The sequence below is a fragment of the Myripristis murdjan genome, chromosome 20, assembly GCF_902150065.1.
Source record: "Myripristis murdjan chromosome 20, fMyrMur1.1, whole genome shotgun sequence".
NCBI classification, from domain to species: Eukaryota; Metazoa; Chordata; class Actinopteri; order Holocentriformes; family Holocentridae; genus Myripristis; species Myripristis murdjan.
Genome location: NC_043999.1, coordinates 29,195,702 through 29,267,790, shown reverse-complemented (window position 1 = coordinate 29,267,790; position 72,089 = coordinate 29,195,702). Strand labels below are relative to the sequence as shown.

The 72,089-nt window shown below is 41.6% G+C and overlaps 3 protein-coding genes across 4 annotated transcripts in view; 1 reads left to right on the top strand and 2 right to left on the bottom strand.

The window, feature by feature from the left end:
• Nucleotides 1-10,877, bottom strand: part of garem (GRB2 associated, regulator of MAPK1) — a 38,404-nt gene extending 27,527 nt beyond the window's left edge. Inside the window, exon 1 of the mRNA XM_030079771.1 lies at nt 10,322-10,877. Coding sequence (XP_029935631.1) covers nt 10,322-10,442 — 121 coding nt within the window. The 5' untranslated portion in view covers nt 10,443-10,877. The remainder of the gene's footprint in view (nt 1-10,321) is intronic.
• Nucleotides 10,878-23,747: 12,870 nt separating this feature from the next.
• On the top strand, nt 23,748-48,171 carry ncf2 (neutrophil cytosolic factor 2). Its single transcript, XM_030079775.1, has 15 exons — nt 23,748-23,933; nt 24,166-24,248; nt 24,475-24,583; nt 25,592-25,726; nt 34,113-34,220; nt 34,392-34,451; nt 35,022-35,065; nt 36,462-36,603; nt 37,332-37,391; nt 37,815-37,899; nt 38,197-38,240; nt 38,806-38,957; nt 46,007-46,118; nt 47,417-47,531; nt 47,635-48,171. The coding sequence occupies exons 1-15, from the start codon at nt 23,760-23,762 to the stop codon at nt 47,721-47,723; spliced, it is 1,512 nt and encodes a 503-aa protein (XP_029935635.1). The 5' UTR covers nt 23,748-23,759; the 3' UTR covers nt 47,724-48,171.
• Nucleotides 48,172-50,735: 2,564 nt separating this feature from the next.
• dph2 (diphthamide biosynthesis 2) lies at nt 50,736-71,001 on the bottom strand. Of its 2 annotated transcripts, none has more exons than XM_030079776.1 (7): nt 70,849-71,001; nt 69,355-69,526; nt 69,038-69,150; nt 68,455-68,675; nt 57,614-58,267; nt 56,839-57,021; nt 50,736-51,180 (listed from the first exon to the last, which is right to left on the bottom strand). In XM_030079776.1, the coding sequence occupies exons 2-7, from the start codon at nt 69,502-69,504 to the stop codon at nt 51,059-51,061; spliced, it is 1,443 nt and encodes a 480-aa protein (XP_029935636.1). In that variant the 5' UTR covers nt 69,505-69,526; nt 70,849-71,001; the 3' UTR covers nt 50,736-51,058. The 2 variants fall into 2 exon arrangements, with proteins under 2 accessions (XP_029935636.1, XP_029935637.1); XM_030079777.1 differs by having other exon boundaries at nt 70,747-70,855.
• Nucleotides 71,002-72,089: the final 1,088 nt, after the last annotated feature.

Below are 72,089 nucleotides of genomic sequence, written 5' to 3'. Positions count from 1 at the left end.
TGTGTGAGTGAGTGTGTGGGTGTGTGTGTGTGCATGCACATGCTGTGTGTGAGTGTGATTGAGTGAATGGCACCGTGAATGGACCGTTCCCGACGGGCACGAGGTGGACGCGAGGCACGGGTGCGAGGGCCTGTCCAACGCTGCTTGCAGCTTTAATTCAGTTTGTTTGTGTATGTAGTGTCCAGTCCAGGAAGCTCCGACCTAACAATGCGCTGAGCCGCCTTCACCTACGATTTAGGTTGTGGCGTTCTGTGGCTGTGCAGCTGGTATACCACACTGTGGCGCTGTTAGTCAGGGTGGACTCAATGGTGGTAGAAGCTGAGTAGTAGTTTTGGAGGTAGTTTGGCCCGTTTCAGTTTCCTCAGGAAGTAGAGTCTCTGTTGTGCTTTCTTGACAAGGTGTGAGGTGTTGTTAATCCATGCCAGCCTGTTTGACAGTGTGACTCCCAGGAACTCCCAGACTCTCTACCTCCTCCACTGTCTCCCCATGCATAGGCGGAAATCCCGGGGGGGTCGGGGGGGACAAGACCCCCCCATCCATAAAGTTGCCGCCCCCTGCTACTGGCAGAGCGGCAGCTCGGTAATTTTCAGTCAGTCCGTCAGCCTGAGAGGCAGCAACCTGATGAGAACTAGCAAGAAAACCTCCTCAAGTGAAAGCCAGTGAGTCATTTATCACACCACTTGTTCACCAAGCACAAGGCTGTAATATGAAAAGCGATATTTTCCCCTGCTTGGTCCAAAACCTGCCTCTTTCAGCTCTCTGTTTAAGCTAACAGCTAATGATTGTTTACAAGCTGAAGCGAGTGCAGGACAGTGAGGGAGAGAGAGGACAGACCACAGGAGGAGCAAATACTGAGGTTTTTATTCTTTCAAAAAGTCTGTCAGGATATTAATGTCAGAAATAGTTCATATTTTACTGATATTTTGAGTTTGTCTCTAGACAGATATCTATTTTTTTGCATTTTAAGTTGCATTATTTTGTGGCATAGTTTCATTTCATTTTCTTATTTGATCTAAAAGGGACAGTGTACAGCTCAAACATATACTGTATGTCACTATTTGATCCCATATCTTGCTTTCTTTTTTGTTGACACTACAATAAATTTGTTTTTTGAAGAATAGTTTGATGTAGTTGGATTATTCAAGATATTTCTTCTAGTTTTAGAGCTTATTTTGAGTTTCTAGTTCTTGTAAAGCTACTTTGGTGGACTGTAGTGGAAATAGAACAGTAAGCAATGAAATTTGGTTAGAGAATTATTGCTTTTAATACCATTATTTAAAACATATGAACATGCTGAGGGCTCAACACTGTACGGCAAATTTCAAAGGAGCGCAAGAGAGAAAGAGGGAGGTACAGTCATGCCAGACAGCAATTTTTTCATGTCCCCCCCCAGCAATTACTCTCTGAAATTTAGCTGTTTATTGTCCCCCCAATAATGAAATGGGATTTTTGCCCGTCCCCATGTATATGGAGGGGTGGGTGAGGTTCGACCTTAGCCCTCCGAAAGTCGATAATCATCTCCTTGGTTTTGGAGGTGTTGAGGACAAGGTCGTTTTTACTACACCACCAAGTGAGATCATCCACCTCGCGCCTATAAGCTGTCTCATCGCCCCCAGAAATCAGGCCCACTATGGTCGTATCATCAGCAAATTTAATGATGGTGTTTGCAGAGTGGATGGGGCTGCAGTCATGTGTGAACAATGTTTATACAACACGTAGATCCGACCAAGCAATCTGATTGGTCGGTCAGACGTTTTTCATATGAAATGAATTCAAATCTGTAAGATTTTCCACGGAGATGTGCAGCTGTAACTTTGTTCATGTTATTAATGTGTTATTGTTATCAGTTATTAATTAGCCTATTAATCATTACTAATTTGTTTATTCTTTATGAGTTGCCTAGGCCATTGATTTAATTAATATGTCAATTTGTTTGCATCTGTACACTGAAGCTAACATTTAATAAATCAACACATCTGTGAAAACTGTTGTCTTTATTTCAGAGGTAAATTGATAACAGCCTGAAAAGGTGATTAGCAAAAGCCCCGGAAAGGTGGGGTTGAAATTATATAACTCTGTTCAGCCTTAATGTTACTGCTTACTGTTGTTACTTTTGCTGCTTAGCCGCATTAAACGGAGCTGACGTTAAATTGGAGAGACACCCCCCCCAGCTGAAACAAAGCATCTGCCGGTGAGTTTATGAAAAGATAGATGTTTTTTCTGGGACCAACACCGGAAAGCAGTAGCCTATATTTAAATAAAACTGTTCATATAAGATGTTCATATAAGATAATAAATATTATATATACACTACTCCCTACTAAAGTTAGGGATATTCGGCTTTCGGGTGAAATTTCGGGATGAACCTAAAATGCATTATAACCTTTACAGGTGAACTTAATGTGAATGTGACCTTCTGTAAACTTTTGAATGCACATGTCCAACTGTTCAATGTTTCAGTACTTTTTGCACAAGTTGCTGTTCTCTAACAAGGAGTTTAACGGCAAAATTGACATCACGTGTTTGATGCTCCAGCTCATCGAGGTCGTATCATTAGGGAATGGCTACTGGAGACTGGGGTACCTCAAATGGAGTGGCCTGTACTTTCTCAGACCTGAATCCCATAGAAAACCTATGGGATCAGCTGAGTCACCGTGTAGAGGCTTGGAGCTCTGTACCCCAGAACCTCAATGTCCTGAGGGCCGCCCTTCTAGAAGAGTGGGATGCCATGCCTCAGCAGACAATAAGTCGACTTGTGAACAGCATGAGACGTCGTTGTCAAGCTGTAATTGATGCTCAAGGGCACATGACAAGTTATTGACACTGACATTTTTTGTTGTGGTATATCCACCACTGTTGTTGGCTTTTGTTTCAAGAAATTGTTTGAGATGAGGAAATCACCAGTGTATGCTTCTACTTAAATGCCCTACTTTCATGATATAATATCACTGTAGCATGAACTTTTTACATTTTCCATAACTTTCACCCAAAAGCCAAATATCCCTAACTTTTTGTGAGTAGTGTATATATGTATACATATATATATATATATATATATATATATATATATCTATATATCTATATATATATATATATATATCTATATATATATATAGATATATATATATAGATAGATAGATATAGATATAGATAGATATATAGAGATATATATAGATATATATAGATATACAGTACAGGCCAAAAGTTTGGACACACCTTCTCATTCAATGCGTTTCCTTTATTTTCATGACTATTTACATTGTAGATTCTAACTGAAGGAATCAAAACTATGAATGAACACATGTGGAGTTATGTACTTAACAAAAAAAGGTGAAATAACTGAAAACATGTTTTATATTCTAGTTTCTTCAAAATAGCCACCCTTTGCTCTGATTACTGCTTTGCACACTCTTGGCATTCTCTCCATGAGCTTCAAGAGGTAATCACCTGAAATGGTTTTCCAACAGTCTTGAAGGAGTTCCCAGAGGTGTTTAGCACTTGTTGGCCCCTTTGCCTTCACTCTGCGGTCCAGCTCACCCCAAACCATCTGGATTGGGTTCAGGTCCGGTGACTGTGGAGGCCAGGTCATCTGCCGCAGCACTCCATCACTCTCCTTCTTGGTCAAATAGCCCTTACACAGTCTGGAGGTGTGTTTGGGTCATTGTCCTGCTGAAAAATAAATGATCGTCCAACTAAACACAAACTGGATGGGATGGCATGTCGCTGCAGGATGCTGTGGTAGCCATGCTGGTTCAGTGTGCCTTCAATTTTGAATAAATCCCCGACAGTGTCACCAGCAAAACACCCCCACACCATCACACCTCCTCCTCCATGCTTCACAGTGGGAACCAGGCATGTGGAATCCATCCGTTCACCTTTTCTGCGTCTCACAAAGACCCGGCGGTTGGAACCAAAGATCTCAAATTTGGACTCATCAGACCAAAGCACAGATTTCCACTGGTCTAATGTCCATTCCTTGTGTTTCTTGGCCCAAACAAATCTCTTCTGCTTGTTGCCTCCTTAGCAGTGGTTTCCTAGCAGCTATTTGACAATGAAGGCCTGATTCACGCAGTCGTGTAGCTCCTTTAATGCTTCGTTAGCATTAGCACCCGGCGGGATGTAAACACTGGTGACGAACACCGCAGTGAACTCAAATAGTATGGCTGACATCTCACAGTCATCAGTTCTATCGCCTCAGAGCAGTAGCTTTTAACCAGTCCACAGTTTGTACACCAACCTTCATTCACGTACACACAGAGTCCTCCTCCCCGTGTTTTCCCCGACCGGTGGTCGCGGTCCGCTCGGAAAAGCTGTAGGCCGTCGATCTGGAAGGCTGAGTCTGGCATGTTGTTGTTAAGCCGTTTCCGTGAGGCAAAGAACAGCACAGTTCCTCATCTCTGTGGAAACACTCAGCCTCAGACGTAACAAGTCCACTTTATTATCCAGTAAGCGGACACTGGCCAGAAAGAGAGTTGGTCTGCTAGCCTTTAGCTGGGCTAGCGCACCCGCCCGCTTCCCCCTCTTCTGTTTACGGGCACACTGCTTCCTCTTGCCCACTGCTTGCCGTACTCTGCTGCGCCACTCCGTTGTCCTGAGGAGGTGCTGTCTTCTGAGTGTGGATTTCAGCTCCGGTGAAATTGTAGTAACCGAACTGTCTCTTGCCCCTTTTCCACCAGGAAAAACCTGGTGCTAGTTCGGAGCTGGTGCTAGAGCCGGTGCTTAACTGGTGCCAACGAAGAACTGGTTTGCTTTTCCACAGTCAAGAGCAAAGTGGAGCCAATTCAGAGCCACGTCATGACGTCATCGGAAAACGTGATGACGGGTGCGCGAGATGCTCGCTCAGAATCACAATAACCATCATGAATGAATGAATGAATGATACTTTATTAATCCTTTGCAGGAAATTACATTGTCACGGCAGCTTCATCACTTCAACACACATAAAACTGCACACTCATACTATACAGTGGCTGCAGCGTCTCTGTCTCTGTCCGCCCGTCCTGTCCTGAAGCCGGTGAAACTGATCAGTGAGTCGGGGATGATGTTCGTGAGCCGCGTCTCAGTCAAGCATATAACGCTGCTTTCCCGATAGTTTCTGGCCCCGGGTGGAGCAGGATCTGGATTTATTAGCGATGCAAATACTGCTTGTGTCTTTACAAGCCAACATTTCAATACAGAGGCGAAAAACACAATTATTGCCGGCTACCTGTCGGATTCGTGATCAGAACGAATGACAGCTCTGTTTAGTTATAAAACGGGTGCTTCTCATCCTTAAATGTAATTTGCGGAGCCGCGTTCCATGCCGTTGTAAAATCAGTATAACCCGCGGCTTCTCGGGGATTATTGTTTATGTTTATAGCATTCGCAGTTCCTGTTTTGTTTTGTAACGCCGCCCACCAATGACGCGTTGGGCCGCGTCATCGGTTCTTTCTCTGGCTCCTGTTTAGCCCCTGCTCGGAGTCGGTGCTTGCCTAGCACCAGTTTGGAACCAGTTTGGCACCAGTTTGGCCCCAGCTCGGGCGGTGGAAAACCAAAAAACTGGTGCTAAGTCAGGCACCGGCTCCGAACCAGCCCTGGTGGAAAAGGGGTATCTGATGACCATCAGTTCGGTTGAGCTGTACTTAACACGCGAGTTTAGCACTAAACTAGTGCTAAAAGCGGCCTCAAAGGTCGGTAAACAAGGCTTAATCCCGGGAGCTTGAGAAGCCGCTGCACCACTGCGTGCCGCCATCTTGTTGTCAGGCTAGAGTTACCCCTCTTTCTCTGGTTTGAGTTACCTGCCCTTGTGAAACGGAAAACTCAGAGTTTCCCTCATTTCAGGGTTAACAGACTCAGAGTTTTCACTAAACCTGCTTTTAATTTGTGAAACAGACCCCAGATCCTTCCCTGAGGGGCAGGGGTGAACCCGCCCTCCTCTGTTTCTGATTGGCTAATACCAAGGCTCTGGCTGGCTTTACTGTTTTACAACAGCGTCAGTTTAATGCCTAACATGATTTCATTGGATAGTCAAAACTGTACCACAACAAAATGCACGTGCAACTTTTTTTTTTTTTTTGGTCTTTCTTTTTTCCCCTCTTTTTCCAACTGATGGAAATCCGTCTTGAGACAGAGAACTTTAATCCCTGTCACCAGTTTAAAGTATACATGATTAAAGTTCTTGCAGAGTTTTGGCATAACCAGTTTAAAGTCTACATGATTAAAGTCCCCAGCTGCAATGACTACACTGCCCAGGTGCGCCGTGAGCTGTTTACTAGCGCTGTCATGTAGTATCTCCAAAGCTAGTTTATCCCTAGCTTGTGGGGGGATGTAAACTGCCATGATTATTATGGTAGAGAATTCCCTTGGCAAAAAGAAAGGTCTGCACCCGCCAGCTGCACCACCGAGTCCGGTATGTTGTTGTTGAGCCAGATCTCCATGATGATGGTCGCACAGTAGGACATGATCATCGCTCTGATCTCGTCCAGCTTGTTAACAACTGACCTGGAGTTTGCGAGGAAGAGGCTTGGTAGTGCTGGCTTGTACGGGTTAGCCTTTAGCCTAACTTGCAGGCCTGCCCGCTTTCCTCTCTTCTGCTTCCTCTCTTTCCGCCGTCGGAGTCGCTTCACAGGTAGATGGATTATTCTGATAGCCTCCGGGGAACGAAGAATCTCCGGCGGTAGTGAAGCTGTATCGGCTAGACCAGGGGTCGGGAACCTTTTTGACTCAGAGAGCCATAAAAGCACAATTTTTGGAAATTTGTTTCAGTGAGAGCCATATAATATATTTTAAGACTGAATTCAATTAAATGTGAGCATAACAAGCGTCTTAATTTATTCTTTTAAATAATGTTGTTATAATACTCACCGATACTCGTCATCTTTTTTTCTTTTCGCCATCTTCTCCGTCGAAGGGTTAACTTTGAGCTAATGACCGAGCCAACTGATGCAAAAGGGGGCGTGTACCTGTGCACCCAGCAACGGCCCAATAACGGCCAACGTAGGCTATTATCATCCAATTAAAATAATAGACAATCGCTCATGCAACTGCAACTCTGAACAAGACATGAGCAGTAGAAAATCGATGGATGGATTTAAACAAACGATAATATTTTAAAACCCGAAATCTGCGAGCCAGATGTTATCATCAAAAGAGCCACATCTGGCTCGCGAGCCATAGGTTCCCGACCCCTGGGCTAGACGGTCATTGTGATGTTCACGGATGGACAACAACTGTGAACGATCACAACTAATATAAGCTACTGTCTTGCTTAACAGAGCTATGAAATACACAAAATACACGAACAAACGAGAGAGCCGAGCAGCTGCTGCTACTGAAAGCGCCGCCATCTTGAATCTAGTAGCTTGTATTTGTAAGAAAAATGCTGTTTGTCGTTTGAACACGTTGTCTTTAGTGAAGACTAAAAAGTGAAATGTAAACACTGAGAATTGCCTCCTCCTCTCTCTTCTTCCCTCCTTCTTTCCCAGACCTACTCAGAGCAGACCATGAGAGTTGCATTCATGCTGCATGGGAATTAACCTTCATGAACCTTCCAACAGTTCATGAAGAGTAACCAATCACTCCTGTATTTTAACCTGTTATTACAGCTTAATTTATCCATATATAACATATTGTAACACTGTATGGGCAGCTGTATGTCACACTTTTCTCAACAAGATTCTGCTAATTCAAAAGAAATTTTTGAGAATGGTTAGTTTTGTTATAAAAAAAAAAAAAAAAAAAAAAAGAATCTTCTGTTTCTCTTTTTGTGAACATACCAAACCTGTGTGTTTATGTATAAGTATGTATATCTATCTCATGATTTGCCACTTAGTTTCCAGGATTTTTTTAAGTTTTCCTCAGACATCCATTCATATCAGACAAGACATTCAAAGGACTTCCATCCTTCCTATTGTCGGACTTCTCACAATCAACGCACTTTAAAATACAGAGGACCATGTCTATGGAACAATCTACCTACATCACTAAAATCAATATCTACACTGGCTTTGTTCAAAAAACAACTGAAAAAAATCATTCTTGTAATAATAATAATTTGTAGCACTTCTGGATCTTCAATCTGTATCTTTCATTTTCTGAGCAAATTGGTTATTATTTTTTTCTTCTTCTTTCTCCTATACTTTGTCCTATTTGTTGTTACATGAATTTCTGTATTATCTGTATTATAGACCACCGCTGTTGTTTTTATTTTTACATAGGGGAGGTATTTTCATAAGCCTCTTTTGGCTTCTACCTCTCCTGCACAATGTTTAAAATTATTATTTTTACTGTTTTTATGTAAGTGATACAATGTGCAAATAAACAAACAAAGAAACAGTGACCCAAGGTAATACCACTAGGGTTGCAAAACTCCAAAACTAAAGGGAATATATGGGAATGAATGAGAATTAACAGGAATAAACAGGAAATTTGCAAAACTGCATATTAGCCTATAACAGGGAACATAAATGTAGTTGGAAAAAAAAACAACAACATCTTGCAGCATGGTTAAAACAACCAGATTTAATACAAATTCACTGTGCTTTCCTCAATCCTAATGCACAGTGAATTTGTATTCACTGTGCATTCCTCAATCCTATGTACATGCAGTCATTGAGGCCAGACAGGATTGAGGAAAAATGCCAGAAGCTTGAGAGAAAATGCTTTCAATTCATATTTTGAATGGGAATGTTTTTTTTGTTTTGTTTTGTTTGTCTGTTTGTTTGTTTTGTTTTGTTTTTATACTTATTAATTCCCATGCATAGTTTCCAGATTTCTTCCAAATTTCCAAAATTCCCCAGCTTAACATCCCATGGAAAGTTTCTGGAAAGTTTCCAGAACATTTCCACCCCTTTGCAACCCTAAATACCACCAATACACTTGGAATACAATCAGGTTAGCAAATATGAACATGGCTCAAAAAAAGAGACTGACAAGTGCCCAGCACCAACCCTGCCTTCACAAAGCAGCTGTTGATAATGCAAGCATTTACAAATGCTACATAATATGAGAATGATTTAAAAAAGATGGAAAGAAATAACTGACACCATTTCCTACTACATCGCAAAGGATATGGCTCCTGTAGCTGGCTCCCTGCTAAAACCCTCGACCAAAATAATTGTTTGTTGATCGTAATCAAGGTACACTGTTCAATTAATCGTACTGATTTGTATACTGATTTGCGGTCGTATCGCCCGGCTAAAGGACACACTCAATTTCAAACCATTTTGATTAAGTTGACAATGAGTTGCTACACTGAAAACCCTTCACACTTTTTTTCCTTGAACGTTTGTTTTTATAATTGTATGTGAGACACATTTTTTATGCAATATTAATATGCTTGTCTGGTGTCCATCTCTGCCAGCTCTGGGTAAAACTGTATGTTTCACTTCTTGCATCAGTTTTGTCAGCAAGTTTAGGAGGACTGGGATTCAATTCGAGACATGATGGACTATTTGAACCCACTGCTGCTCTTCAGTGTCAAGAGCCAAACTGTCTCTCCCTCTTAACCAGTGGGTCTGGAATGCAACTTCAGCTTGCAGAATACATTTGGTTTAAGTACTGAATATTCAGGAATTTCATGTCTTAATTCAATCATGTACAGTGGTATGGAGGTAGCTCAGCCACTTTGATTATCATGGCTGGAAAATGAATGTGTTTATCAGGTGCTTCTGTAGGAACAGGTCCTGCTCTAATTTGAAGTTAGTAGATTAAACAGGGATGCACAATGCTTAGACCACAAGCCAAGGAACCTGACATTCTTCTGCTTGTTGCTTCAGTGCAGAATGAATGCAGAATTCATTGTTCTGTTTGATCTTTTTTTTTGCCATCCAAATGCACAGTTTGCTGGTCACAGTCACAGCGGAGGATCTTGGGAAATGGTGCTACCCGTTTTTTATTTAGGACAAAATTCTGCTTTTCCTCCTTATTACTATAAATTAATTAGATAGCGCCTTTGTTGGGTGCTAATTTTAGTCAGTATATGGGTACATCTACGTAAGCCTGCAAAGCTATCAGGTTTGAAATTTCCTTTAATGCGTGTAATTGTAATATTTCTCTTCCCGACACCCTTACAGAGGTTGAGCCTCTGATCTCAGGCGATTGTAAAGACGCCACAGCTGGGGACACGCTTAACGTAGTTCATTAACTATGTCAACATATATGTTAATAATCAGTCATAAGAGGAAAACAAAATGACGATCATATAAATCGAATGTAGTTATTTTCCATTGTCACAGGACTTGGTTTACGTTCGCGGGTGAGCTAACATTGTAGCAGCTAGACAACGCTAGCTGGGCAGCTGTGGGAACTTGGTTGTGCTAAGGATTTAACGTTGGCTACTTACCGTTATCCAGCTTCACGATTTGCGGCAACCTGTATGCGCCCACAAGTTGGTCTAATGGCAGAGATGTCGTGCTCCATGTAACATCTTTCAAATTGTTGTACAACATTATTCCGAGGTCCATACTGCCAGCTTCATTAGCTAGCCGGAGAGCTAGCTAACTGTAAACACGTTCACAAAATGCTACGCTAAGCTAACCAACTACAGACAAGTCAGCTGCCAGTCCACTCGCTGTCAACAGCTTTATATCTGGCATGTTTCTGATTAATCATCTCATGTTTCCTTCTCCTCTGCAAACGAATGGCTGGCGTCTTTCACATAGTTTTGTACAGCCTTGTTCGTCTGATGGTCCTCAGCCAGCGACAACAGAGCAAAGTCAGCTAGCTTCTTCTTTTCCTTCTTCCTCCTCTTCAAGTTTTAATGGCGGTTCGTAAACCAACTTTCAGTTTATTATCGGCACCTACCGGACGGGAGTGTGGAACAGTAGATAGGCAGACCAAAAATAAATAAATGAATTAATTCTCTCTATTAACCCTGTTTCCTTCAGATTCTTCATTTGGTGATGGCATACTCCCCATGCCACATCTCAAAGGAAGTTCCCTACAGTGCTATTTTGTCCTTAATGCTGATGTCAGTTTCTTTCACTACTCATAGCCAGTACATGCTGAACAGATTCCAGATGACCATAGTGTTTGTATCTACCAGTTGAGTGTTTATGTATTTTATAAAGTGTTAAATTAAGTCCAGTATGTCCTATCCTGGAAATTCATCAGCTGGGGCAAAAAAAGGGATTGGTTTGAATCATCCTCTCATAAATCTATTAACTTTATATCTTTCTGTCTCACTGTGGTTGTTACTGTGATGCTCCTTATTTTATTTGTCCACCGCTACTGACAGTCAGTAAATAATGATGCACTGACAGTGATGAGAGCATGCTCTCCAGGCTGTTCTCATTCAACGTTCATACAAATTTCTACGAAAAATATTGCACTATATTTCGTATATTTCCCACGTAACTGTGAACCAGAAAGTTGTGATCACGTGACCTATGCGCTGCAGGCTGGTCTTTCTGTGAAAACAAAATAAATGGCGGACGTTCCTTTTATTCTCAGTGGAAAATGCAATATTTTAAGAGAGCTTATGTATTCAAATGCATTTTGATAAGGGACACCACACAGTGTCCACTGAAAGTCAGCGAGGATCCGTGCTGGACACAAAGACGTCACGCTGTGGGTGGTGTTTGATACTGACTGGGTGATGCGAATTAAATCAACCGAGTCGGCCGTTGCAACTTCAACAGTGTTTATTCAGCTCCATCATCTACCTGCACACACCGCACCGCTTACGGTCCTCTTTTAATGACGTCATCCGTATACGACATTCCCCCCTTACTAAAGTAAACTCCAACATTGCATTACACTACGGAAGCCCTAAAGGGCCATACATAAATATATTTTATTTCCTCCGTTTTCTCGTGATAACGAGATAATTCCTCCGTTTTCTCGTGATAACGAGATAATTTTCCTCCGTTTTCCCGTGATAACGAGATAAATTTCCTCTGTTTTCTCGTGATAACGAGATAATTTTCCTCCGTTTTCCCGTGATAACGAGATAATTTCCCCCCGTTTTCTCGTGATAACGAGATAATTTCCCTCCGTTTTCTCGTGATAACGAGATAATTTCCCTCCGTTTTCCCGTGATAACGAGATAATTTCCCCCCGTTTTCTCGTGATAACGAGATAATTTTCCTCCGTTTTCTCGTGATAACGAGATATTTTCCCTCCGTTTTCTCGTGATAACGAGATATTTTCCCTCCGTTTTGAATGAATGAATGAAACGTGATAGGCCTGAGATTTCCATCATACGTGACATGTCATGCTGACTGACGTCTCCTTGGACACATAAAGCAGGGGTCACCAATCATGTGCCATGGAGGGCCGAGAGGCTGCAGGTTTTCATTCCAACCAAGACCTCCACCAGGTGATTTCACTGATCACCTCACCTTGTATCAGAAAGGAGGAACTAATCAGTGAAATCACCTGGTGGAGGTCTTGGTTGGAATGAAAACCTGCAGCCTCTCGGCCCTGCATGGCACATGATTGGTGACCCCTGACATAAAGCATAAAGCTATTTCAGCCTGTGTCAGGCCTTGATTGAACAGATAAGTGATGCGGTGATCGATATTCTCCTGCTCCTCTGACATTGCTACACTGACTGATGTCTGCAATGCTTTAATAAACTAGACAATCGCTTTGTTTTCTCGATTTAATTATCTCGTTATCACGAGAAAACGGAGGACAATTATCTCGTTATCACGAGAAAACGGAGGAAATTTATCTCGTTATCACGGGAAAACGGAGGAAATAAAATATATGTATGTATGGCCCTTTAGGGCTTCCGTATTACACAAAACTTAACCTACCACATGCCTGGGTACTGTTCTTAAACTTTTTTTTACGCAACCTTTTTCCAACAGAACAAAACAGTTTTTTTTTTCTTTTTAACAGAGCATCCATCCGCCTCCCCTTTTTAAGTGACAAGCATTCCTATGCACTTAAGCTGCAACCATTTCCTGATGTAAACAAAATAATGCATGAACATACACAAACATGACTGGCTCGTTCACCCGTGTGTACCTGTAACAAGAACAATAACATTTCCATATATATGTATGTATATATATATGTATATATATATATATATACATATATATATATATATATATATATATATATATATATGTATATATATATATATATATATATATATATATATATATATATATATTTTTTTTTTTTTTTTTTTTTTTTTTTTAGCAACATCACAGTTCTTGGCCCTTTTTTTTTTTTTGACAGATATATCAACTGTGCATCACTACCTCTGACAGGCAGTTGCCATTTAAAGTGAGCTTACTGCATAACAAAGTCTTTCAGTCTCTGTGGCAGTCTGACCTGCCTGTGTGGTTTCTCATACTTGGGAGGGAGGGGCATGACTGTACTACCCTCAGCATGTTTTTCTGTGTTGAATGCTGCAGGAGGCTTGTCTTGGGACACCTCCGTCTCATTTGCACTCTCAGTCCATGTCATTTGTGTTTTACTGGTTGACTGAGGACCTGCATCCTCGGTGTAGTACTTCTTGACAAACATGGTATTTCTGGCGTATCTGGCTCTACTTGGCGATTCGACAACCACCTTGTTACCATCCTTGCAGATCACCTTGTGTGGTGTCTTATTGAACGTGGTGGAGAATTTGTCTGTCTTGTCTTGTTTCAGTAGAACCTGGTCTCCGACAGCCAAATCGGAGTGTTTTGCTTTGTTCCTACTGTCTGTGTAGATTTTTGATTTCCCTTTTCGTTCTGCATCAGTGTCTCTCACCTCCAGATCTCTGTGGAGTTGTGATGTCTGGAAGCTTCCCTCTGATTTTCCTTTTAAAGAGCAGCTCCGCTGGAATCTTTCCGGTGGTAGAATGGTCAATAGACCTGTAGACTGTGACATACTTGCGAAGCTCCTTCCTCCAGTCCAGTCCTTCGGATTGTGCGATGCGTATCCGTTTCATCAGTGAAGCATTTTGCCTCTCCACTTCACCGTTTGCCTGTGCCCACTTGGGTGTTGTTTTCACATGCAACATTCCGTTGTCCTGACAAAATGTCTGAAATTGGGAGGACAGAAACTGTGGGCCACAGTCCGGTGACAGGGAGGCTGTGACGACTGAAAATGTTCTCCAGACTATCGATCACCCTGTCTGTGGTAGTTGACTTCAGGATCTCATATTCATAGTATCTGCTGTAGTAGTCTATGACTACTAATATAGAGTGCCCTGTCGGTAATGGGCCCAGTAGATCAGTGGCGACATCTTGCCACGGCCCATCTGGCAGTGTTGTAGGTCGTAGTGGTTCTGGGACGTCTGGTCGTGCTACGATCTGGCAGCCGTGGCACAGTTTTACATATTTTTCTGCTGCCTTATCCCGGAAAAAAAAAAAAATCGCCAAATTCGCCATTATTTAGCAGCGCCGGTCGGCCCTATCAGTTGGCATCAAGCAGCACCATCAGTCGGCATCAGGCAACTCACCTGTTAGATCCAGCAGACCTGACCGGGTGGGCGCAGTATCGGTGCCGCGGCCGGCCCGTCTGATGGTGCCACCTGATGCCAACTGATGGTGCCGCGGCATGTGTGGGTCAATACGGTAGTCCTACGGAAGCCCTAAAGGGCCATACATACATATATTTTATTTCCTCCGTTTTCCCGTGATAACGAGATAATTCCTCCGTTTTCTTGTGATAACGAGATAATTTTCCTCTGTTTTCCCGTGATAACGAGATAAATTTCCTCCGTTTTCTCGTGATAACGAGATATTTTTCTTCCGTTTTCTCGTGATAACGAGATAATTTTCCTCCGTTTTCCCGTGATAACGAGATAATTAAATCGAGATCTCGAGAAAACAAAGCGATTGTCTTATTAAATTATTGCAGGAAACATCAGTCAGTGTAGCAATGTCAGAGGAGCAGGAGAATATTGATCACTGCATCACTTATCAATCAAGGCCTGACACAGGCTGAAATAGCTTTATGCTTTATGTCAGGGGTCACCAATCACGTGCCATGGAGGGCCGAGAGGCTGCAGGTTTTCATTCCAACCAAGACCTCCACCAGGTGATTTCACTGATCACCTGGAGCTAATCAGTGAAATCACCTGGTGGAGGTCTTGGTTGGAATGAAAACCTGCAGCCTCTCGGCCCTCCATGGCACGTGATTGGTGACCCCTGCTTTATGTGTCCAAGGAGACGTCAGTCAGCATGATATGTCACGTATGATGGAAATCTCAGGCCTATCACGTTTCATTCATTCATTCAAAACGGAGGGAAAATATCTTGTTATCACGAGAAAACGGAGGAAAATTATCTCGTTATCACGGGAAAACGGAGGAAATAAAATATATGTATGTATGGCCCTTTAGGGCTTCCGTAGTAGTCTAAAAAACTGGAGATTTTTTTTTTTCCCGTGCGCCCCCAGTTGCACTGCCCATAGCAAAAACCGCCAGCACAGCGGGATACTGCTGCAACTCTCTCTCACTTGTTTGCGCTGCGCTCGCACAGCTGGTTGTCTGTCTGTCACTGAAAGTTTAGCCTCCAAATCCAATCCAGTCTCTCACTCTCTCCACCAGTCACATAAAAATGAAACGTCATAATCAATAACACAACACATAATTCTATTTTTTTATTAAAAAAAAAAAAAAAAAATCCCCCACAGAACCCGAAGCCCGACCCGACCCGCCCAATTCACGTAAATTTTAGGCCCGACCCGACCCGAAAATGTCGGGTCGGGTCGGGTCGGGTCGGGTTCGGGCAGAATATGAGAACTCTAACGTGTCCCCCTCAGCACTAAATGTCCAATCACACACAGTTCATATGCTATTGGGGCATATGTTGGGCATTTGTCAAAACAGCCACTTTGTACTGCATTCCTTAATTCCCTGAGTTCATCGTCAGCTGCAGACTCCTCCTCCACCTCTCTAGTGGTCAGTGCCCTTGGAGTTGCGTTTGTAGCCACAAACCTCACATATTCCTCTGCTCCATGTTCATGAGTCTCTCTTGTTGCGCTCTCTCCCAGCAAGCATGACAGGGGGTCTGCAATGTTGTCCTTCCCTGGAACGTGGACCACTCTGAAATCATATGGTTGGAGCCTTAGCACCCAGTGTTCAATACGGGCGCATGGTTTTGATGTTGGGCTGTAGATAGCCTCCAGGGCTTTGTGGTCTGTCACTAAGTCAAACTTTTTCCCATATATGTACGGGTGCAGTCTCTCACATGCCCATACTAATGCGAGGGCTTCTCTCTCGGTTTGGGCGTATTTTCTCTCACAGTCGGTTAGGCTTCTACTTACATAGCATATTGGCACCATTGCTGCGTGTTGCTCTTGAACCAGGACTGCTCCTATGCCGACCAGCCCTGCATCAGCTATGACTTTGGTGGGAGCATCCTTGTTGAAATATGCCAAAGTGCCAGCCTCAGCCAGTTTTTCCTTGAGCACTTTGAAGGCTTGCCTTTGCTCTGGCCCGAAGTGGAATGGTGTGTCCTTCTTGGTTAATCTCCGCAGAGGCTCTGATATGCTGGCAAACTGGGGTATGAATCGGCTGCTGTAGCCAGCTAAGCCCAGAAAGCTGCGCACCTCTGATGCACTCTCAGGCTCTCTCGCCTCACTTACGGCTCTCTCTCTTTCTGTGGTGGGGCCAATGCCCTTTTCGGAGAGAAGCATGCCCATGAATATTAACTTGTTCATGTTAAATTGACACTTTTCTGTGTTGAGGGTTAGCCCACAACTCTCCAGCCTTCTCAAAACTGCATGGAGTCGTCGATTGTGGGTCTCTTGGTCCGGGGCGTGAACGATGATGTCATCGGAGATATTCTCTACCCCCTCGATGCCAGAAAGTGCTGTTGCGATTTCGTGTTGGTATTGTTCACTTGCAGATGAGACACAAAATATAAGTCTTTTGTACCTGTAGGTACCTGTGTGCACTGCAAAAGTCGTAATGCCTCTCGACTCTGGTGTGAGCTCTAGCTGATGGTAGCCCCACTTTAAGTCCAGTTTGCTAAAGATGATCGATCCGTTCATTCCTTGTAAGAGCTCATCCACTGTGGGGATCGGATATCTCCCTCTGATGATGGCTGCATTCGCTCTCCTCATGTCGAGGCACATTCTGATGTCGTCCTCTGCTGCTTTTGGGTGACTACAACAGGGTTCACCCATGGTGTTGGTCCATCCACTTTTTCTATAATGTCCATTTCTAGCAGTTGCTTTATTTTTTTCTCCACTGCATCGCTTAGGTGAAACGGCACCCGCCTCAGGGGTTGTGCCACAGGTGCTACACTCTCATCAATGTGCAGACTGATTTGCTTGGTATTAAGCTTACCAACCCCTTGAAACAACTTGGGGTATTGTTTTTGTATCTCTGACTTGACATCTGTCACTGTGCATATGTTTGGGCCTACTCTCAGCACCCCTAGCTTGATGGAAGTCTTTCTGCCGAGCAGTGGCTCCCCCTTTCCTTTTATCACTGTGAACTCTGCAGTTGTGCTACGTTCTCCTATTCCTATTTCACAGGTGAATGTACCCTTAATTGGTAAGGGCGCCGCACATGAGTAAGGATACAAAGGTTTTCCACTTGCCTTGGAGGAGATGCATTTAATCTTTTTCTCTTTCAGCATTTCCCACGTGTCCTCATCCACTACATTACTTGATGCACCTGAGTCAATTAGCATGAGTAAGTTTACTCCCCCCACATTAAATGTGAGCCTCTCTGTGTTTGACTCATTTCCAATCACAAATGCATAGTCCATATCTTTACTCTCAGATTCTACACATTTCACAGTCTGTTTGCTGTTACCTTTTGTCTTGCACATCTTGGCAAAGTGGTCCTTTCCACTGCACTTTCTGCATACTTGCCCTCTTGCTGGACAAGCTGGGTCCTTGGCAAAGTGATCTCCATGCCCACATCTGAAACACTGTTTATCAGATTTCTCTCTTCCATCTCTGCGAGCTTTTGATTTTTTCCGTTGGAATTTTCCTTCTTTCCTGTGAACGCGATTCACCGTCTCTCCCCCCTCTGCGCCGCCGCCGTCGGCTATCTTCATCGCTGCCATTTGCGTTTCCACCCTCTCACACCCCGCCGCTATCTCCAGAGCGTGAGCCAACGTCAGCCCCGTTTCTTCCAACAGCTTTCTCCGTACATAATCCGACTGGCATCTGCTAAGCACAGCATCTCTAGCAGCCTGGCGTAATCTCGTTACGAACTGCTGCACAGTTTCTCCTGTTTTCTGCGTTGTCTGGTAGAAAGTCTGGCGTGCGAACGCGGTGTTCACTTGCGGCACAAAGTAGGTGTTCAGCGCTTTGACCACTGCATCATAGTCCGCCAGGCCTCCCGTGTCCGGCAAAGTCAGAAAAATATCTTGCACATCCGTACCTGCATGGTGCAGAAGTAACGCCCGGTGCCTTTGTTTCACTGAGGCTTCCACGTTGTCAGACAGAATCAAACCTCTACCGTCTGCATACAGCTCAAATGCTGTCAGCCATCTTGTCCACCTTGGTCCCAGCGTGGCAGGCTCGTTGTAGCAATCAAACTTCGGCAGGGAGTTTTCCATCTTGCCCGACGACCTCGTTTCAACGTTTACAGATTTAACTACGAGCTGAACTCGGTATCCTCGTCGCCATTGTTTGATACTGACTGGGTGATGCGAATTAAATCAACCGAGTCAGCCGTTGCAACTTCAACAGTGTTTATTCAGCTCCATCATCTACCTGCACACACCGCACCGCTTACGGTCCTCTTTTAATGACGTCATCCGTATACGACAGGTGGTGGTTCATAGATCCCGGAAGTGCAAATTTAATCGATATTCCGGAAAAGAGTCTGATTATTAGCCATAACGTTGTAACCATCCAAGGCAGACTTACCACGAGCTATGAGGTTGTGTAACGATGGCATGTGCTTCAGCCGAGTCCACAAGTCCTGTATAATATCAACTTTATTTTAAGAAAACACGTTTTATTTGCGATGTCATATCACGGAGAAGCACTACATTACCCATAATCCTAGTGCTTATCAGCGACGTGTCTGATTTGACTTTCATCAATAAAGTCAATAAAGTGTAATAAAGTGCATGAAAGTTGATAATATGCTGATATGTTACGCCATTGAACACAACCCTTTCAGTCAGCGAAACAGAGCGGGTGGAAAAACCGCGGAAACACGTCAAAATAGCACTAACGATTTATATATATTTTTTATTTTTCATAACACATCTTTATTCATAATATAAACATAGGCTACATGTTAAGGTTATACTTTTGCTGTTGAAAAACTACCGTATGTGTGTTTTCTAAACCTAATTTCAAAGCTTTTCCCCTAACCTGGAAGAGGCGTACCAGAACTACAATCTGCGCGGAGTTGCAACACACAGAGGTGTCCTGCGCCATAGATTTTGTACCTCTAATATGTTATGTATATTATGTGATGTTGTGATCACTAATTTTTCAGTCTTCATTATAGTTTTTGGGTGTGGGAAGAACGCCTGTTTGGTCAGATTTTTTTTTTTTCTTAAGATAGTGAAATCATGTTTTTTCCATGTTTTGACACTAGTCAGTGGCGCCCCCTATTGGTTTGCCATCGCATACCTGTCAACATTTGAGTAGTAAAATCCGGGAGAGATATGCACGTCATCATGTTGAAATACACAGGCATGGCCCGACATCATTATAAATCAATAGTTCAAATACAGTCATCATGTCTTCCATTTAACTAAAAAACGTTTTTGGTCCTTTTAATCAGACATGGGATGTTTATTTACCGCGACAGTTTTGGAGGTCAATTGTCACTCTTCTCTGACAATGTCACACTAACCTCGCGACAACTGCCACCTACAGTACATGCAGTAGGTTACTGTAGCGGGTGGCAGAGGTCAGACTGGGAATGGGCGGCTCGCCCTGGGGTATTATTATTATTTTTTATAAATGCAGGTTAAATACCGGAAATTTATGGAAAAATGCTAATACGGGAGGGGGCCGGGAAAGGAGGGTAAAATACGGGAAAATCCCGGCCAAAACGGGATACTTGACAGGTATACCATCGGGCATGATAGTAGAGGTCAAGAGCTTTCCAAAAATGTTGACCTCATGTCTATGCCATTTTTGTTGCTGCACTGTAAGCCTTTAAAAGTATAACTATAATGAACAGGGTTTCCCCCAGTGCTTTATAGGCCTGGCGAGGCGCCAGGCTTTTCTTGCCCCCCCCCCGCCAGGCTAAGCGTTTCTTGTTTATTTATTTTAAATAGTTTTTTTATGCACCAGAAACAGTGATACCAAAGACGGTATATAGAGCTTTTAACCGCATCTGGTGATACGGTTGAAAGCGCAATGGCGACATCTTATGGTTGATACGTGAACACTTTCTTTTTCCGAAGTCGGAGGAGCACTGGAGGAGACGATGAGCCCGCTCGTTCACCCCCAGGCCGAGGGGAGTGCATCCCCGGCGAGCCGACCGAGCCGCGGCTCGATGATGAGGCAGAGCCAGTGTGAGTTAGCACGGATGTTAGCACGTCGTCAGGGCAGAAATTACCAGGATAACGCCCACCAAGTTGCCCTGCTACGAGGAATATGGCAGGATTTTACATAAGTTGAATGAAATGTCGTTTTTGAGTGGAATATAAACGTATGTCTGGCAAAGGCACAGAAGATTTCCAGCTACCGCAGCGCACTGACATAGATTGTGTAACAAAGTGAAGAGTCGCCACTCTGCTCTATTTTCACTGGCTAACAGCAGTACACTGGCTTAGCTTGTCTATTCAGAGAAGAGGTATTACTCCCTTTTCCGGAATATCGATTAAATTTGCACTTCCGGGATCTATGAACCACCACCCATAGACATAGTAAGAGGCTAGATTGGCCACTCCCCCTTTTTTCACGGCAGAGTTGGCGGCCATCTTGAAGCGGTCGACCGCCCAAACACAGAGTGGGACTCGGTCACAATAATAAAGCATGTCGATGGAAAATGCCTCAACATTGTGCAGCCTACGATTGTAAAAACCGACGTACTGCACAATCCAGACAACAGGGAATCACCTTCCACATGTAAGACACATGTTTAGTTCAATTTGGTCATTATAACTTACCCATTATTACTTAGCAGGGACCACCTGAGCCCCCCAAAAAGCCAGGGAAAACCCTGTACTCAGTGTGCATTTTAAACAAATTCCCTCAAGCCATTCCCACACCATAGACTGTTTAATGTATATTTTGGGTCTAATGTTAATGCTTGACTTTCTACTGAGCCATTGCACTCAGTATTATTTAGCTCTCTTGTTTTTTTACGGACTAGTTATATAGATTATATTTTAATTATTTAAACTGCCCCACAATTCCATCTCTTTTGTAATCTGGAAGCCAAGCAGCTACATTTCGTTGCAAAAAACTCACTGCTGTTTTTTTTTTTTTTTTTTTTTTTTTTTTTTGTGTGTGTGTGTCTGTGTGTGCAATGACAAGATAGATAGAGATAGAGATAGATAGATACTTAATTCATCCCGAAGGAAATTTACAGTTTCCAGCAGTATCCACAGAGTACAAGATTAAGTAAATCAAAAATAAAGAATAAGTAAATCAAAAATAAAGAATAAAGATGACCCTCGAGATCTAAAGATCTAAGTACCAATGTGCAAAAAAACAATGTGCAAAAAACCAATAAAACCAGTGTGCATCGATGTATACAATGTGCATAGATGAGGGCAATGTGCAAATTTACAGTATAAACAAATATAGACAATAAAGAAAGTCTAAGTCTATTTGAATACTAATGTGTGTGTGAAACTTGGTGGTCTGGCAGAGTGTTCACAGGTACAATAACTACATGAGAACCTCAGATGAAGAACCATATTTTTTCACATTTTAGATAATCATCAATATTACACTATTTAGACTATCACATTAATGTGTATATATTTACCTTGAGAATTTGATTATATCAGAAAGAAAATGATCAAATGAGGATCTCTGACAAAGAACCATATATGCATGTTTTCACATTTTAGATAATCATCAATATTTTCATATTTTAGATAATCATCAGCATTACACTATTTAGACTAATATGCCTATCACATTAATGTGCATATATTTACTTTGAAAATTGATAATGTGTCCTTATTCTACTGACAAAATATATTTCTTCCATAGGCCTAACCTTTTAATATATGGCCATGAGAAACCGAAATTGATAACAAATGGACTGACAGGCATCTTAAAATTCGCATGTCTAATGATAAAGTATGCCTTCTGATGGGCATCTGAGGGGAAAAAACTTGCTTCTAGCAAGAATTTAACCCGGGTCTATAAATAATAAGTCTTGTGTGATAACAACTATACCACTACAACTTCAAAATATTCAAGGAGAATAGATATTTATTTCTGAAAGCTTGTATTGGTTATACAATAATGCACAGTTAATCGCGGGGTCGACCGCAGCAAGATGGCGCCGCCGTCGGACGTCAGTCTACTGGGATTCCACTGTGAGGCGTCCAGTCTACCTAGATGTCTGTGCCACCACCCACAGTGTGACGTCTTTGAAGCCGAGAATCCGTGTGTCCAGCACGGATTCTCGCTGACTTTCAGTGGACACTGTTTGTGTGGTGACCACACGGAATTAAAACCATAGAAATCTATGATTAAAACAGGTTACGTGCGAGGATCACGCAATGCGTTATTAGGAGGTCATGCTCATTTCACGGATTTCTGTGAGAGCAGGTTAACCCCACGCCTCCCTCCCCAGATTTCCACGGTGACAGTGAGGACAATACTTCAGAGCGGAAGCTACATCAGCGATAGTGGTAGCAGCGTCCATAGCAACAGCCATAGCAACGATAGAAACCTGAAAGAATCTTCATAATAACTAACAAAGTAAACATCATATACATTAACTGAATGAATATTTTGGAAATAAAATGCACATTTCGCGCTAGAAATGTTATCAAAACGCATTTGAATACATGAGCTCTCTTAAAATATTGCATTTTCCACTGAGAATAAAAGGAATGTCCACCATTTGTCTTAAGGCTCTCGCTTCGGGGCTCGTGCATGCGCGCTGATCGCTCGTGCTGCTGAAAATTCGTAGGAATATGCACAAAAATTTGTGCATAACTTTTCGTATGATATCATACGAACCGTTTCATGAGAATACATTGTGCTCTCACGTAAGAAGCCACATGAATTCTGATCTGAGCATTCACACAGCTGCCACATCACCGGGAATCAGATATTTATCTGATTTAAGAGCTCATATGAAAGAAATCAGAATTGAAAATTTCAGATCCAGTGTTTTTTTTTTTTTTTTTTTGCTATTTACACTGGCATAAAAAAACAGATGTGTGTCACATTTGAGGAAAAAAATTAGACCTAGGCCTTTTTTTTACAGGCTGTCTCAATGTAGACTTTGTGTCAGCCTATAATGTGCAAATCATCAAACCACTTGACAAATCATGCATCTTTTAATTTTCAAATATTAATTTTCAGTTGAAACACCCATCATATAGCGTCCTGCTGCTGCTGCTGCTGCTGCTGCAAAAAAAAAAAAAAAAAAAAAAAAAAAAAAAAAAAAGCCATTACCACTCAAACCACTAAAAGGTAGGAAAAATGATATAGTAGATCTAAAATACAGCTGCTTGTTTTGGGAAAAGATTATCAGAAACTTTAAGTATATATATTGTTGTCAGAGTGCTTTTGCACAGCAGTCCACAGCAGGCTAAACTAAAAAATAATTGGTATGGTTGTTTGAAAAATCATTCTGCTCTGTATGTAACATTACTGACATTGTGTCATCACACTTCCTGAACCCCTTGGTACAAAGCTAGAGTGTTTCCTGTATTTAATCTAGTCTGTCACTACGTGTGGCTCTACAAGTCACCATGTCTTTTTTGGACACTTTGCGCCTGTGGGACGAGGCTGTGGCTTGTGTTGACAGGCAGGATTTGTCGGATGCACTCCGAATTTTTCTGTCCATCAAAGAACCAAACTCCAAAATTTATTTCAACATTGGCTGTCTCCATCTGATCAACCAAGAACTGGATGCTGCTGAGAAGGTAGGTTGGCCAAAGCTGACCAACATATAGATGTCACACGCACACATGTCATTAATTCGTTTTATGATATCCAACATCACACAGGAAAATTCAGTATGACTGTTGTTTCACTGTTAAAATGAACTGCTTCATTCTGTTCTGATGTGTAAAATTGCAAGTCATACAGAAAGGAGAAGTTCCCTCCTCATTTCCTCTAGAGGAAGTTTCAACATTTTTTAATTCTTCCACGCAGGCGTTTGACTGCAGTATAGGCAAGGATGACCATCTGGCTATTGCTTTCTTTCAAAGAGGAATCACTTTCTACAAGAAAGAGAGGTAAGACCCAGACATTGTCCCTGACAATGATCACATTGTGTTTCTGCTCTTTTTCACTTCAAATTGGAATCACTTTGAAATACTGTGCACTGAATAAATTGTGCTGTTATGACTGTAATACACCACAAGCACAAAACTCACCACACCGATTTTTAATCACTACTCATATGTTGCTATTGTCTTGGCTGTCTGAGTGCAAAATGTCAGTAATGACTGTTCCTGCAAGGTTTGAGGAGTGTGTTGCTGACTTCCAACATGCCTTCAAGGAGCTTCGTGGCAACCAACTGATTGATTACAAAACTCTTGGTCTCAGATACAAATTACATGCATGTGAGGTAAGAATCTAAAAGCCTCCAAAATTCTTCTCCACAAAAAAAGTGACATGTCATAATGATGATTCTATTTGTCACTTAACCCATGGGCCAGATGAGATTTTGGTTATAAAGTTAACCCTCCAATGCACTGAACTGGATTTTAGCCACTGGTTCATATCTGACCTCAGGCTCAATTTCACGCATGTGATTATCATTCTATCACAATGTCTTTGGTATCATTTTAATGCATACTGTCTTAGCTTCAATTAAGTCCATTTGTGGGTCTGTCTGATAAATAGATAGGCCATGAAAATGTCCCATAATATCAACAACACACGTTTTTGCCTAAACCACAGTTTTTATACAAGTATTAGAGACACAAATTTCCAATTTTGGTCAACTCTGTGATGTGGAAATGGTATATCTTGAGAATTCTATAGTGTTGTCAGAGGTACATGCTCTAGCCTTACAAATGAAATTTTGGGCTCTGACCCATCAACCAAGTTATTTAATCCTGTGAATCTGCTGCTGTATGGTCATCATTTGTGATGTAAACACATCAGTGTTTAGCAGTTGGATTAATATTAATCCCAACATGAGTCAAATTCCCAGTGATCTGTGGTGCAGTGCTGCCGTAGGATCAGTATTTTGGTATTTCGAAACACTGATCCCTTTTTACACATGCTTTATAAGAAAAACAGGTCATCAGTCACTAATTCTATTTGAATGTGTTGGAAAGACTGGTTTGATTTTAAAAACTATGTTTTAACAGCAGCCTGTAACATTTTATCATTAGAATTTCATTTTCTTCTGGCAATAATGACGTCAGGCATTCTTCAAAACAAATCCCACAGGTTTCATATAAAAACTCTTGAACAAAACAAAATAAAATAAAACAAAATTTCTGGAGGAAACAGAGACATTGAGTGAATCTCAGTTCTCTGTGGTCCCCATATGCAGATATAACAGTCTTTAATGATTTGCATAACAACACTAAATGTTCATGCAGTATCCAATCTCTTGCCACAGGTTCTTCACAACATGGCACTGGCAGAGGCTCAGCTGGGCCACTGGGAAAAAGCCCAAGAAAACCTTGTAACAGCACTCAGCTACAAGACGGAGTCCAAGCTCATCCTCATTGACAGAGCTCTGCAGTCAATCCTGGTCAGTAAGGGTCATGTTAGAACAGTGGGTCTCAACCTTTTTTCTCCTCAGTACCCCACTCCCTGATTTCTGAATACAATTACCCCCTTTCCCTGACTACAACATTTTGCTTGGAACCATAGCTATCGTGCAATGAAAGATCAATAATCAACCTTTTGAAGAATATAATAACATAAGAATTACAAATAAGAAATGGAGAGAAAAAAGTTGCATTTAGTGCCTCCTGAGCAGATTTATTTGAACACTATAGCCAAAACATTTCTATAAATCAGTGACTCAGGTTTTTTCTTTTGAGTGCTAAAATATGTATTGACAATGATGAAATCTTAAAAACTGTTGAGACTACCCTTTAATTAGAATAAATAAGCATGTACAGACTAGTTACAGGTTTATTGCACAGGGATTATTCCTAATACTGTGAGACTTATTAAGTGTTTATCAGAGTGATGGCCTGTGGATAGAAACTGTCCCTGTGTTTGGTGGTCTTGGTGTACAGTGTTCTGTGGTGCCTCCCAGAGGGGAAAAGTTGGAACAGGTTGTGTCCAGGGTGTGATGGGTTTGCAGTCATGGTTCCTGCCTGTTTCAGGGTTCTGGAGATGTATAAGGGCCTGCTCACATTAGGGCCATTTGCTCCGTATCGTACTAAAGCAAAAATGCCCCTCTCCCCAGTCCCCGGCTAGCCTGCATTCACATTACCTAAAGCCCAAACACGCCCAAGCGCGATTGCCCCTGGTCAGCGTCATCACGTTGAAATAGGACACACGCATGGCCCGACGTCATTATAAATCGATATAGTTCAAATACATTCATCATGCCGTCCTTTTAACTAAAAGACGTTTTTGTTCCTTTTAATCAGACAAGGATGGTTATTTACCTTGACAGTTTCGGAGGTAACTTCCTCCTTCTTCAGAAAGGTCCAACTGACAGCCGGAGCAGCACCTGTCTGATCCGGCAGACCTGACCTGACCGGTGGCCCACGCGTTGCTGGCTGGTGCCTGCCGGCACCAGATCTGCCGGATCTGACAGGTACACTGTGCACACAGACTGCCATACTTCATTATAAATTGACTTTTGTAATACACGGTTGCAGCAGCACAACGGACAATGACACAGACAACATGGGTGACCACCTATCCCGCGTACCGCGTGCACGGACAGCGTTTGAAGCCCATTTCACGTGTCCCGCAAATTGAGACCGTGTCCCGCATAATCTATGCTTGCTCTTAAAAAAAAAAAAAAAGCTCGTTCGCCGGGGGATAGGGCGATGCACGTTAGTTTTTCTCCTCCTTCGTTGCTGTCTGCTCATGCCGGTGTGTGTGTGTGTGTGTGTGTGTGTGTGTGTGTGTGTGTGTGTGTGTGTACCTGGTATTGCTAATGTTGTGGGGACATAAATCTGTTTACACAGTCACGTTGTGGGGACTCGCCTCCCTTATGGGGACAAAAAGCAAGTCCCCATAAGGGAGCACCATTAATTTTAGGGTGAAGACTTGATTTAAAGCTAAGGTAACTTTAGGGTTAGGTTAGCGACCCTAACCTTAACCTAACTTTAGGGTTAGGTTAGGGTTAGATGGAACTCGATATCTCACGCCAACTTCATCTCCAATTTCGGTAGTACAAGCAGCATAGTTGTGAGTTTTCGGGTTAAAAGGCACTGGCCCTTGCACGTTACTGGACTGCCAAAACCCTGAAGAACACCACGTCTTAACCAAGGTTCGGGGTTGGTGTGATACCATGTGGCAGAACCTGATGCCCGGGACTGGGATTCAGGAACTGTCAGACTGGGGCTGTTTTGCAACAACAAGATGGCTGTCCTGTAAAAAACACAAAATGGCTGCCGGGTGTGTAAATAGGGGTGGGGTAGAGTGAAGGGGTCCAGGAGGTTAGGTTTAGGTAAGGGGGAGAAGAGGTGAGGATTAGGAAGAGGTTAGGTTCAGGTATAGTAGGAAGGTAAAGGTTAGGGTAGGTAAGGGGAAAAAAGGTTAGGGTTAGGAAGAGGTTAGGTTTAGGTATAGTAGGAAGGTAAAGGTTAGGGTTAGGAGGAGGTTAGGTTTAGGTATAGTGGGAAGGTTAAGGTTAGGATTAGGTAAGGGGAAAAAAAGGTTAGGTTTAGGAAGAGGTTAGGTTTAGGTATAGTAGGAGGGTTAGGGTTAGGAAGAGGTTAGGGTTAGGCAGGTAGTGGTTAGGGTTAAGGTTAGGATAAATCTCCAGGAAATGAATGTAAGTCAATGTAATGTCCCCAGAAGTGATGGAAACCAACATGTGTGTGTGTGTGTGTGTGTGTGACTGAGGAGCACACACACTTCGGCTTATTTTTCAATCTATGTTATCACATGCATACTACTGCTCATTCATTGGTAGCTGAATTGTTAGGTCTGTTTGATAAGCAATTAAAATTTTTAAAATAATAATAATAATAATTTAACATATTGTTAAATTAAAAAAAAAAAAAAAAAAAGCCAACATGATGCAGGTCAAAGACTTAAAAAAGACTATTGACTAAAACTAGACTAAAATACTTTGTAATTTAGTCGACTAAAACTAGACTAAAATACTTTGGATTTTCTTCGACTAAAACTAGACTAAAATGCCAAGACTTTTCATCGACTAAAATGTGACTAAACAAAAAGAATACAAGTTGACTAAATATGACTAAAACTAATAAGGGCATTTGTCACAAGACTAAGACTAAAATTAAATAGCCAATGAAATTAACACTGTTATAAACTATTTTATTTTTATTTACTTTGCAATTCATTCACTTTAAATAAAAAGTAAATCTTAAGTGGAAGTTCATCTGTCAATTAATTGAAATGTTTAAAATATTATGAATATCTTTTATTTAGAAAAAAAAAAACACATTGAAAGCTAAGGGCTCATTAACAAGGGTGGCCTATTCATGAGCATACAGCAGCAATTACATATGTTAGGGGAATAGGGCAACATTAATATACCATGTAAAGTGGTATCTGCTAGAAATTGGTAAACCGGTATCGGTGAGTCTGCCCGCTGTGTGGGGGCACCCCACGCCGGGCGGTGTCCCACATTGTCCCTCAGAATCGTACCCCTTGTCCCCCATTGGGCTTATTAGCAGGTGGTCACCCTAAACATGGTTGATTATTGATTGCGCAATGCAGCGATCCGCTGGTAATCGCGCTGCGCGCATTAAACAAAAAGGCAGGAGGAAAGTCACATGATTTACATTGTATCCACGTTTGTGCACTGCGTGACTGACCATGCATGTGCTCGTGCATGAACGCCTGTACCGTACTGGAGCACACCCCCTCCAACCATGACAGAGCGGGGGAAGTGTACTGTATTTAAGCATGGAACGGAACGATCACACTAGTCTATATAATATATATATAATATTATTATATTATTATATAATAATAATCCGGATTTTGCGGTCAAACGTGCTTGGGCACGGTACAAACTTGGTAATGTGAGTAGCGTCTAAGTCATGAATGGTGGTGGTGGTGGTCCCCAGCCTCACCTGCTGCTTCCTGTCTGTCAGGGAGTTTGTGATCCACTGACAGGTGGAGGCTGGCACAGTGGGCTGGGTGAGTTTGGAGTGGAGGATCTCTGGGATGATAGTGTTGAACGCCAAGCTCAAGTCCACAATCAGGATCCTTTTGTATGTCCCTGGGGAGTCAAGGTGTTGCAGGATGTGGTGCAGTCCCATGTTGACTGCATCATCCACTGACCTGTTTACCCGGTAGGCAAATTGCATGGGGTCCAGCAGGGGGCCTGTAATGTCCTTCAGGTGGGATAACACCAGTCTCTCAAAGGATTTCATGACCACAAACGTCAGGGCGACAGGTCTGTACTCATTCCATCCTGTGATGGAATGACAACATGGTCAGCACAGACTTTAAGACAAGAGTGTGACACGCCATCCAGGCCTGGTGCCTTCCTGATCTTCTGTCTTTGGAAGAGCTGATCCTGAGTGTAGGTGGGGGGTCGGTGGGGAGGGGTAGGGGATGTCAGGGGGTGCTGATGGCTGTGTGATGTTTAAGCGGGTGAGGGGTGTGAAAGAGGGTTTGTCAAACCTGCAGTATAACTCATTCAGCTCTTTGCATAGTTGTTAGCTTACTGCAGTGTGAGGGGATGTTCTCTTGTAGCTGCTGATGTCCTGCAGGCCTGTCCACACTGATGCAGGGTTGTTAGCTGAAAACTGTTTTTTCAGCTTTCAGTGTAGCTTCTCTTGGCTTCACTTGGCAGTTCTGTAAGCCTCCTCCTTGGCCTGGCGGAGCTGCCTGAGTTTTGCTGTGAACCAGGGTTTATTGTTGGTGTATGTGCAGAAGGTTTTGGTCGGCACACACATGTCCTCACAAGATGTCACAGTGTCAGTGAGGTTCTCCAGGTCAGTAGCTGCAGCCTCAAAAACACTTAAATCAGTGCAGTCAAAACAGACCTGTAACTCCAGAAATGTACTCTTTGGTCCATCTCTTCACAGTCTTTACTACTGGCTCAGCAGATTTTAGTTTCTGCCTGTAATTTGGGATAGGTTAAAATCGACAGTGGTCTGAGTGTCCTAAAGCTGCACGGGAAACAGAGTGATAGGTGTTCTTTAATACCGTGTAGCAGTGGTCAAGAGTGTTTTCATCCCTGGTGGGACACTTAATGTGTTGACTATATTTTGGTAGCTCACATCTAAGGTTTGCTCTGTTAAAGTCCCCAAGAACAATGAGCAGGGAGTCTGGGTGCTTATGCTCCATGTTTGTTATCTGGTCGGCCAGGTGCTGTAATGCCTCAGTAACGCAAGCATGAGGTGGGATGTAAACACCAACCAGAATGAACGAGGAAAATTCCCACAGTGAATAAAATGGTTTACAGTTTATGAAGATGGACTCCAGGTGAGGACTGCATAATTTCTGCAACACTGTGACATCTGTACACCAACCCAGAGCAGATACCGCCTCCATTCGTTCTCCCAGTTAGCTCCGGTAGACGGTCCACTCGGAGGAGTTGAAAGCCCAGCAATTGTATTTTAGTGTCCAGGATGCATTCATCAAGCCAGGTTTCAGTGGAGCACAGGGCGACAGATCAGCGAAAGCCTGTGTTTGTTCTGTTGAGGAGCAGCAGTTCATCCATCTTGTTGGCCTGCTGCCACAGCTAATGAGCACTCCCCTCATTGGTGCCTCTTGCAAATCCCACAGAGAGCTGCTACTCCTCCAACTAAAAGTTCTGAAAATCCATCTGGTTCAATGAGAAACAGAGTAAAAGTATGACCAGTGGATGATCAGAGGTTAAAAAGCTCCTCTCAGCTGTATGTGATTAGCGAGGGAGAGCTGGCAAGTACACAAATATACAATGCACAAGAGAGTGCAAACGAGGCTGCCATCTCCGGTGGCGCCATCTTGTTTTCATGTTTTAAATCATACTATTATTATCTAAAAAAAAAAAAAAAAAAAAACATTTTAAAAATCGGGCGGCACGGTGGTGCAGTGGTTAGCACTGTCGCCTCACAGTGAGAAGGTCCTGGGTTCGATTCCCACCCAAGGTCCTTTCTGTGTGGAGTCTGCGTGGGTTTCCTCCGGGCACTCCGGTTTCCTCCCACCGTCCAAAGACATGCAGGTTAGGTGAATTGGAGAAGCTAAATTGCCCCTAGGTATGACTGTGTGTGTGAATGTCAGTGTTTGTTTGTCTGGACTGGCGACCTGTCCAGGGTGTTTCCTTGCCTTCACCCTATGTGCGCTGGGATAGGCTCCAGCACCCCCCGGCGACCCTAGTGAGGATAAGCGGTTTAGAAGATGAATGAATGAATGAATTTTAAAAATCATGTGATACAGTCATTATTTTGTCTTATATTTTTCTGTTTTCTGATTTTTCTCACGTACATCCTGTATTACCTACATGTACCACTTGGGGTATGCGTACCCCAATTTGAGAAATGTGGCCTTAGAAAGTTGCCCTCAATATTTTTAAATCTGACCATGCTTAGGTGAGAAAAGATGTTCAGTGTGTTTAGCCAGAGGTATTTACCTGTCTGGCTGGAAAAGTCTCTGAACAGCTTTTAGACCGTCATAGACAGTACAACTCTCCACTGAAAGATGAAACTCTTTTAGTCACATACACACCTGTTTAATCCCAATCTTCTATTTTGGGTACTGGAGACCCTCAAGCCTCTTTAACTTCCCCCAAAAAGAGCATACTTAAAAGACCATCCCAGAGATTCTGCATGTTTAGTCTAATATCTACAAAATGGATATCCTGCACTGGCCCAAATACAAGACAATCCTGATTCCAAGACAACCCTCCTTTCTTTAGAGCAAGTATAGTTAACATACACACACACACACACACACACACACACGCTCATATATATCCCTGCCTTTCCCATCTCTCTCTTCTGTCACTGTCAAATAAAGCAGAAATGCCAAAAACGATGTGGGGTTTCAAAGATAGTGCTGAGTTAATGGTGATGACTTTGTTATCCATAGAAGCAGAACATTATAAGGGTGGTGATTCTACCAACAATTCAAATTTAAAAATCAAGCAATTTTTGTTTATATGCTGTGAAATCTTTAAAAGCCCTCCATGATCTGCAAAATTGTTTGTTGCATTGTAAAATGTGAGTTAACTGTAGCATATATGCCAGACATTAAAAATCACTGGTGTCGTCCTTTAACCTGGTTTAATCAGCTGGACACCTCACAACTTTTCCTAATTTTATGAGAACTGCTTATAAACATGATTTTGAATTCATGGCGTGTTTCAGACATCTAAGATTGTACTGGCTGGTCAATGGTTATTTGTGCATATATATCAGTGTATATATTGTTATAATAATTATTATAATAGATTGCGTGTATTCAAGATTCAAAATTTTTATTTGTCACATGCATGAATGTACGTGTCCAGCAGCAGTGAAATGTGGTGGCAACTACTCAGTACTGTGCAATAAAATAAGATAAATTTAAAGATAAAATAAAGATAAAAATGAAGATAAAAATATTTTAAAAATAAAGATAAGATAGAAAGTATATATACACTCCTATATACAGTATCTACATTAAGTATAAACAGTAAGTGTAATGTACTGAAAAAATAGGAAAATGAATGGAATGAATGGCATATTTGTAGGCGGAATGGCATATTTACAGGGGTTTATGTACACAGAAAAAGAAGTACAAGTAGTGTAGTGTGTCAGTCGCAGTCTGTGTGGGGGGCTGTGAGCATCGGACAGCAGGGGGTAGTAAGGTGCTGAGCTGTCTGGTGCAGCAGGTAGGTGAAAGGTAATGTTGTGATCGGCTATGAGCGTGAAAGGAGCTAGTTGAGATGGTTGGGCATCTGGTAAGGATGCATCCCAAGGGAGGTATTCCTCACACGCCCAGCTGGGAGGAGGCCACAGGGCAGGCCTAGGACCAGGTGAAGAGATTAGGGGCCCTATCTTGTGCCACCCGCTACCCTCTGCGACTACCCGCTACCCGCAAATTGCGGATTTAGGAACTTCCGCTATCCCTAAACGGTATCTTGCGCCCACGCTACCCGCTATTAATTATGCCGACTCCGTCATTTGCGCCTGGAGGTGTGTCCGTGGGCGTGTTTTATGCGCTATCCCTAAAATTGCTATCTTGCGCACACACTTTAGGGAAAGCGGATAGCGGGTGGTCCTGACCACCCTAAACCCGCGATGGAGAGAGGGAGGTAGATTGTCTCAGGGGTTCTACTGAGGCTAAAGCAAGTTGGCTTTATATATATATACATATTATATATTATATTATAGGCGAGTTAATTCGGGACGTGGAGCCACATGTGTCCAAGTGGACGTGTCACAAGGTTGTATACTGATTGAGTAAAATCCCCGGGTCACACACAACACACACAAGAGGCAGAGGTGGAACTATGTGTAAACTAATTTATTGACAAGGTAGATTGGGCAAATAAAATATTAAAAATAAAAATATAGCACAGCTGCTGGCTTGTGATAAAACAACAAAACGTGCTGGCATAAGTGTCCAATTAAAACAGTCTTTCCTCTAAACAGTCTATATGAGTAATATACTCAGTCCATTCCGGCGGCGTCCCGGTATCAGTCCAACCGTGTGCGTGGTGAGGCTCCGTTGGGGCGAGCATTGAAGCCGCCTGGGCGCTTCCTCCACGACCTGATTCCAGATAAGTGGTTGAAGATGAGATGAGACAAGAATTTATCAGTCCAACGCCACTAAAATATCAGTCTAGGGAGGGTTTTCATTGATTTATATTAATCCATCCAAAAATGATGATGCACTGATATTGCTCATTAGATTCTTTTCTGTCAGAAATGCCTCCAAAACATTTTGAATAGCCCTTCATTATTCTGGAAAGGAAGCTTACATGGTCTGCTTTAAAATGTGAGTGCAGTTGAAAAATCAAGTTGAATTTGGTGCTCTCTGACCAACAGAAACAGAAACTCTTCAAACCGGTTGAATTCCCATCTAAAGTGCTGTTCACACCTAAAAAGCACTATGTCGCTGAGCTGGAGAAGAAGGACTACCTGGGCAAAGCTAAGGTACCACTTCATCTACTGACATGTTCCTGAAAAAAATACCATCAGCTACTACTTTATTTATGAATATGAAGAACTGTATTACATTTTTTTTTTTTTCAGAATCAATCTAATGAACTCCAGGGACCCTAAGTTAAATACATAACCTGCACATAACCATTTTTATGTCCTCAGGTTGTTGCCTCCATCATTCCACAGGATGACTTCTCTGGGTTTGCTCCACTACAGCCACAGGTGGATGCTTTTCATTGGCAATACTGCTACAGACCAATAATGCATAATCAGTTGTTGCTGATAAGAATCAATATAGCTTTTATATATCATATTCACGTATTGCCCCACTAGAGGTAAGGTCATAGGGTCACCAAAATGGACAGGTTTCATCCCAAAGGCAGCATGAATGTTGTCACAATATTTCATGGTGATCCACCATATAAATTTTTCAGAAATTATACTGTAATAATTTCAATTTGGGCTGTTGGTGGCACCAGAGGGAGAGTTATAGGTTATTATGGGCAGATTTTATCCTTAAGGCAACATGAATTCTGTTATCAGAATTCATGGTGGTCCATCAGAATGATTTATAGATACGATCTTCTGCCCACCAATCAATACATAATATCTACAGAATAAAGAATATCTACAGTATATACAGCATGTTAATCATCATAACAGCTGCTTGTCCCCATGTTAGGTGCTATTGTGTTTAATGCTGTTATGTGTTGTGGGAGAAACTGCTCAATCAGCTTGAGCTCCATTCATTTGACATTCTTTAATTTTCTGTTCTTTATTGACACCTCACAGGTTGAAGATGGTCCTGCTGACCCCAAAGCACCTGAAGTTTTAAAGTAGGATGCTCCTTACTTCTAATTACATTAACAAAATTTTCTTCAAATATCCCAGACAGGGCAGCCATACAAAAGATGTTATATAGATTTTGTGGTAATGGTTTTGAGCTATGGTCTATTGAAGCCATTGTTATTCAGCCATGTTGTCAGCACAGCTGATAGCAGGTTCACTCAATAAGCATTGGTGAATGAAAAAAAAAAATTTTCTGCGACACTTGAGTAATTCAGGAGAAAACAATTATGACTCAGGGCCCTATCTTGCGCCAGACTCCCTAAACCCGCTATTTGCGGATTTAGGATTTAGGAAGAGGCGTTCCCCCGTAAAAGTTGCTATCTTGTGCACCTCCCGCTATCCGCAAAACACTTGTGCGACCCGCTATATTTTGCATAGGCGTGTTTTGGGCATTACGCCAGTTAAACCAATCAGTGTGCCAGGTGCCATTGCCTTTAAGGGCAGGCTGCGCTATCCTAAATCCTAAATCCTAAACCTGAGAGGGAGGTAGATTTTCTCAGGGCTTCTACTGAGGCTAAAGCAAGGTGGCTTTACATATTATATATTATATTATAGGCGAGTTAATTCGGGAGGTGGAGCCACATGTGTCCAAGTGGACATGTCACAAGGTTGTACTGATTGAGTAAAATCCCCGGGTCACACCACACACACACAAGAGGCAGAGGTGGAACTATGTGTAAACTAATTTATTGACAAGGTAGATTGGGCAAATAAAATATTAAAAATAAAAATATAGCACAGCTGCTGGCTTATGATAAAACAATAAAACGTGCTGGCGTCAGTGTCCAATTAAAACAGTCTTTCCTCTAAACAGTCTATATGAGTAATATACTCAGTCCATTCCGGCGGCGTCCCGGTATCAGTCCGACCGTGTGCGTGGCGAGGCTCCGTCGGGGCGCATTGAAGCCGCCTGGACGCGCTCTCCTAACAGCCCAAACTTTAGGGAAAGCGGATAGCGGGTGGTCCTGACCACCCGCTATCCGCTATCCCTAAAGTGTGTGCGCAAGATAGCAACTTTAGGGATAGCGCATGAAACACGCCCACGGACACACCTCCAGGCGCAAATGACGGAGTCGGCATAACGGATAGCGGGTAGCGTGGGCGCAAGATACCGTTTAGGGATAGCGGAAGTTCCTAAATCCGCAATTTGCAGGTAGCGGGTAGTGGCAGCGGATAGCGGGTGGCACAAGATAGGGCCCTTTGTGTTGTATGTAGTGTGACTATATGTAAAGCAAGGAGAGCATACCACTTATCAAGGCTGGGTCCTTATTGCAATGGCTTGAGTTCAAATATCCCCATTCATTCTTCCCAGTCTTGATAGTTGTGACTGTACTTCCTGGCCACATCCAGTAATGTGAGTTCTCCTGTCATCTGTCTCCGCAGGGCTCTGGAAGGAGAGCCTCACACTGTCCTATTTGAGTTTGTTCCTGAGACCAGTGATGAACTGGCTGTGGTGCCTGGTAATGTTGTGTTTGTTCTGCAGAAAGGTGCAGACAACTGGGCATCTGTTATTTTCAATGAAAGAGTAAGTACCAGTGAGCAGCTTCCAAACATCCTAAAGGACTAGACACATGATTAATGCATGTTTGGCCTCATATCTACAAAATGTATTATACTTAATGTTTCTGGTACCCTTTTCCCAAAGCAGTTGTACTTGACAACTCTGATATGATTCTTCCTGAATTTTATCCAGCCATTGGTTTCCATTTATTCTACTACAATATGAAAATTACCTTTCAGAGACTTCAAACTTTCTTCACACCAGTACTCCATTACTGAAAAAAAAAAGATGTTTAATGACTTGAAATTGGGTGGAATGAAACCCTCTCTGCTAGAAAACAGTCACCGAGGAACTATTCGCTTTCTACAGCCAAGTACCAGTTCCGTGGCACTTCTGTGGTTTATAAATGGTGGCAACTTTGTTAGCCACAGAAGCAGAGCATTATAAGGTGGATGTTTGGACCAAAAATTCAAATTAAAAAACGGAGGGATTTTGATTGTATGTTACAATCTTTAGTATTACCACATGATTTGCAATAGGCTTTGTTGCAGTATAAAATGTGGGTAAACTGTAGTAATCAGTCAAAACTGAAAATCACTGGGATGGTCCTTTTAAAAACACTTTTGGTGAAGTTGGTATTCCAAGATTCTTCTTATGAAATATGCACATTGTGTTATAACATTGTCATAGGATGGACATAATCGTTCACTGATGGTTGCATGTAACATTATTGATGGCTCTATCTTTCATAGAGGGGACTTGTTCCTTATAATTACCTGGAGCGATTGGAGATCACTTTAGCTTCCAAACAGGTGATTCAAACTGTTTTCTTGGTCTTACCAGTATTAAAGTGCATTGTTGGGTTGGTAACATAATGTGCATCTTTTAAGAGTTTACACAATATGTCTTTTTTAATGGTGAATTTTTTTTATTATTATTTTTAAGTTATTATTATTATGTTTGGGTTTTTTTTTTTACAGCAAGTGTCATAGTAAATGATATGGCTGACTCTTTATTTTTTGGACACTGAAAGAAACAGCTGTCCAGCTGCTACTGGAGGATTTGTGGTTAATTGTTATTACCAGGTCATACTGATGTGAGAACAATGTGGAATTTATATCTGCTTGTACATAAAGACAAACAATGTATTTTATACAGTATTTTTGCCACTGCATAATAGATGGAAGTAAAAATATGTATTTTTGCAAAATGTTAACTGTGGCTGTACTGTATAGGATGGCAATGACCATGGTAACCATGGACAAGAAATATCTAAGCCTCCAAGACGGGAACCACCAAGCAGACCTGAGAGAAAGTCAGGTACACTTGTAAACTAAATTAACTTCATTACTTTATTGTTCACACTGAAACTGTTGAATTTGCGGTTTTGTTATATACATGGAAGCTATGGAAATACAAGCAAATACAGGATTTCTTTTCATGTTACCGTCCATCACGACAGAAAATCAAATCTAGATAAAGGAATGGTGAGTGCCATACTGCCATCCCTAATTCACTGACTGATGCATTGATTTTAATAATGTGGAAAAATACATATAATTATGCATCAACAAAACAATTGTTTCTCGTTTCTATTCTTTGGATGCGTCATGTCAGTGATGACACCCTGTGACAAGAGAGACAAACGTACGCAACCTGAGGTATGCACAGTTACACCTCATACCCCATCAACATCATCACCGTAATCAAACAATCAACAAGAACTTATCTATATATTATTATATTTATATTTTATATATCTATATATTATATTTGTGTGTGTGTATATATACATATATGTAATATATTTTATATAGATAGATAGATAGACCGATATAATAGATATTATGACTGTTTGATATGATGATGATGTTGATGGGGTATGGGTTCTAAGAGGTAGTGTCTTCTTAACTATCCCTTAAGGAGAATTTAACCAATTGATGCTCCTATACTGTCAAACATCAATTTGTGAGATTATTTTGTATTAAAGTACATTACATTTTGTATTAAAGTACTGCAATTTAATTTTTAGGTGTACTCACTTTCTCTGAGACAAAATCTGATGTTTGGTCCTTTTTCTACTCCACTGTAGCTGCTGAAAATATCAGATGATCCCTTTGTAGCTGTTATTTTAACAACATTGAGATGATTTACAGTAGATTCTTCCTTTAAATCTCAAATGAATTCAAAATTCATTTTACTGCCTTGTCTTTTCATTAATGCTAGGTTGAAACATGCATTGAAAACTCTTCATGTATTGTGAAAGTACATTTCACATACAACCTGGCAGTTTGTGTGTCACCTGGCTCTACCTATGAAACACTGCTTGAGAAGATCAGTAAGAAACTGAACCTGCCTGCTGCTTCAGTCACACTAAGGTATGCTGCAGTGTTAAAGAGTGTGTACACACCAGCAGACCAGTTGTGCCGCACTGCTCTGCAATGGCTGAAACTTTCAGGCATGTTGCCCATCTGGCCACACCTAATCAACTATGTCACTGACAATTTTGAGGTGTTAGTGGCTAGGTTCTCAGAACCCTCTTTTTGACCAAAACAGTTCTGGCTCTTGATCTGGTTCTGTTCGTGATTCTTGGACCCAAGGTGCTAACTAGCGAACCATTCTTTGTTTTGCGCCAGTTTGGTACCATTGCAGCGGAGGTGTTGCTGGGTCATTGGCCACTGACCAGCGACCAGCATTCAAGTGGCTGAATTCAGCCCCGGTCTGCTGGTTTGTTGCTCTATGACCCAGCAGGCAGTGGCTCAATAACACTCCCTCCCATAACCCCTTCCAGCGTCACTTTTCATAAGATGTCTCTGTACTCCTGCTTCAATTTTCTTAACTTGTTGATGATTTGGATGTGGGCAACCCAGTGTCACTCCAAATTACGTGGTCCACAAGGCAAAACACAGTCATTTCACAAAAATGGCTCTGAAATTGTGACATGGGTACGTTTTATCTGTCAAGTCTTTTCTGCGGGCATACTTTCAGTCACGTGACTGCCCAGTTTCTCCCCGGTGTGAACAAAAAACATGGCGGACATCCTTTCTACTTTCGGCGGAAATTGCTATATTTTAAGATATCTTGTGGCTTTAGCTTTGTTTTGATAACTTTTCTAGCTACAAATGTACACTTTCTTTTCATAGTATCCATTCGGTTTATGTATACAATCCGTAGTTTTGTCGTTTTGACGTACATTCTTTCAGATCTCCCTATGAAATTGTAGTAAAAATACGATTTGTTGTTGCTACGGTGGTAGCCACGGACGCTATTAACAACGAACCGGAAGGAAGTTGATGTCAGTCACAGACCGAGTTGCTCTTAAAACCTGCTTTTGTTATATTTCAACATGTTCTCACTCCCAATGCGTCAACAGCCTGACGAATGGTCAGGGTCCCTTAACGTCACATGCCGACTCATTAGGCACCCGTTTCTCGTCAGTTTTCAACGAGGGATAAGGGACCCTGACCATTTGTCAGGCTGTTGACGCATTGGGAGTGAGAACATGTTGAAATATAGAAAAAGCAGGTTTTAAGAGCAATTCGGTCCGTGACCGACATCAACTTCCTTCCGGTTCGTCGTTAATAGCGTCCATGGCTACCACCGTAGCAACAACAAAAACAGATTTTTACTACAATTTCATAGGGAGATCTGAAAGAATGTACGTCAAAACGACAAAACTATGGATCGTATACATAAACCGAATGGATACTATGAAAAGAAAGTATACATTTGTCGCTAGAAAAGTTATCAAAACAAAGCTAAAGCCACAAGCTATCTTAAAATATAGCAATTTCCACCAACAGTAGAAAGGATGTCCGCCATGATGTTTGTTCACGCCGGGGAGAAACTGGGCAGTCACGTGACCGAAAGTATGCCCGCAGAAAAGACTTGGCAGATAAGACGTACCCATGTCACAATTTCAGAGCCGTTTTTGTGAAATGACTACGTTTTGCCTTGTGGACCAACGTAGCTATTACACAATTTGGAGTGAGACTGGGTTCATGTGGGTTATAACAAGCCCAGCCTTTGCTCTCGGCAGTTTTAAAAGGAACCCAGACCATGATGACTTGTAGGCCTTAATAAACCATGATTGTTCTCTTATACTTGAATATGTTGTTAGAAACACATAAAATATGGTAATTGCTTTAAAAATCCACATTGTTTAGTACATATTTTTACCTACGGAGGCAGCCATTATTTTAACTGTGCAATGCACCCTGGGGGCAGTGACGTAAAAAGGTTGCACTAGGGAGAAACACCATTAGCACCGCGTATACTTACCTTCCGGCGGTATCATCACAATGCCACACAAACACCAAATACTATTGATATTGAAACATAACATGGTTCTCCTGTAGACATTAGTCATAATCAAATATATGTGCAAAATGAGGACACCATCTGGTGTAATTTCATACATGATAATCCTGATGGGCATTAAAAAAATCATATACAATGACATAAATAGCCAGCAATCAAAATGAATTTAATATATGATACACTTTGTACACATTTAACACTGTGAAATTCTTTTTATTCTATGTACAAAATATGAAAAAAAATAATTTACAATCACGGGATTATGTGATCACGGGTTAATCATCCTTTTAAGACCTTTTTAAGACCATTTATATCAAAAATTAATACCTATTTCTTGGCCTATTTCACAGCCCTACCGGCAAAGAAAAACTCTGAATTTCGAGTGATCATTTATTGAACAACAGGGATGCAAACAGCAAGACCTCAAGACCTCAGAGAGAAGTTTCCGAACCATCCTTCAAGATAATAAATTGTTCCAATGTTTACCAGTAAGCTTGACTCCAATAATTTAACAATATGTTAAATTATTATTTGTTTTAAAAATGTAAATTACTTATCAAACAGACCTAACAATTCAACTACCAATGAATGAGCACAAGTATGCATGTGATAACATAGATTGAAAAATAAGTCGAAGTGATACCTCTTCTCATGTCAGTGCGCTGCTGTAGTCTGGAAATTTTTTTTGCCTTTTGGACGGTGCAGTTGTTTTTTTCTTGGTGGTGCAGGTGCAGGTGAAACGACTGGAGGGGTTGTGCCACCCAGATTTGCTTCCCTCCAGGAAGGGAAGCTTTTCCCCAGACATACGTTCATATTTGACACAAAAACAGTATTTCATTCAAATTATGTCAAATTCCGCGTTAAAAATAGATTCTGCTAATTCCGCGATTCCGTCCACGATTTGTGGAAATTATAGGGCCCTAGTTAAGTTGACCTGGTGGGAACCTGGTGGTGATTGAAGGAGTTTGTTCCTTTCCTCTGGTGTATTTAATGTGCCTGGCCAATTTGGCGTGAGTCCAACGCCTTCACCCCCATCGTTCCAAGCTGAATCCTCTTTTTACACAAGGTGCAGTAGGCTTCAAAAACATTATCTACCACAGATTTTAACCACTGACGGAAAGAAATTTTATCCATCCATGCTCCGCTGAATTTACATTTCCCCATTTTCCAAGCGTGAATTAACTATCTAACATAAAAAAAAAACAACTACTTGTCATGTCGTTTGTAGTCTTGTGTCTGCTGTAGCGCGAGATCTAAAGTGACGTATTCATAGCATTTTCCCGGGGCTGAATTGCGTTCGAAATTATTGGTTCCGCCGCTCTTTGTTTACGTAATTTTATCAAAATAATTGTGGTTGACAAATGAAACGCTTGACGAGAAATGTGATATGGAGAAGTTACATACAGAACAAATTTTAAGACCTAGATATCAAAATTCAAGACTTTTTCAAGTCTTTTTAAGGTATTATTTCCAAATTCGTAAATTCAATGCTTTTAAGACTTTTTAAGACCCTGCGGGAACCCTGGTTAATATTTTGGTTAAGGCTACCAGTTGGTGCCCCGGTTCCGATTTGGCAGGCCAGCACTCTCTCGGTCATGGAGGCTGACAAGGGCAGCCCATAAGACGTCTCGGTTGATGCAAACTGCATCAAAGTTTTCGTGTGCTGTGATGCACGGGATATCTACAACAATGATCAAACCTGGAAGCATCTTGTCAGTACGTTTTACTGTTATATCCTCATAATGTAGGCTGTAAAGCATGTGACCGCGCTGGATGCTAATCTGAAATAATTAATATTGGAATACGGCTAATCATACATCGATAGCTGGATCTATATGCTTACTTTGAACAGCTGCTGACAAAAATTGGAGCTCTTGACAACACACACTCTCTCTCGGTTGTCATGGAGATGCAGTTGTTGCACAGTCACCATCGATTTTGCCCCACTCTCGCCTCATCATGTCTTTGATGGTCTTCATTTTGAGACTCGGGTTGAGAAGTATTTTCTGTGTTGTCACCCTCGGGAACATTGGCTATGCGATATCATCCCGCTGCCATTCGTGCGCAGTCTGGATTGTCTCGCAGACCGAAAGAAAGCAAATGACACAAGCTGCTAGCTTGCCATTGCAGAAAAACACTTCCTGCGCCTATGGTGGGTAGGGAGGCTGATGGGGTGCGTGGGGAGAGGGGCATAGGGGGCGGATGGGAGGGGGTGCGGCCGCACCCCCTCACCCTTAGTTCCGATGTCTATGGAGCCAACCAAAATTTTGACGCATACACAGCAGGAAGACATAACACACAGAACCTCTCATTTTGTGCAGGTTTAGTCATACCATATAGCACTCAGAAGTAACAAAATGGTGCAAGTACAATCAATAATCACAAGAGAGAGGCAATCAGTGTAAGGGCCTACTCACATTAGGGCCATTTGTTCCGTATCGTGCTAAAGCAAAAATGCCCCCCTCCCCAGTCCACTGCTAGCCTGCACTCACATTACCTAAAGCTCAAGCGCGATTGCCCCCGGTGTGCACGTCATCACGTTGAAATAGGACACACGCATGGCCCGACGTCATCATAAATCAATACAGTTCAAATACATTCATCATGTCATCCTTTTAACTAAAAGACGTTTTTGTTCCTTTTAATCAGACATAGGGATGTTTATTTACCTTGACAGTTTCGGAGGTAACTTCCTCCTTCTTCAGAAAGCATCCAACTGACAGCCGGAGTGGCAGCTGTCAGATCCGGCAGACCTGACCTGACCGGGTGGCTACGCACACCGTGCTGTACCAGGTCTGCTGGATCTGACGGGTGTGCCGTGCACACAGACTGCCGTACTTTCATTGTAAACCGAGTTTTGTTTATATGCGATTGCAGCAGCAGAACGGACAACAACACAGACAACATGGTTGATTATTGATTGCTCAACGCGGCAATTCACCGGTAATCGCGCTGCGCGCATTAAACGATTTTGCAGAGGCAGGCCTCTTGTAAAAGTGGCCCAGCCGCCACCGCTTATGCTCTGCAGGCATAACTTATCGATCACAAGTTGCTTTTCTCAGGCTCAACAGATAGATCACAGATAAACAGAACCGTTTCTATTCAAAAGAAAAAAAAAGGCTCTTGATAAGCACTTCAGCGTGAGAAATCAGTGGTGTGGCATGAGAGCGTATGAAGCCAGTCAAATGCGTGAGTCTCACGGCCAATGCGTGAGAGTTGGCAGCTGTTTTACATTTATTAAGGGAAAAAGGCTATCAAAACCTACCTAGCCCTATGTGAAAAAGCAATTGCCCCCCCTTCTTAAATCATGAATTAACTGTGATTGACCACATTTTTTTGGAAAGCTGACTTCAATTTCACAAGCCACACCAGGCCTGATTACTGCCAGACCTGTTGAATCAAGAAATCACTTAAATAGAACCTGTCTGACAAAGTGAAGTGGGATAAAAGATCTCAAAAAGCAAGACATCATGCTGCGATCTTAAGAAATTCAAGAACAGATGAGAAACAAAGTAATTAACATCTATCAGTCTGGAAAGGGTTACAAAGCCACTTCTAAGGCTTTGTAAAAGAAGCCAGAACAACATCTAAAGAACTGCAGGCCTCACTCGCCTCAGTGAAGGTCAGTGTCCATGATTCAACAATAAGAACGAGACTGGGCAAAAATGGCATCCATGGGAGAGTTCCAAGGTGAAAACCACTGCTGACCAAAAAGAACACAAAGGCTTGTCTCACATTTGCCAAAAACATCTTGATGATCCCCAAGACTTTTGGGAAAATATTCTGTGGACTGACGAGACAAAGGTTGAACTTTTTGGAAGGTGTGTGTCCCGTTACATCTGGCATAAAACTAACACAGCATTTCATGAAAATAACATCAAACCAACAGTCAAACATGGTGGTGGTAGTGTGATGGTCTGGGGCTGCTTTGCTGCTTCAGGACCTGGAAGACTTGCCATAATTGATGGAACCATGAATTCTGCTCTCTACCAGACAATCCTGAAGGACAATGACCGGCCATCAGTTCATGACCTCAAACTCAAGGACAATGATCCAAAATACACCAGCAAATCCACCTCTGAATGGCTTAATAAAAAAAAAAAAAAAAAAAAAAAAAAAAAAAAATGAAGGTTTTGGAGTGGCCAAGTCAAAGTCCAGACTTAAATCCAGTTGAGATACTGTGGCATGACCTTAAACAGGCCTTTCATGCTCGAAAACCCTCCAATTTGGCTGAATTAAAACATTTCTGTAAAGAAGAGTGGGCCAAAATTCCTCCACAGCGATTTAAAAGACTCATTACCAGTTATCGCAAATGCTTGATTGCAGTTATTGCTGCCAAGGGTGACACAACCAGTTATTAGGGTTAGGGGGGCAATTACTTTTTCACATAGGGCCAGGTAGGTTTGGATAGCTTTTTTTCCTTAATAAATGAAATCATCATTTAAAAACTGTATTTTGTGTTTTACTTTGGTTATCTTTGTCTAATATTAAAATTTGTTTGATGATCTGAAACATTAAAGTGTCACAAATGTGCAAAAAAAATAAGAAATCAGGAGGGGGGCAAATACTTTTTCACAGCACTGTACATTATAAATTATAAAGCCTACATGTCATCCTAGTCAGGGTTCCTTTTAAGGCACACTTTACTTTTTCTTGTATTCACCTGCATCATTTTCTGTAATTCAAGGGTCCAGATTGAAAACAATAGCTTTGTTTCCCAGGCAGACCACTGTACACTGTGATTTCTCCATCATTTTCATCTTTCCCTGTATAATAACACATGGCCACTCTTGCTGTCATCACAATTCTCACTTCATGTCCCACTCAATTTTGGTTCCAGCTGGGAATCAACTTTTCGAATTCCAAACCAATTTATTTTTGGTTGAATTGTTCAAAACAGTTCAAAATTAGGTTCCTGAACCATAACAGAACCAGTTGCTTGTCAGTAAAGGCCTTGAATTAATTGGATATGGCCAGAGGTGCAATATGCCTGACAGTTAAACCTTTAGAAGGCAGTGGAGCAGAACTTCCACTTTACTGTGGAAAAGAATATTGGCCAGGTGTTGCTGTTATACATAAAGAACCAATTTCATCTTGCTGCTTGTAGTTTCAACTCTGAGGCAGCCGGACAGAAAGAGATCAATGCCGACACTGAAATGGGCAAAGTGTGGAGCAGTGCCAGTGCTGGCCGCCTCACCCTGTGGTGTAAAATCAAGGAGGTGGGTAGTGGTCTAATTCAGTGGTTTCCCTTTAAAGGTTTTAAGGGGGTCTTCGGTTAAGTGAGGAGTTGTTTAATTTCACTGTAATTTATTCACCACAAATTGTTAGAATGCAGAAAATGTATGAGGGATCATTTTAAATTTTTATTTCTAGTTTAACCTCACCAGTTTGTCAATTTTATTCATTTTTTCTTATCTTCAGTCAATATATATTGTCTGAAGATAAGAAAAATTGAATATATTGAATATATCTATTAAAGAAGACAAAATGAACCTAATAAATCTATTACAGTTTGTCAGTGTTGCAGTATGACATCTAAACAGTGTAACCCTTTAATACTTGAGCAAATTCACTTTTTTCTTACAAAAACATGCAAAAATGTGATAGGAACATTAGCAAAAAGTTACAAGAAAACTGCATTTCTAATTATTCAAATGATATGTTTTAAGGTCAGATCAGTGATGCTGGATCAACATCAGATTTCCTGTGTGTAAATGTTTGATATAAGGGACCCTACAGGGCAAGATCACTTAAAATGGGGATCCATGGCTTACTTGAAGTTGGCTGTTCAGAACATGAAAAGTTTTTTTCCCCCTCAGTTTTGTCTTGAAAATGAGAAGTGCACAGACAAAACAAGACAGCTGGCTTAGGAAAAACAGTACTTTATATCATACACAAAACTTTTTCCCAGGTGAAAAATACTTCCATTTTTTTACACATTGAAAATGAAACAGAAAATATCCCATGTGAAAATGCCCTCAGCCCCCGAGTCAGCTCTGTGTAGAACCATCTTTGGCAGAAATTAAAGCCTCTGGTCTTGGTAGAAATGCACATAAAAACTGATCAAGCTGATCTTGCAGATGCACATTTTATTTAACTATTAAGCTGAACCATGATGAGTCTGCAATTTTATGCAGTCCAGAGGCACCTGGTGCAGCAGAGTCCCACCTGCCCAATACTTTAAGTGATAGTTCAGATTTCTACTCAAATGTAGTTGTATTTGCCGCTCCATGCTCCACCATTTAGCCAGTACCAACCAAGGTCACTCATTTAATTTTTCAGCAATACATGAGGATGATAATGTTAAGCAGAAATGGCATTTTTTCTGGATTTTTTTTTTAAACATTGATGGAAAAGTTTATTCAGATTCAGTGAAAATATTATCCCAAATGTTATGCTGAAATTGTGGAATGTATCGGGACCGCCTGTAGTGTTGTAAGTCTTTCCACCAAATCTGAATCAACCATTTTTGGATCCCTGAAAATAAATGTGTGTATGTATTTCTTGACCACTGCAGACTGATGGAACACGACAACAGCAGATTCACTTGGTGGCTCTTCACTCCTACGAGTCAAAAAATCCTGAGGATCTCACTTTCCATGAAGGAGACACAATCATATTTCTGTCAAAAGGTGAAACATCTATGTCTTGGTCATATATTGGAAAATACATTAGGAAATAATTTATCCAAGATGCAAAGTTATTTTAGATTATGCTCTCTCCTTTATCTTTTAGTCAACCAGGACTGGTGGGAAGGCCAGTGCAATGGAAATACTGGAATATTTCCTGCATCCTTTGTGGAAGAAGTTTCTGTGAATGGATAGAAACCCAAAAATATAAGGTGTCCATCACTGAAAGCAGCCATCATAATTAATACACTTAGTAACATTTAGTCTTACCTGATTTATCATAAAAACTGGATTGGTGATGATGTAATAAAAATGATGCCAAGTCTTAAGTCTTCCTCTAAATGTTTTCCCATTACTGATCATTTGGCAGCTGACCCACATCTGGTGGCTTCAATCTTCAGGTTAATATATAGTTCTGTGCCATGGTAGCTACGCTGTAGTCTTCAACACCTCTGTGAGAATTTATAGTTCTGCATAGCAGAGTTGAACAAAAGAAAGAGAGATGACAACCAAAGAGATGTCTTCTAGTCCTGATACAGGACCTTTTGATAGTCTTTAGTCATATCTGTTGTTGGCTTTCCCAAAGGCCCCTGTACTGCTCCATAGAAAAAGATGTGTTAAAAAGTCAACAAGGCCTGTAGTGGAAAAAAAAAAACTACACTGAATTTCTCTTCAGGATTGTGTGACCACTCTGTTGAAGCTTGTGAACACAAGAAAGTTCCTGGACCTGATGCAAACTTTGGGCACACTCTACACTATACTGTGCTGAACAACTTGGCAAGGTTTTTACCAACCTTTACCAACCTGTTTAGACCAGTTGTCCTCACTTCCTTGGTCATTAAAGAGAGAGGTATCAAAAAAAAAAAAAAAAAAAAACCAGTAAAAAAAAAGTAAAGGAATTCAATTCATACTGATGAATTGACAGGACATTGGGATGCAACAGTATGGAGTTTTTCAGTATGGTACGGTATCATCAAAATACCACGGTATTATGGTATTCAAAAAAATTTTTTTTTTCTTTAATTTTGTACTATGGCCCATTAAAAACAAAACAAAAAATAAAGTAATTTTCTTTGAAGAACAATATGGCTTTATTAAAGCAAAATGTGTGTGTGTGTCTGACTGGCTGTGTGTGTACAAACTGTACTGAACATGCATTTAACTCAAGAGGAGTGAGAGGACCATGTGGAAGCATTATTTTTACTGGTTAACAAAAAAAACAAAAAACAGTTGGACTGCCATAAAAAAGGGAACACCTTTTAAACCTGAGAGCTCCGTAAAGACTATGTGCCACAGATCTAGAAATGAACAAAGCATCCCGTTGCGTGGAGACGACAGCATGTATATCTGCTGTTTTGAACACTGTTGTATGTTTCGTTGCGATGTGATGACAACTTGTTCATCCGCTCTTTAGAATGAAATATAATCAAACAACATTGGATTTCAGTTCACCATCCTACCTTGGCTTTTGCAAACTTTGCGGTGGCTTACTTGGTAGAGGGCATATCACATATCAAGGCTATGTTCTTAACATACTGGCCTATGTTTGATTTAGGAACAAGCCCTTGGCTGCATGTCATCCCCTCTCTGTCCCCTGCCTTGTTACTGTCACACTGTGATCTCTGGCCTCATATCTGTACACTAAAACTCCTCTGCCAGGCTAGAGAGGGAGTTCAGGAATTTTTTTTTTCCTGAAACAACATGAGACTACAAGCCTCTTCCCTTTTAAAAAACAGCCACATATGAATAATGCAGTTGGATATTGAGAGTCATTTGAATTTTAAAAAAAAAAAAAAAAAAATTGCAAGCAGCATGGTTGCATATATTTTCACTATATACAGAAGTTAGCATTCCGTGTAAAGTTAGCACACTTTACGCAGTTACAAGGATACAAGGAAGTTTGTTTGTCATTATACAACAGGTTGAATAATGAAATTAAAGTGTGGTTCCCTCTTGATTGATTAATTGATTGTATAGAAAATAAAATTCTTAAACATGGAGGAGTGCAGATGGTGCATTTAGTAGTCTCTCAGCCTGTGAGAAGAAGCTGCTCTGTAGTCTGGTTGTACGGCAGCGAATACTTCTGTATCTTTTGCCTGATGGCAGCAGGGTGAACAGGCTGTGGCTGGGGTGGCTGTTGTCTTTTAGGATCCTTTTGGCTCTGCGCAGGCACCTCACCTCCCCGATATCACTGATGCTTGGTAGATGGGTGCCAATGATGTTTTGGGCAGTTTTAATGACTCATTGCAGAGTCTTCCTGTCCTGGGCCGTGCACATCCCATGCCAGTTTGTGATGTTTCCAGTCAGGATGCTTTCAATTGCTCCTTTGTAGAAGCTGACAAGAACTTGGCGTGGGAATTTTGCTTTCTTAAGTTTCCTTAAGAAATACAGCCGTTTCTAAGCTTTTTTAACCAGGGCAGAGATATGTGAAGTCCATGTTAGGTTCTCTGTTATGTTGATTCCCAGGAACTTAAAACTGCTCACTTGCTCCACCTCAGCTCCATTGATGTAGACAGGGTTGTGTGTCTTTGCCTCTTTTTTTCTAAAATCAACTATCAGCTCTTTGGTTTTGCTGACGTTGAGCAGAAGGTTGTTGTCTGTGCACCATTTTGCAAGATGGTTGATTTCCTCCTGATATGAGAACTCATCATTGTTGGAAATCCGGCCGATGATGGTGGTGTCATCTGCGAACTTCACAATAGAGTTCTCTCCATGTTGGGGGTTGCAGTCGTGGGTGTACAGCGTGAACAGGAGGGGGCTGAGCACACAGCCCTGGGGCGCTCCGGTGTTGAGCACTAGAGTGGAGGAGGAGAGACTGCCAATCCGAACTGACTGGGGTCTGTTTGTGAGGAAGTCCAGTATCCAGTTGCAGAGAGTGGTACTGATGCCCAGAGTGTTCAGTTTTCCAATCAGCTTCATGGGGGAGATTGTGTTGAAAGCTGAGCTGAAGTCAACAAACAGCATTCTGATGTAGGTGCTGCTTTTCTCCAGGTGAGTGAAGACTGAATGGAGAGCAGTGGAGATGGCATCCTCTGTGGATCTGTTGGTTCTGAATGCAAACTGCTGAGGGTCCAGACTGGCAGGGATGTTGTTCTTTATGTGCTGGAGAACCAGTTTCTCAAAGCACTTCATCAGGATGGGGGTGAGTGCCACAGGGCGGTTAGCACACTGTTGCACTGTCCATGACACTGAAACTTAACTACATTCTTAAATTTTTTAACATTCCGGTTTTTATTTTCATGATGAAAAGGATTTGTACTCTAAACAAAAAATTCACACAAAATTCAAAAAATATTTGCAATTTCTATGTATTACACCACAACCCAATGTGATAAAAAATCACATAGTGCATTAGCTTGTTATGAACATTACAGTACAGTAACAATGACACTGAATGGACATTCTTCATATATGAAACTTTCTGTGAGAGTCAAAATCTTGCGTGGTAAACTCTCAAACTACTGCATACAGCTACAATGTACAGTTAATATCAGTGACTGCAGGTAAGTGGGCCAAAATAAGGATGATTCTCACATTCCTTCATCTTCGTAGGCAATAGCGATGCCTCTCCTTCCTTCCACTGCCTTCACCACAGGTGTGTGGCCCAGCTTCTGCTCCAGGCCCTGCCAACTGCGACCTGCTAGGAAACAGGCTGCAAACACAAAAAGAGAATGTCTAGTATAATACCACAGACTTGTTACACAAAAGACTAAAAAGATTAAAAAACAAAATTATGGGGAATCAGAGAATCAAAGAAAAAAAAACTCAAAACTTAGAAGACTAAACTTGTAAATTTATGAGAGAAAACTCACAAATTTATGAAAAATGCTTTTTTTTTAAATGAGAAATTATGAAGATGGATTAGGTATAGCTTCAAACTAAATAAAGATTATGGGAAATATATTTTTAAGTTAATCTTCTTTTTAAACAAACACCGTGTAGGATACAACCCGAAAACTAAACAAAAAACAAACAAACAAAAAAAAAACATCCAAGGAACACTGTTCCACTGAAAAAATGTTAAAAATCCTTCATTATTACATGTCTATGTAAGATTTAAAAATCTGACTGCTAACAAATGTGTTTCAGCTCCACAAGCCATCAGGGTATAGAAAAAAAAAGAAAAAAAAAAAAAATCAATCTGGCATTTATATGTCTTTGCTGTATCAAAAACGTACTGAACCCTGCACCTCTGAACTGAACTGTGAATTTGTGAACCATTACACCCCTAGCAGTGCAATGCTTCATCTAACCACAGGGAGGACCAGTGCCCAGTGCCACTGTCCACTGAGTGAGGCAGGCAGGTTCTGATTGGCTGATTGGGCCAAAAGAAAACAAGAACAGACTTCTGTTCTTGTTGCTGTTCTGTTAGGGCTTCAGTCCACAAAACGTCAGTTAGACAGCCTGTGTTTTTATTAACTGGCATTACAGTCTAGCAGGAGGGACCTTCAGATTTTGGAAGTCAAAGTAGGGATGCTAACCGGTGGCCGTTTGACCGGTTGTTGACCGTTTGAACTTTAACCGAATAATCTTGTCGGTTAAAAACCCTTTAAGCCCAAACTAGAGTGCCTGTAGAGAGAGGGTCTCTTTACGCCGGCATTGTTGTGAAAAAACGGAACGTTGGATTGAACGGAGTTGTCGCCACTCTCTCTACAGGCACTCTAGTCCGAACGTGTCGTCGCCGACACAAATGCGCATGTCAGATTGTAAATACCGTAACTACCGTAAGAATTTATCAATCGAAAAATTCCAACTGTTCCTGAAGGCGGAGAAGTTGCTCTTGCGCTTACATACAGTTCAATACGGTAAACATGGCGACGGGACGCTCTGCCGGGTTTCGATGACGTCATTACGCACAGAGCTCAGCTCGGTAGAGACAGACCGGAGAAACCATAGATATCGATAATAATTATATTATGGTATATTATAATTATATTATAGATATTATAGATATCTACGGGAGAAACGAGCCAAGCTTATGTTTGTCACGGACGTAGTGGTATGCGTCCGGGGCAAGACAATGGCGCCGGTGCTAGCGCTGCTAGCTTCTATTTGTTGCAGTTATTCTTTTATGGTTTACAATAATATTCTCGGTTAACCGAAATAAACCGATTAATGAGGCCCGGAGGTCGACCAAGAAAATTTTCCATTTTCGCCATCCCTAAGACTTAAATCCAATCAGTTATAACAACACACAACTATGATTTTTCATATCCCATATGTGTCTCATTAATGAAATGGATGGTTGTAGAACTTTATTTTTGTGGGAAATCAGTTTTTTGGGCTATTCGTTAGACCTACCCTAATATGTGAAAAAGAACCAGATTAAGCTTGTCCGATTAGGGGTGAGGTGACAAAAAAGCCCATAATTTCATAAGGCCAGACAAAAAAAAAAACTTTGGGTTCCGGTTCCCGACCGACTGTCCCATTTAACCCCCGAGTCAGATTATTTTATTGGCCTCTGTGTAAAAATAAAATAAAAAAATAAAATAAAGGCACTATGCGACCGAGTGTGACCTTGTTGGCATTGGTCAAAAGTTAAGCAGGGCTTTTATTTTGATGCATGTTGCACTCGCCTTATTTGTGATGTTCTCGCGTAACTTCAGAAAATAACTTCATAGAATCACACGTCACCAACAGCACCGGCTGGAAAGAATGGACTTCCACACAGTGTGTGTGATTTGTCCTCGCAAACCACCAGCGAAAATAATCCGACTACAAGAGAAAACCTTTGCAGATGTAGTGAAAGAGGTGAAACAGTGTCATTGTAGATTTGCAAGTGCAGCAGGCAAACATGACGGGGGATCCGTCATGTTTGCCTGCTGCCCCCACCGTGGAGCTTGGCTCTATGGTGGTGGGCATGATGGGTGTATTCGACTTCAGGATAGACCTGTGTTGAAAAGATCGATCCTCCGATTTTAAATCGATCTTCATTTAAATTCCCATTTGTGTGGAATATGAACGTACAACAACTGCACCGGCACCGTACGAGTCCAAAAGGCAGAGAAACTTTCCAGCTACAGCAGCGCACTGACAAACAAAGCGAAGAGTAACAAAGCGAAGAGTTCCCACTCCCATCTATTTTCACTGACTAACAGCGGCACACTGGCTTAGCTTGTCTATTCAGAGAAGAGGTATCACTTTGGCTATTTTTTTTTTTTTTTTTGACTTATCTGTGTTGTCACATGCATACTACTGCTCTTTCACTGGTAGTTGAATAGTTAGGTCTGTTTGATAAGTAATTTACATTTTTAAAACAAATAATAATTTAAAATATTGTTAAATTATTTGAGTCACGCTTACTGGTAAACATCTACTCCTGCAAGATCATTTATTATGTTCTACAACTCATAAACATACACTAACACAACATACCAAGTGTTTGAGCAACATATCTCCTCTGTGCTACAAAAGGTGGTCCTAGCCATTTTTGCTAGTCTTACAGCCATTTTAATTATCAATACCTATATTAATTTGTTGTCGAATGACACAATATAATACAAGTATTAATGTGTTGCATAACTAGACAGGCATGTAATTTAGTAACAGCTCAAAGTGCTTTTTAATAAAACTAACCAAATCAATATCGGATCAAATCGAATCAGATTGAATTGTGATAATCGATTCTGAATCTTGTGAATCGGAATCGAATCGATTCTTGAAATTTGAATGGATACCCAGCACTACTTCAGGTACCTAGTGCTGCAATGCGAACCAGAGACACCTCCCTCTGCTAGTAATAACGCTGCTCCGTCCGTTAAAAAGGTGGTAACTTATGCAAATATTGAAATAATTATATTTAAAATGCAACCCATACATCGCTTCCGAAAATTAAAAAAAAAAGAATAAAATAAAATAAAATCCCTACCTACCCATCCTTCCCATGAATAAATAAAATACCCCCCCCCCCCCCCCCCCCCCCACCCATCCTTAAAATGCTAAATAAAATAAAAAATAAAATAAAATAAATTCCCTACCTACTAATGCCCTTAAATGACAAGGAACCGGAACCCAAAGTTTTTTTTTGCTTGGCCTAATGCTCACTCAGATTTTCATCAAATTTGCTGTGGTATGAAGTAGGTACCTGCCCAACATAACCAGAGAGTCAAATTTTTATTTTTATATAAATAAATATTGATATAAGCTCATGTAAACATAACTTTACCTGCGATAACGTGTGAAGGAACGTTATCGCAGATCTTTCCTTCCTGCAACCGTCAGACTCTACAACAAGCAGGGCTCCCAGTAGACCACACACTCTCCAATAACCAGGGCTCCCAGTAGACCACACACTCTCCAATAACCAGGGCTCCCAGTAGACCGACCACACACTCTCCAGGACTGCACTGACTGCACTACAATGCACATCCACTGTGCTCACTTAACTGTGTTATTCCGTTGTTTAAATTGTTCATATTTCTATTTTCTCCATTGTTTAAATTGTTCATATTTCTACTTTCTTCCATTGTTCATATTTCTATTTTCTTCCGTTGTTTAAATTGCTCATATTTCTATTTGCTATTTATTGTCTGTTTTTACTGTAAATTATGCTTTGTATTTTTGCTCTCCATTTTGCTGCTGTAATGCTGGAAATTTCCCCACTGTGGGACTAATAAAGGAATAGCTTATCTTATCTTTGTTCATATTTCTATTTTGTTTGTTCATATTTCTATTTTGTTTTTCTATATTCCTTTTTTATAATGTTTATATTGCTTTTTGCTATTTATTATCTGTTTATAATGTAAATTATGCTTCATATCTTGCTATCCACTTTGCTGCTGTAATGCGTGAAATTTCATGGGACTAATAAAGGAATATTTTATCTTATATCTTATCTTATCTTTAACTTAGGCCAGGGGCCTTTTTGACATGGAGTGCCAGTTTGAAATTCTCTTGTCAATGAGTGTGCCAAAATCAACAGTAGGCTAAAACAAAGTTAAATTATGGTATGACACAAAATACAAAAACATTTCCAACACACCTGCACACACACGCATCTTTTAACCCCGCTGTTTGATGATCTGACATTTCACCTTGATTCTTGACATGATTGTTTCTTTGTTTCGCAAGTTTTCAAAAAGTATATCTGAGCAACTGGGAAAAGCCTCCTTAATATATTCTCCATTGGTGAACGGCTTTCCATGCTTAGCAATGCAGTGAGCAATGCGATAACTAGCTTCAGCGGCATCATTTTTAGCAGTGGTGAGGTCTTTGAGGGTGCTGGCTTGATTCCCATACCTGGACACAACGCGTTTAATCGACTTTATCAGCATGGTCTGTGAAAGCCGTCTGGTGCTTTGTCTCAAAATGTTGCTTAACACTTGACGTTCAGCACACAACATTCTGAAAACAAAGTGCACACGGCACCATTCCTCTGAGACACAAAGCCAAACTCCTCTGTCCAAGAGGGCTGGAATGCCCTAACTTTAGCTTTTTTAGCCGGCGGCGCTGCCATCAGCAAGCTAACGTTACGGTTACCACATCTGAAGCGTCGGCCTGTGTGGTAAATCTGGGCGGGGCAGCAGGGCAGCGGCTGCACCTGCAAAATGCAGTGTGTGGGCGGGAGTTTGAGCTGTCACTCAAACTCACGCTGTCACTCATGAGCTGGTACCATCCTTGACGGGTGATTTTAAACGATAGGCCTACTGAGAGGGCCTTTGCCAGTGTGCCAATGATTATGCTGTGGGGTGCCAACCGTGGCATGCGTGCCTGAGGTTGCCGACCCCAGACTTAGGCGGAATTTGTATTTTTGTGGATAACTAAAGCCTTTTTTGAGGACTTGCTGCTAGCCTATTAGGTCCATCAGATATCTTGTGCTTGTCAGAATCAGGGTAAGGTGTAGGGTTAGGGTGAGGACTACCTTACTCCAAATAATTTATCTGCATGACCACAGACTGTGTGTGTGTCAATGCAACTTCTTGGATAGCAAAATAACAAAATGAAAGAAATAGATATAGAATGGAAACCAATATGATTCTGATCAGTGACACAAAGCTGAAAAACTGTTTAAGTTTATTTTTGTTTAACTTTCAACACTCTTCTTCAGTCCCAATTTCCAAAACAGCAGAACTATTTTCTGCCATAGCACTGCCACTGTTTTCAGCTTTGTATTGGCTCTCAAAATCATGTTGTTTTCCTGTGTATTTCTACTTAACTTCTGTATTTGTTTTGGAGCTGGACACTCCCAGTGAAGCTCTCATTCTTGACTGACTGAAGTTGATGGATGTATTACGCTCGCATAGACCCAACAAATACCTCTATATAACTAAGAATCCAAACTTTCACTTTAAGGTATTCAGATTCTACATACCAGCTGAGTTAGTTTTGGCCACTGTGAGTGTCTCATTCCTGGAGATCAGGGAGGAGCCAGATGAGGATGCTGCAGGTCCACTGGGTAACAAATGTGTACCTCGCAGAGCTCCTGTGATCAGCGACACATCCGTCTCATCGCCGTCTTCCCGCACATCAAAGAGGGGAACATGACTCCGCCCACCTGGAACAAGATTGAGAATGTGAACCTTTACACGTGACACCCAAGACTTGGTGTTATTATTGGTCAGAAAGATATTCAAATAGCTGTATGATTTTGACTCATCACATATCATTGCTTACACCATGGCTAATAATAATTTGTTAAGGAAGCAAAGAACTGTATTTGGGCTGCCCCCAGCCTAAGATTTTCCTAGTCGATCACTAACTGTTCAACCCATTAATTGATTACTTTAAATATTTTAGTATTTCAATTATTACAACACAAATACTTGAGGTGTGTGTGTGTGTGTGTGTGGGGTGGGGTGGGGGGGGGGGTGGGGGGGGTTGTCTGGGACTGAGAAAGTGTGTTCTAAATTTTACAGAACTATGTTAGCAATGTGCTACAGTAAAAAAAAAAATAATAATAAAAATTTAACCCTTTAAAATATAAATTTCAAAGCTTTTAATGGTGCAAACAGACTACTACTACTGTCAGAGACTCCAATGAAGACAGAAATGTCTGTTTGCATCATTAAATCTGTGAATTCAGTGTTTAGATCATGGTTATTAAAACATCTCTTTGGGATTTTCTCATCCGTAAGAGCCAATCTGACCTGGCAACAGATGGTGATAGTCTGTGACATACTCCTCTGACCACTCCCTGTTCTTGTTGCAAGCCACCTCCATCTCAAATGGTGTCACAATGGGTCTGTAGAACTCACTGGAGTCCAGCAGTGAGTTCTCAGGACATGCAATTAACACAAAAATGTCAATTTCAAGAAAATTAGCAAGTTTGGCCACATTAAGTTTTCCCATGGCAAACATATAGCTCTTCTTCCCAGCTCTGTGGATGGTCTCCTTCAACTGCTGGATGATGCTGAGGTAGTCGGCCACACCCAGCGTACCAACCAGGATGCCAACCACCTGGGCATCTCTGGCCCTCTCTATAGCGTAATAGCGTTTCATCAGAGCCCGGTTGATGTTTACAGACTCTGTCCTTCCAGTCAGTGTTATGGGATCATAGGAGCAGAAAGAACAACGGTTCCAGGTCATCATGAAGTTTCGTAAAGAAGCGCCCTCTGTGCCAATATAGAACATACTGTAGTCTGTTATGCTTAAACCACTTTTCAAGGCAAACTGCCTTCCAAACTGACACACAATCTGGTTTTTGTCTCCATCTGAGTGACTGCAGCATTGCTCCCCCTCCACAATAAGTGTTGAGCCCACAATGTTTGGATAGTCTGGAGTTAGGAGTGTCAGCAGAGGACCTGGGGGAAAAAAAATACTATATTCAGTTCCTTGGAAAAAGCATTAATAAACTTAAACAACATAGTATGGAATGTGAAGCATCTAAAACACTTGCTATTTAAACTGAAACAAATGTTCACTAACTGTGCCATTAGAAAACAACAGAACAATCTGTGGAGGGCAGCAGCAGTAACACACAGAGATGGGGAGTCTCAGGTAAGGTTTCACAGCTGTAGTCAGACTTAAGTTGAGAGGCCCTGTCATTCCAGAAACATGGAAAATGGACATGGCCTGCATAAGAAGTTGTGCACAGGCTGTCAAAAGGCTGTCAAGTTCAACATCAAATTCTGATTTCATATTATTGCTTATCATATGCCACAGTCATTGATAGCTGGCACAGTATACCTTTAAACTAGGGTTGGGAATCTCTGGCATGATGCTGATTCGATACATATCTAGATACACGGGTTACAATTCGATTCAAAAACGATATATTTTTAATACAGAACGATTTGTGAATTTCCTTCGAGAAGAATTAAGTATCTATCTATCTATCTATCTATCTCTATTTGATACAGTTTAAGAACGACACGATTCGATACGGTGTAAAAACAATACGATAGTTTGTTGATGTAGACCGGGCATCACCAAATGGTGGACCGCGGTCCGGGCACGGACCCAGTGACGGTTCTGTCCAGACCCGTGACAACTCTAATATTGTTAAATAAATCATTCATTGTTATTTTTTCTCTGACCGTCACGGCTACGGCTAATCTAGCTAATGGGCTTTCACATAGCACACGCACGGCACAGACCTGCAGCCATTCATTGTGTATGTGGTCGAGGGGCGCAAGGGCACACCGGTCCACGCGGAGCTGGCTGGCGCCGGTGGCCGTGCGCGCTGCCCCCAAGTTGAAAATGTTTTAACTTGGGGAGGGGACAACAAGAGAGTACTTTTTACTTCAGATCTTTTGTAACACAGAGGAGATATGCTTCTCAAACACTCGGTATGTAGTGTTAGTGTATGTTTATGAGTTGTAGAACATAATACATTATCTTGAAGGACTAGATGTTTACCAGTAAGCTTGACTCCAATAATTTAACAATATGTTAAATTATTATTTGTTTTAAAAATGTAAAATACTTATCAAACAGACCTAACAATTCAACTACCAATGAATGAGCAGTAGTATGCATGTGATAACACAGATTGAATATGAAAAATAAGCCGAAGTGATACCTCTTCTCTGAATAGACAAGCTAAGCTGTCAGTGTGCTGCTGTTAGCCAGTGAAAATAGAGTGGAGTGGCAACTCTTCACTTTGTTACACAATCCATGTCAGTGTGCTGCTGTAGCCTGGAAGTTTTCTCTGCCTTTTGGACTTGTGCGGTGCCGGTGCAGTTGATGTAATTTTTTCTTGGTGGTGCAGGTGCAGGTGAAACGACTGGAGGGGTTGTGCCACCCAGATTTGACCTCACAGGGCGCCAAACCAGCTCCACGCTGCGCCCTTCTCGGCACAGACCGGTGCGCCCTCGCCTCACGCGATCACATACACAATGAACGGCTGCGGCGGCCGAGGTCTGCGCCGAGCACGCACTATGTGAAAGCCCCTTAACGTTACGGACCATGCGGGAGAGTCCCTTTCGTGAGCTCTCGCGTTGTTTAGAGATGAAAACTGTAAAGCCTCAGGCAACCGATTCATAGTCTCGCGATATCCAATCCACAACTCTACAATCGATTCATCTAAGGATTCATGGCTGGTTCGTATCGACTGAGGAGTCTGCTACCAACACAGTCGTATCTCTCGCCTGTAAAATCGGTTATCCAGTCATATCGGTTAATCGTTCCCAACCCTACTTTAAACCTATTTTCAGAGAATGAATGGTGCGTTTGTGTGAGTGTGTGGCTCTGTAAAATACGTAAATATGTATAGTGAGTAGGGCTGCCAAGGGGCGGAAAATTTCTTGTACCTTTCCAGAAACTTTCTATGGGAAGTTAAGCTGGGGAATTTTGGAAATTTTGTCTTACGTAGACGTGTGCAAACTAATTTTTTTTTTTTTTTTTTACTTTATTTATAAAGTTTTTCAATTTAACAACATACAGACACTCAGATAATATTAACAAAACAAACAAAACAGTACAAACTGTAAACAAAAATACAAGTATGCATGTCAGTCCACATATTGATTCAAGAGTCCTGAAGTGGGTTTTTAGCGTCTGAGACAGAGTCCACAAAGCTGAGACCTAGAGAAGTCATGGAGAATAGAGGTTTGGTTGTTCCAAGCGCAATGCTGTTGGTACAGTACAAAATAAGACAGAGTGAAACAGTCCAACGTAGTTTCACCTTCAAATGTACTCAATAATAGGGCCCCAGACATCAAGGAACCTGTGATAAGAATCTGACAGAGTATATCGAATTTCTTCCAAATATATACAGGAAACCATGTCATTCAGCCATTTATTGAAACAGGGAGGGGAAACTGATTTCCACTCTTTCAGAATAACCCGTTTTGCTACGACCATGCTGAACATGAGGGCTTGTTGTAATCATAAGGGAAGAGTGAAAGAAAAGTTGGACCAGCCCTGCATTATCAGAAGACTATCAGGGATCAGCTGTTTACCATATTTTTTTTTACTGTATAAATGAAAAATGATAAATATATGTAGCAGAGACAGAGGGAAAGATCCTGTTCAGTTTAGTCTTGCTGTCAAAAAATGTAACCGATGAATGACTTTGAACTGAATAAGTTGCAGTATGGCATTAATAGAACAAGTTTTGATCCTACTCAGTCCCTGGGCCGCATCCGAAATCTCATCTCCAGTGTCTGATATCCAGGCCTCCTTACTATGGAGAGAAGGGGTTGCCAAACTAAAAAGATCAACAAATTGAGAGATTAAGGGCCCTATCTTGTGCCACCCGCTATCCGCTGCCACTACCCGCTACCCGCAAATTGCGGATTTAGGAGCTTCCGCTATCCCTAAACGGTATCTTGCGCCACCCGCTACCCGCTATCCTTATGCCGACTCCGTCATTTGCGCCTGGAGGTGTGTTCGTGGGCGTGTTTCATGCGCTATCCCTAAGGTTGCTATCTTGCGCACACACTTTAGGGATAGCGGATAGCGGGTGGTCAGGACCACCCGCTATCCGCTATCCGCTATCCCTAAAGTTTGGGCTGTTAGGAGAGCGCGCCCAGGCGGCTTCAATGCGCGCCCCGACAGAGCCTCACCACGCACACGGTCGGACTGATACCGGGACGCCGCCGGAATGGACTGAGTATATTACTCATATAGACTGTTTAGAGGAAAGACTGTTTTAATTGGACACTTACGCCAGCACGTTTTATTGTTTTATCATAAGCCAGCATCTGTGCTATATTTTTATTTTTAATATTTTATTTGCCCAATCTACCTTGTCAATAAATTAGTTTACACATAGTTCCACCTCTGCCTCTTGTGTGTGTGTGGTGTGGCCGGGGATTTTACTCAATCAGTACAACCTTGTGACACGTCCACTTGGACACATGTGGCTCCACCTCCCAAATTAACTCGCCTATAATATAATATATCATATGTATATATATATATATAAAGCCAACTTGCTTTAGCCTCAGTAGAAGCCCTGAGAAAATCTACCTCCCTCTCTCCATCGCGGGTTTAGGATTTAGGATTTAGGATAGGGCATCCTGCCCTTAAAGGCAATGGCACTTGGCACACTGATTGGTTTAACTGGCATAACGCCCAAAACACGCCTATTCATAATATAGCGGGTAGCGGAGGTGTTTTGCGGATAGCGGGAGGTGCACAAGATAGCAACTTTTACGGGGGAACGCCTCTTCCTAAATCCTAAATCCGCAAATAGCGGGTTTAGGGAGTCTGGCGCAAGATAGGGCCCTCAGTGTTTGGAAGTAGAGGTTTATAAGCTCATAAAAGCTGTGTTGCTCAGGCATTGTTTCAAAGTGAGGGATCGACTGCCTGACAAAATTTCTAACTTGCAAATACTGAAAAAAACAGCTCAAAGGGAGACCAAATTTTGCTTGCAGTTGAGTGAAGGAAGCAAAGTGGTCGTTAGTATAGAGGTCCTTGATGATGGACATACTTTTGTCTAGCCACTGTGCGAAAGCAGCGTCCAACTTGCCTGGCTTAAAACAAGCGTTTTGACAGATGGGAGCGTAGATGGAAAATCCTGGGAGATTCAGCACACCCTTAATCTGTTTCATGATTTTAAAAGACTTATTCAAAACAAAATCATCCCTCAGACATCCAAAAGGTAGCTTTAGATTGGAGAACAGAACAGCTGCTAAGGAGGCACCTATGAGCCCTGACGCTGCACAAGTCTCATTTACAGACCATCTAGGGCAGAGAGAGACTCTCTGCCTGGCCATGATAGCGTAGCAGAGTGACTCCAAAAAACCCATGCTCTGGCGCTGCTGGCCCAGTAGTAATGACGAAAGACTGGGAGGCCCAGACCTCCATCTGCTGTGGGTTTCTGTGGGTGTGCCTTAGAGATACGTGAGGGTTTGTCGGCCAAAATGAAGGGAATAATCATGGAATCTACCATCTTGAAAAAAGAAGTTGTGAGATATATGGGTATGTTTAAAGACACATACATTTGGGGAGAACTACAATCTTGATAATACTGACACGCCCAATTAATGAGAGAGGGAGCAGTTTCCATTTGTCTATCATGATTTTAAGTTTACCGATCAGGTCCAAGTAATTCAGCTTAAAAAGCAGTTTTGGGTTCCTGGTAATGTTGATCCCAAGGTACAAAAAGTGATCAGTGGAGACTTTAAATGGTAAGCTGTTAAGAAAGGCAGAGTCAAGGCCACAAGACAAAGGCATAAACAAACTTTTTTCCCAATTAATGGTAAAACCAGAGAGCTGTCCGAAATTCTTTATAAGATTTAAGAGAGGAGTGAGGGACACCTAACGTCTGACAGGGTCAGGACGCCATGCCAGTAATCTGTGGGCTGGCTCTGATAGAAATAGCCAGGGGCTCCTCGTCATAACTTTTGCAACAATCTTTTGGTTGCTGTTTAGCAGGCTTAAGGGGCAATGCAACATTAGTGCTGTTCCCTATTAGGAAAGATTCCATCCTTCACAGAACATTTAATCATCTGAAGAAGAAGAGGGGCTATTATGTCACTATGTTTTTTGTAGAATTCTATTCCGAACCCGTCAGGGCCACAGGCTTTACCATTGGGAAAAGAGTGGATGGCTGTTTTGATTTCCTCGTGAAGTGTGAAGTCAGAATCCAGTTCTAGCTTCCTGTGAAGGATCAACAAAGTACTCATCTATCTAGCTTAGCGGCTTCACTGAGAACTGGGATGTTCAATGAATTGAGAAAATCGTCGAGGTCGGTATCAGTAGCTTTAGACTTATATAAATGACTGAAAAAGTTAAAAAAAAATATGTCATTTATAAGTTTAGGATCAGTTATCAATTGTCCAGTGGCAGAGGAAATTTTATGTATTGCCCTATCAGCCTGTATGCCTTTTAACTGCCTAGCAAGTAATTTGTCAGGTTTATCTCCTAGCTTGAAATGCTTTTGTTTGAGTTTTCGGATATAATTTCCAACCTGTTCCCCAAGCATATGATTGTACTCATAGTTTATCTTCAGAATGGTGTTGAGGGTGTCTTCATCGTTTGTATTGCAGTAGGTATCCTCCAGCACTGCTAACTCGGTCTCATTATCTGCAAGACGCCTCAGCCTGGCCCTTTTAATGGACAATTGGTATGAAATTATGTGACCCCGCAGTACTACTTTAAACGATTCTCATAAAACTGAATCAGAGACTTCCTGATTATCATTAATAAGCAGGAAGTCTGACATCTTGGCCGAAATGAAATCATGGAAAGATTGGTCCAAATTTAGGGAGGGATTGAATTTCTAATTGTATGATGGTGTATGGAGGTTGAAAAGAATTTGGATAGAAAGAGGGGCGTGATCTACTAAAATACTATGATATGCTGAACTAACTGTGAACGAGATTAGTTTAGAGTCAACTAAAAAAATGGTCAATTCTCAAGACTACAATGTACGGGAGGAAAAAAAAGAGTACTGCCTCTCAAGGGGGTGCTGATGCCTCCAGATATTGACTAAATCTAACGATTTCATAAGATCATTAACAACGGGTACAGATTTCAGAGATGGGCCTACTTCGTTGGAAGACCTGTCCAGCTGGGGGTCGGAGTAACAGTTAAAGTCACCCTTGATGACTATGTTAACATGAGCCTGAGTCTACAGAGGGTCCCCGTGATGTGGAAGACGTCCTGCGTCGTTCCCGTGCCGAAGACGCCGCGCTCCGGCAGCTCCAAAGACTACAGACCGGTGGTGCTGACCTCCCACATTATGAAGACCATGGAGAGACTCATCCTTCAGCAGCTCCGGCCTGTGGTCACACCACATCTGGACGCCCTCCAGTTCGCCTACCAGCCCCGACTAGGAGCTGAGGATGCCATCCTCTACCTGCTCGACTGCATCTACACACACCTGGACAAGATGGGGGGCACTGTGAGAGTCATGTTTTTTGACTTCTCCAGTGCCTTCAACACCATCCGTCCGGCTCTACTGAGTGAGAAGATGACGGCGATACAGGTGGACTCCTCCCTTGTGTCCTGGATTGTGGACTATCTGACTGGCAGACCACAGTATGTGCGCCTACAGCACTGTGTGTCAGACAGAGTGGTCAGCAGCACTGGGGCACCGCAGGGGACCGTCCTCTCTCCCTTCCTCTTCACCCTGTACACCAGCGACTTCAACTACCGCACAGAGACCTGTCACCTCCAGAAGTTCTCGGATGACTCAGCAGTAGTTGGATGCATCTGCAAGGGTGATGAGGTGGAGTACAGGACTACTGTGAGCAACTCTGTCACATGATGTGGGCAGAACCATCTACAGCTCAATGTGACAAAGACCAAGGAACTGGTGGTGGACCTGAGGAGGACCAAGGTGCCGGTGACCCCTGTTTCCATCCAGGGGGTCAATGTGGACATTGTTGAGGACTACAAGTACCTGGGGGTTCACATTGATAATAAACTGGGCTGGAGGAAGAACACTGATGCCCTGTACAAGAAGGGACAGAGCTGCCTCTTTTTTCTGAGGCGGCTGAGGTTCTTCAACATCTGCAGGACTATGCTCAGGATGTTTTATGAGTCTGTGGTAGCCAGTGCTATCCTCTATGCTGTGGTGTGCTGGGACAGCAAGCTGAGGGTAGCAGACGCTAACGGACTCAACAGACTGATCCGCAAGGCCAGCGACGTTGTGGGAGTGAAGATGGACTCTCTGACAGTGGTGTTAGAGAGGAGAATGCCATCCTGGACAATGTGTCCAACCCGCTCCATGACGTGTTGGTCAGACACAGGAGTTCTTTCAGCACCAGACTGATCGCACCACGATGCACCACAGAGCGACACAGGAAATCATTCCTGCCTGTGGCCATCAAACTGTACAACTCCTCACTCTAAGTGTCAGACACTCTGAGTAAGGGGGCTGGCCCCATAAACTAACTTCTGTGCAAATTCCCTGTGTGCAATAATCCATATTCAATAGCATACTTATGTGCAATAACCTATAGTGCAATAACTCCTGTCTATGTTTGCACTTGTACATATATGTTTTCTTTTCTTTTTATTATTCTATATATATTTATATTTATATTTATATTCCTTTCTTTATTTTTCTTGACTATTTGCTCTTTTAACTTGTACACTTGGAGTGGGAGTTGTTATTGTAACAAAAAGTAATTTCCCCCTGGGGACCAATAAAGTATTCTGATTCTGATTCTGATTCTGATTATTATATTCTGCAACAAAATTGAAAACTTTACGAAAGAAGTCAGGACAGTCAAAATTGGGTGCATAAATATTTAAGAGGGCTAATGGGAAGGAGTTAATTGTGCCGGTGACTAGGACATATCTCACACCTGAGTCCGTGGTCATGGAGTTAAATACAAACAGTATGGGTTTGCGGACAAGTATGACAACCTCGACAACCTCTCTCGCCTTTGAAGAAAAGGTGGATTGGTACACTTGTGACACCCATAAAGATCTCAAACGTCTCTGCTCTGTTGGCTGAATGTGGGTCTCCTGTAGGAAGATATATTCAGATGACAAGGATTTTAAATGTGAAAATACTTTCCCTCTCTCAAGTGCCTTGCCGAGATGTCTACAATTCCAGAAGGTAAAAGTAATGGGACTCATTCCTGGCTTAACTGAGTGACTATCCTGCATTTAAGAAGCAGAGTAGCATAACGAAAATGACGAAAATGACAAAATCTGGCAGTTTGATACACAAGAAAAGAATAAACAGAAAAACCCCAAAACATACCTAAAGCTGCAACAGGAACTAAGCGGCAAATCCCTCTATCTACAGCAGAGGCTGCAAGGTAACAGAGACGGCCAAACTGTGCAGCAAAAAGCTGACCTATACTCACGGCACCGAGAGTGCCTCCAAAATATAGATTAAACAGAAAGGTGCGCCTACAGGAACATAGTTATAACAAACAATCGCTGGAGCCCATACTAGGAATATTTGGAGGAGTGGCATATTGGTAGGTCAGTTATAGACAAGGAAAATAAAATAAAAATAATTATCACACCGGGGTAAACAACATTAGCCTAGATACTATAAATAAAATAAATAAATAAATAAATAAAACCCGGAGGGATCTCTGTACCATGAGAGAGGAAGAAATAGCAAATTAAATGACCTACTCCCATGCTGGGCATTATAACGCTGAGAAATCAAGCAAGATGGGTTTTTAAGTTCTCTCTTATAGGCTAACCTACAATTTTGCAAATTTCCAGTTTATTTTTGTAAATTTGTGTTAATTCCCATATATTCCTGTAAATTTCCAAATATTCCCGTTAATTCCCATGGAAAGTTTCCAACTTTGAAAATTCCCGGAATTCTGGAACCTTAATAGTGAGGGCCTAAAAGTGGTTCATAATATATATATTGTAAGCTAATATTAATGGCTGTGTCTGTTTCAGCAGATGACGACTAAAACCCAGGGTTGGACAGTATATGGGAATCACCAGAGGCCCCACGATATTATTATGATATTTAAGTCATGATATAGTAGTACTGTGATTTTAAACATTATGCGATATGCTGGGTATTGCGATAACATATGATTTATTGTCTTTTTTTGGCTGGCTGGTGGTCAGTAGGGGGTTAGATGTCTGGCTTTGAGGTAATGGAGTACTAGTACTATGCTCCCAGGTGTACCAGGGGTGTGACACCGAGCCAGAGTAACAGGGAAACACTGATTTTTGCTGAAGTCCATGGCAGGCCAAAAAATGATTGGTATTTGTAGTGTGTGTATTGACACAATATTGCCATGCAAAATATCACAATAGTATGGTGTATCAATTCCCCTACCACCCCTATTGGATAGCAATGAAAGTGGATGAGAAGTCCACAACTAAAATCTTTGTTCTCTCAACATGAGTAAGTAGCAGGTGCAGTGGTGTCAGAATGGCACCTTCAACCCTGGCTGAAATTAAGCTGGACATTCAAGCCCTTTTTATCTGACTCATTCTTGTGGGGGGACAGGGAGGGGGAAATAAAAGGTCAACAATAGATTCCACATTTAAATAGTAACCATCGTCTGAAAGCTGGGAACCAGCAGATTGATATGAGATGCAGCTCAGCACTACGTGTCAAATTATTTTGGTCATAAATCTGTATTACACATTGTCTTTTGATTAGGTGCGTATTTATTTATTTAATGTACATAAGGGCTAGAACATTATGATAGGAGCATATGATGGCCATTCCCATGTTCAGTTATGTGTCATAAGTTGTTGCAGCAATTTTTGAGTTGATACCATTTCTTACAGATATTTGGTACAAATTGTAATAATTTTTTGACCACTCAAGAATTAATAAAATAATTTATGCAACTCCAAGACTGTTTTGGCCCCTGTATGCACAAATACACCATTTTACCACAGGCAGGAAGAACACAACTGATCTGCAGGGTTTGTGGCTCAAACTGTATGGGATTAGCATAAGGTGGGCATGTCTGCAAAGGGGAGACCCATGGGTGCCCATAGAACTGATTTTCATTCAGACATCTGGAGGTCAGAGGTCAAGGGACGCCACTGAAAACAGCCATACTAGTTTTTTCCTCGCTAAAATGTGTGTAACCACTTAAAATCAGAAAAAAAGTGAAAATCACATGTTTGTTATGTAACTTACTGATAACATGGGCATAGTTGACAGCGTAGAGGATAATGACGTGGCTCTGAGTGTTGGGGTGAAGCTCTCTGAAGGCCAAGGTGCACTTCTCAAGGTCCACCGCTCTTCTTTCAAACACGTACATCAAAGGCAACCTTCTGCAGGGGCTGAGGCAAGCTCTGCCATAGTGCACGATGCACTCCGCTCCAACATGCTCTGCTGCCACTTCATCCACACAACAGCTGCTCACAAACATGTCAGTGTACAGAGACAGAACTGTACTATCCCACTAATTAATCCAAAGGACAGCCAACCAGATAAAGCATGGGCTGATAAGAACAATCTCTTTTTAAGCCTTTGAAACCTTAACAAAGTCACTTGATTGCTTTCATAAATATGTGAAACAGGTGCTTGACTAAATATCAAAAAACAGAACAGTGGTTAAAAAAAACTCACAAGAAACCTGGTTAAAAACGGGGATTTTGTTATATTATTCTTGAGTACAACCTTCATCATGGACCGAGATCTGACACTTCCTGAGTCACTAACTGCAATAACAACAAGTTTTAAAGTATTATACAGCACAGGTTTTCTGGTGTGTTACCTGCCATAGGACGTGTCTCCCAGTATAAACAGCGTAGCCTGGGTTTCCTTCTCGATCTCTGCAGCTATTGCCGGTGAGTCCACCAGCAGCTCATCAGGAAACTGCAGTGCAACCTTGTGGAGTCAAACATGTTACATGAAGTGAAGTGCCATGAGGGTGCTGCAGATTTGTCATTCTGAAATTCCTCATTTCTGCTCTCTCAAAAACATCAGTTGACCCTTGAGCTTGTCTGCCCAACAAGCAGATGATCACTGAATTGGCTTTTAAACACCAAGTCTATTTTTTTTTTTTGGCCAAAAGCAAAATGATATGCCTACCTTTTTAAAGTCATTCTTAGTGATAAAGTCACAGGTCTTCCTTATCTGATACAGCTCTCCAAGGTTTTCCAAAGGAGTGTTTGTTGACACTGTGACATCGACCACACGCTGAAGAACAGCCTCTGAGCTGCTGCTGAACACATTAGCCATGTCTGCATCTAAAACACAATAACTGCAAACAAACAGACACAAACAAACCTTAAAAAAGATCTTTATTGTCCATGACTGGAAATTTGTCTCGTTTCAGAAGCCATAGAGAGGTTAGCAAAAAGACATCAGCAAATAAAAACTCATGCCAGAAAAGCAGCTTATAAAATAAGATAAAATAGAATAAGATAAAATTTAAAAAAAAAAAAAAAAAAAAAAAAAAAAAAAAATCAAATTCTGTGGGTAACTTAGGAAATTAGAAGACCTACTGCTTTTGGAACAAAACATTTCCTGAACACACTAGTTGTGCTTGCAATTTTTTAGTCCCTCCCAGAGGGCAACAGACCCAATTTTACAAAATGTGCATCTTGTCTGGGTCTCAAAAATGCAGAACAACTGTTTTTGGCCTTTACCACTAATTCTACTGGCTGTACTTACTATTCTGGTTCATTTATTCCTTTTTCTGACACTCAGGTCAACATATTAAAATATAACACTATCTCAAAGAGGCTTGTGAACCATCTCGAAGACGTCTTTCCCTGCATTAAATACATGCAAGTTAATGTCTGTTAATGAAAATTCTGTATTGCCTTCTTAAAAATGTATTGCGTATTGGCAGTAAAATCAAGTTTAAAATAAAAAAGGGCCCCTAAAACAAGTTAAATTAATCGACGTCTGACAGCTCTTGCATTATAGCAACGGCCTAGTTCTTAACATTTCAGGTTGTACACACTATATATCACCAGGAAGGATTCGCTACTATGCTACTGGATACTAGCACATCGTTAACGGCGCTCAGTATTTTACTGGGTTATTGAAATTTCGATTCAGATTTTTTGCAGTACTCTCAACGCTGCATTTCTGTGCAGGAAAATCCTGGGAAGAACAGGCGAACCAGCGATTTAAGTTAAAATTTGGCTTAAGTCGCGGTCTTGTGCATTGCAATTATGCCGAACTGAAGTATGATTGCTACCATCCAAGAAATGCGTAGAATGTTCACGTGCCGTTGTCAAATAAGCAAAACTAACTTGCTTTATTTATTTATTTATTTTAAAATGGGATTCGACGTGACGTTCTTCACAACGAAACTATGTTTAAAGCTATCTTAGAGCTAGGATGGTATATACCAGTTTCATGTGTAGATCAAGCCTAAGACATCGGCTAACAATGGGGAGGCTTCACTTGCCATTTACCTTACACAGAGCTATAACCAACATTATTAACAGTGCCTATCACTTAGTTTACCTCAGTTCTGTTAGATAATGTAGCTAGCTGGCAGCCAGTTGCGTCACTCCACCGTGTTTTAAGTGACCGAGCCATTACAACTTCTAAGTCAGAGAAACGCACCTTTTACTCTTGCAGCGTCACGAGGATTTACCAGCTTTTGTATTGGCGTTGTTAGTCGCTGTGAGATGTTACTAGCAGCTTTACACGTGTTGTTGTGTAACCACACCGGAGGAGCTAGTTTTACTTCTTCTTTCTGATTGTTGGTGGTTGGAAAACCAACTTATTGCCTCATTACCGCCACCAACTGCACTGGAGTGTGGATCGATGGGGCAACGGAAAAAAACTATTTTCTCCTAACTACTATTTTCTCCTAACTACATGACTGACACACACACACACACACACACACACACACACACACACACACACCATTGTGTTTGTGTATCATGTGTACCCAAATGTGTTGCTGTTTGGGCCAAAGTTATGATTCAAGTTGAGATTCTGGTGCTAACAACTGTTCTAATGAAATTAAAATCAATGTCTATAACACAGGACTACTGTATATATAATTTTTATTTTTAGAAAACAGTAAGCCAAAATTTACAATGTTTATTTTAATTTCACATTTTATCTTGCAGTGGTGGTGCACCACGGTAAATTAATAGGATGAAACATTAATATTGGTCATAGGTTTCCAATATACTTGAGAGGGAGGTTCTGGCTGGAATGGGAGGAGCAGCCTGCCTGTGTAGTACTGGGTTAGGTTAGGTGAGGTAAGGTAAGGTAGACTTTATTCATCCCCAAGGGGAAAATTCATTCATCACAGCAGCATAACATAAAGAGGAAACAGGACAGACGAATAATAAATAAATTACATGAAAAGCATAAAAGAAACTGTGCTCTGTTTGCTGGATAAAATAATATAAAAATAACATTAAAAAGCATTCAGTGGAAGATAAAAAGATTAAAAAAAAAAAAAAAAAAAAAAAAACGTGCCGTAGGTCAGGGACCATAGGTCAGGGACCATAGGTCAGGGACCCGCTGGATGGGTCAAAATTTTCCCGGGGACCCCCTGACACTTGCAGCACCGATAAGTATAATACTTATGCCGCATTCCTTTGGGTAAAAAAAACGAAGTCGGAACTTAAAAAAAAATGTGTTGAGCCCAACTTCCAATATAAATGTGTTCCATTGTATTTGGTCAGAAGTAGCGGAAACAAACATGGACGCCCCCACGAAGCTAATGTTTCTCCAGCTAGTTTATATTCAGTTAACATTATTCAGTAACCTCAACGTTAGCAAACATGAGCCAGCTGAACCAAGTTTACAGCGCCAACGTTAATGTTGGCTAGCACCATCGT

Excerpts from the sequence above, each read along its gene's own strand:
- ncf2 (XM_030079775.1), top strand. The coding sequence starts at position 23,760 with ATGTCTTTTTTGGACACTTTGCGCCTGTGGGACGAGGCTGTGGCTTGT. Across the intron at positions 34,221-34,391 it reads ACTACCTGGGCAAAGCTAAG|GTTGTTGCCTCCATCATTCC; the intron begins GTACCACTTCAT and ends TTATGTCCTCAG. Across the intron at positions 46,119-47,416 it reads TGTGGTGTAAAATCAAGGAG|ACTGATGGAACACGACAACA; the intron begins GTGGGTAGTGGT and ends TGACCACTGCAG.
- dph2 (XM_030079776.1), bottom strand. The coding sequence starts at position 69,504 with ATGGCTAATGTGTTCAGCAGCAGCTCAGAGGCTGTTCTTCAGCGTGTG. Across the intron at positions 69,151-69,354 it reads CTAAGAATGACTTTAAAAAG|GTTGCACTGCAGTTTCCTGA; the intron begins GTAGGCATATCA and ends TGACTCCACAAG. Across the intron at positions 51,181-56,838 it reads GGCCAAAACTAACTCAGCTG|CCTGTTTCCTAGCAGGTCGC; the intron begins GTATGTAGAATC and ends TTGTGTTTGCAG.